The sequence below is a fragment of the Morone saxatilis genome, unplaced genomic scaffold, assembly GCF_004916995.1.
Source record: "Morone saxatilis isolate NCDOM2014 unplaced genomic scaffold, NCSU_SB_2.0 Contig2, whole genome shotgun sequence".
In the NCBI taxonomy this organism is placed as follows: Eukaryota; Metazoa; Chordata; class Actinopteri; family Moronidae; genus Morone; species Morone saxatilis.
Window position 1 is genome coordinate 14,832,163 of NW_023339762.1, and position 69,213 is coordinate 14,901,375.

The window sequence follows — 69,213 nt, forward strand, 5'->3', positions numbered from 1 at the left end:
CAGGCGCCATGAATGTCACCGTGGGGCCTGGCGTGGGCCAGCCACCTGCACAGGCTGCCGTCACCCAGGTGAGACATCAAGAGAGGGGTGTGGAGCTGCAGTAAACCATGTTGCAGGACTAATTTCAGTAATGCTATCCCTTTTTGAAATTGCTACAAAGCTGTGCTAATTTCAACTAGCTGCTGGGGAATTAATCTCAAAGTACTTTGACCAATCATACTGCGCACTAATTACTCTTAAATAATTTTCATACCAATCACAAGATGCTCTCTAAACCTTAAAATTGTGTGTGGTGGTGTTTGTCTGTTGACCTTATGACTGTATGTTTGTTTGCTTATTTCGTGTGTGTGTGTGTGTATGTTTGCCTGATTGGGTATCACAAAAATTAACAGTGGAGGGGTAAGAGCAGAGCAAAATGTGGAGAGACAGTTTGATGACAATCACAGGAAAAAAGAGCTGCTGGCTAATTATTCTGATCTTTCCAATATGCTCTCTATAACTGGATGAGTCACAGTCATTTATTAGAAACTGGATACGATACATGACTTATTTTAACTGACTAAATGTCAGTTATAGCAGCACAGATCCTAATCAAGATCGGCTCAGATTGTTCAAATCATTCACCGCTAGGCACAGTGTTGATCCTGAGTGGACTCTGAGCTGGAAAGACAACAAAAGACAAACATCAGCTGTTTGTGAGGCCACCGGAGAGACACAGTGAAAACAGTGAGACTTGCTAAATGGTTGCTAATGTGTAAACAAGACATCACTTCACTCCTGCTCTGATGTTTATCTGTCTCCTAAAAGCCCACCCCTGGGTCCTGACCTCCACATCCTCCGCCGCTAAACGGAACATTTCTTCTGGCAGGAGGTGGTGTGCAATATGTGTGTGAGTGAGTGAGTGAGTGAGGCAGGGGTGGGGGGGTGGGAGGGTGAGTTCATCACTGCATCAAATGAGGCTGAGCACAGGGACCCTTTTGTCACAGGCAGGGACTCATCTGCCAATGGTGAGCTGTGAGGTCCTAGGGGAAGGGAGGAACAAAGGTGCTAAAAGGCTGTGTGACAATGAGGGTGCTCCGAGGAGGGCCTTCAAGTGTGGGACACAGGCTGCACGGGACAAGCTGTGCCAATCACTCCGCAATTACTTTTTTGTAATCCGAGGCCTTGTGCGGGCATTCATGGAGAGACGCAAGGACACGAGCAGCCACGGCAAGGTCCGTGTCTCTCTGTGCCTTGCTTGTTATGTAGAGCTGACCCTAAGCTTATCATGGCATACATGTATAGTAAATCACCTGCTCTTCTTTTGAATTGATTGTGAAAAATCTGACAAGAAAATAGAGCCACATGTGACAAATTTTGAGCTTGAGTTTAATGTAAAAAAAAAAAATTAAAATCAAAGAATCTAAATTCTTACTTTAAACTCAGAACTCAAATATCTTTTTCACATGTGGCCTTAATCCTTTTCTGTACATCAGAAGAAGAAGATGAGGCCATGAGGATGAAATCATCACCAAAATAATATTTTTCTGATGTCGATATATATCACCATGGACAAATGAAGCCTACACAAGCTTACATATATTAAATAGTCAAATTTGTATTAAATGAATGAATTTTGTTTCACATTGTTAGACCAGACAAAACTCTTCACACAAGGTCTCATTTTGTTTAATTACAATTTAAACAAAATTATACCAGAGTTTTGTAAAAACAAATAATAAAATCCTACTGTCTTATTATTGATGTATTGACTCATTTAGTATTCATTATTTTGTTTAGTATTTAGTACCTTATTATCAACAAATAAGCCTCTCTACTGCTAATTCACAATGACAACTCCAATGCTTAATTGTCATTATACCGACTGCCTCACTATGTTTACAGAGTATTTAGGGAGTTTAAGTTTTGTGTATCAACACTGTATTCTACAGTGTAATAAAGAAAGATGCAGGAATTTGTCTATATCCAACCCCGAGCAGTTTCAATGGTGTAATGAGGAGTCAAGTAAGAATGGGAATTATCGTAATGATAACAAAGGTCTATGCACCATAGCTTGGGGCTGTATTGTAGGGCATTACCATAAAGATGTGATGTGTTTGTATTGCAGGGTTTTTGTGAGGGAGCAGGCCAAAGAGATAATAACTATTAGTAGATGACAGTGCTTTGTGGGATTCCAGCTGTGGAGCCCAAATTTCCATACAGATAGAATGGCTCTGGGTGGATGATATGCGTATGTGGGGGAAGGGCTGGGTGACTCAGTGGTCTCATCTGCACACACACACACACACACACACACACACATACACACATACACACGTACACACGTACACACACAACAGTCTGCAAGTGGCAAATCTCAGCGCTGGACTCTTGCTGTCCCCAGTCAGTCTTCGGGGTGAGGTGAGAGCCTCCGGTTTGAACACTCTGCAGGTCTCTGTGGAGGAACTGTCCAGAGTACTGAAACAGCCCGATGTTGCTCTGCTGACAGCTTTCAAAGTCAGGAAGTGCAAATAGCTGGGGCTCTGTGCGTGCGTGTGTGAACAGAAGACCAGAGATTTCCATCAAGATCACATGCAGGTGAGAGGGTGTGCAACATACTTGTCAGCACCAGGGATTGGGGGAAACAAACTAACAAACAAATAAAAGCCCTCCCCTCCCGCTTCATAAAACTTCACTTTCAAGGTTACAAACTTTCAAAAACAAACACATCTAAGAAATACAAGGTGTACCCAACATATATGGGACTAAAGATCTACTGTTTAACATTTTGAGTTTTGGGAAAAACACATCTGATTTCCGAGAGATTAGAAAATTTACACCACTCTCTCATGTGCGGCTGGTTAACTTAGCTTAGCATAAAGACTGGAAATGAGAGATTCTTAACAGACCACTACGACCTGCCCTATCCAAAAGGGATAGCCAACACAACAGCTAGCAAGCTAACCTACTAGAATGTTTACTGGCAGCTGCAATAGAAAACAAACCAACTTAATTAAAGAAAATATATAATAAATATATATCATCTGCAGGTTATTTTGGCCACCCTGGCTGTGGGTTTGACAGTGGTGTTTTTTTCATGTTACAAAGGATATATTTCAGCATGAACTGATATTTGAAAATTAAGTTGTTCAATAGCTTTGAGGTGTTCCATCTTCATTATGCTTGCAGCCAGGCATTATGAATAGAGTTCGTGGAAGTCTTTTGCTGGGTGACAGACCCACACATTGAAAAATGTGAGGAACAGTTTGCGAAACAGAAAAGATTTTAAAATCTGAAATGATGTTTGCGTAATGAATGGATATATATTTTGGAGGGAGACCGGCTTGCTACAAGTCTTTTTCTCTTGCAATCGTTTTCACATTTAAACATTTTTCCATTGATTACATTCAAAATGTGGTGATAAGAGAGTGCTTTTTCAAAAAACTGGTGAATGAATAAAGAAACGTGACACGTTGGTTAACACGCTTTGCAACATTTTCCCCTTTGGTACAGTTTTATAAATTTTTCAGGGACGGTTTTATTATGTGTTTTTTCACTAATTAACTTAGCTACAGCTACAAGTAGACAAGCCAGTAAGTTAAAGAAAAAGCTTACCTTTGGTTGTCTTCGTCAGTCAGATGACCTTCACCTTGCAGGTTGCAGTAGTCCTTTGAGAGTTGAGAGAAGCAGCATTAGGCAAATAACCTGGCTCTGTCAAAAGCTAAACAAATATGCCAGCACCTCGTTTGTTTGTTGACAAGTTGTGACTATTGAGGGGAAAGTCCAGGAAGAATAGAGATAAAGAAAGGAAGTCATTATGCCTGGCCAAGAATTAGACCACACACAGTGGATATTATTACCTTTGGATAGAGCCAGGCTCGCTGTTTCTACTCTTCATGCTAAGCATATCATCTCCCGGCTGTAGCTTCATATTTAAAGGACACACATGAGAATGGTATAGCTCGAATAAGCCAAATCTCAGCAGGAAAGCAAATGTGGGGTTTTTCCCAAAATGTCAGAATATTCCTTTAAGGGTCAAAAGTGGAACTGGTTTTACATAGTAATTAATTCAACTGGTGTTCCCTCTATGTGAACTTGAACAGCAGCTTGCGAGAGTGTGTCATTATGACCCAGAAAGGACATGTAGATGAGAGGATTCGGGGCTGAGTGAGATAGAAAAAGTGTGAGATTGGAAGGTAACTGTGATGAATTGTCTATGGGAGGAGGTTAGGTTAATAATAGCAGTAGATGTGGTTGATGAGAATTAAAGTCTGCTGTCTCCTGAGTTCCAGTCAATCCGCTGGTGTAAATAAGTCCACAAACATCTGTAAACAATGGTGCACATGTTTTCTATCAAACAAACACAGCTGTTCAAAACGGGCCCCGGAGATCGAACAGGTAAGAGGGCCGGGATCCCGGGACTGAGCGGCTTTTTTGGTCGACTTCCAGTGCCAGACCTGCTGTGTGCGTTTATGTAAGGGTGAGACTAACACAGAGGAGACAAAGATAGTGAGAGCAGAGAGCGTGAGGACACCAATCACCCTGTAATTATCCCCCTGGTGTGTGAACTGCCCAACTCTCCGTCCTTGATAGATTCACCTGACCCAATAACACAACACAGAGCCACAATGGACTGCAGGCAGGATAAAGACAACACCATAGATCAGCCAGGGATCGGCAATGAGACAAAGACCTAACATCTGGGAGCTGCGGTGAAATTAAAGAACCGAAAGACTGAACCAATCCTGTTACAGCTTTCCATTAATAGCCTGAGAGCTGCTTGAGAAACGGCACAAGTGAGGTAATGCAGGATTCAATTTCATTTGATATTAAAGAAACACCCCTTGGCATCTCTCTGTCTCATACTCTCTCCCTCTGCTGCTCACATCACTCTGTTACCTTAGAGTGATGTATTAAGCCATTTAAATTAACAATGGAATGACTTATTCTAATACACCCATCCTGAGGAGAGCATGGGATGCTTGGTGGAGTGGGACATCAACACCACACATCACCTCTAAACCTCAGGCTGGGCAGCGATGCATGTCGCTCCTTCCAGATAGCCCAAACAATCTGGCCAGCACTCCATCCAAAAGGCAGACGTTCATATGCTCATTATGATGTGGAGAGGGTGAGTAACTGGACCAGAAAACTACATCTCCCAAAGACGAGTAAATACATGTCGTTTCTGTGGTGGAATTCAAAGAGAAAGAATCAGTAAATACACTAAAGTCCTATAAAGAAAATGACTTTTTTTTTAGTTTGAGGCAGCAAAGCAGACGCTGCAGTCTTTATGAACTTCAGCAGCAGCTTGTAAAATCTCACATTACTGCCTCACATCTATGTCTGATTCAGACTTTTAAATCATTCATACTAAGGCCTTGGTCAGCTGAATACAAATGAGGATACAGTGGGTGCCCCGTCTGTCCCTGAGGGGGTGTACAAAAATAGATCTGAGAAAAGCACAGTTTGATTGATGCTGCTACACTCTGAATAATGATCGGTTCAGAGGTCAAACTACTTTAGTGGCATGCATTATATCATTAATTACAGACATCAATAAACAATAGGACACTGTCCATATGTTTTAAGTGTGCTCATGCCTTTCATGTTCATGCTTTTCCCTACTGGATCATTTCACAATTAGTAATCGTCCAAAATATATATAAAAAAAAAACCCTCTGCGCACGTGAGTGTTTGAAGGCACATTCAGTCTTGCTTACTGTTGAATTTTTATTTCTATTACTACTATGTTTTGGTCTGTCTGACCTTCATCAAATAGGCTCATATGGGCAACATCTCAGCCCTTTCACATACAAGCTGCCTCAATCATTCAGTCGTCCAATCAGAGGACCACAGAGACTAATTTGACAGATGATCATTTTGAATCACTCAAAGTATGTGCATCACCAGTGGTGAAGCACATACTCTGAGTGGGAGTTCTTCTCATGTTAATGTGCGTTAAACAGTGACCTTAATAATAGATAAAAAAAAAAAAAAGACACTCATCAGCTAGGCCTATTGATCGCATTCTGAGAGTATCACAGTAGAAATATGTGGCGTAGTAATTACACGTGATGAGAGAAGCACATTTCGATCTCACAGTTACATATGCAATTAAAATATTATTCATTACCTCTTAAATAAAAGCCTGGTTCTGAAATCCCATTAAATTTGGGATAATTGTGTGTGTTTAATTATAAGCTGTGGCAGGAAGGAAGGAGGGAAGAAAGGAAGTTTCGGAGAAAGTAACAGAATGTGCTGTGACCTAGATAGCGGAGGAGACATTTTGTTTTAAAAGTGACCTTGCTGTGAAACCTCAGCTCAGAATAGCTCCGATAGTTTTCCATGGACTCTCAGTGCACAGACCTATCACTTCAGGTTCTGGTTAAATGGAGCTAAAAGCAGTGAATGGGGCCATCAAATCCTCACATTTTTTTGCTGATTAAAGGGGATAATTTTAGTCAGAAAATAGCACTGTAACACTGGTTACAGCTACAGTGCCAGTTTTTTTTGTGCTGTGAAAATGCTGCTGTCTCTTTTCAGTGGTGAAATGTAACTAAGTATATTTACTCAAGTTGAGAACAATTTAGAGATAACTGTAGTTACTGGAGTACTGACATCTTGCCATTTGTACTTTAATTCACCTTACGATGGAGATATTATATTCTTTACTCCTGACAGCTGACAGCTATTGCAACTGGTTTGCATTGCAGATGAAAGGAATAATAAAAAAAAAACTGGGAAATATCCTTGCATCCTTTCACGAGAGGATTTCTACCACTCATGTGTCCAATATGTAGGGCCTAAATACGAAGCTACAACTAGCAACTGGTTAGCTTAGCTTGGCATGAAGACTTTCTCCAAAGGCAAGAGCCAGACTCCCAGTAGATAGTACTGCCTCTAAAGTTTAAAACCGTAATTTGTTGGGGGGTTTTTTGTTGTTGTTTTTTTACACGTTTTACAGTTTTTGTATGGATTAAACTAAGAAGATATGCTGATTAATGACCTTTAGAAGTCCTGTCATCCTTTAAAAAAAGCCAGGCTGGGGATCAGTGAAGTCATCAACCTTATGGCCTAAAAGAAAAAAATAAGTATTTAGAAGTTGAGGCAAACACAATAGCATCTACTGAACAGATGTAGAACAGAATGTAGTGTTTCCTCTGCCTCATTTCAGTGATTTCAAGGTGAATCCAACTGAATCCGACCCAGTGGCAAGCATTAAGAATACTGTAAATATATAGAAATAGCCAGTGTTCTTGCTGATGGTCTTGTGTGCTTATGTAGGTCATTTAGAGGTAGTAGTATTAGTTATTAATCTTAGTATTGGGTTTCATATCCAGTTAAAAACTCATTGTAGGAGGTTTAAGTAACAGATCTGAGTACTTCCTCCACCACTGTGTATATTTAGATTTTTGTCCACAGATTTGCTACATCCTGTGTATATGTTCATGTGAATGCTTGTCTGCTGCCCTGGCCCTACATCCCCTGCTGGCTCCCTCAGAGCAGCTTGGCTCGGGCCGGTGGCTTCAACCTGCAGGCAGCCATAGGACAGCCCAACCGGAGCTGTCTGCCACTCCTGTGCTTCATTAGGAAACAAAATATAAGGTTTCCACTCCATTAGGAATGACTTTAGGAGTGAAAGCACATAAGACGCCGACTCACCTCATCAACAATGCATTGCAATAACGGCTGAGGATGAATGAGAGTGAGCAGAGAGGGGAGAGAGAAAACAGCATTAGCCTGTATACAATGTCTTTACAGCAGAGTGGAAAGGAAAAAAAATCATTAATGCAATAAAATGTGGTCAGATTAATCAAATGCCTCAAACTCTTATGAAAATATTACAGGGAGAGAATTTTCTATTACATCTAATGGTATCTAATCTAATACTGGCAGTTAAAGGCTTGGGCATCTATTTATTGTGAAACACAATTTAGGAAGTTTAAAGGGAAGCAGTGAAGCATGCATGCAACATAGCCGTCAGGAACATAGGCAGAGATCTTTTTCTGCTATTTTCTTTCCTCCAACTCATAAAAGCTTACCATTAAAGACTGTAGGTCTGTCTGAGTTTTTTTTGGGGGGGGAAGAATACACAGAGGGGAAAGGCAATATGTAATTAGCGTGTCATAATCAAAATGACCCACTCGGACACTTTATGATCAGCAAGACAAAATTACTGCACCACTGGTGGCAATCTGTGGGCATGTGTTAACACCATTAACATAATGAAAATACACAAATGTTAATAGCCTGCCTCTTCATACGGACGAGGAGCTGAAGCACAATGTTAATTTCACAGTGCATTTTCACTAACCTGCAGGTTGTAGGGAAATGGCGGGCTGAGAGAACGTACAATCTTTTGGTAAATGGCTTGGAAGAAGAAAAAAAGTCTCCTTGTCTCTTAAAACAATCTGTGAAAAGTATCATTCCCCCTGCCGCACATCTCCAGTGAGAGACTCTATGAAAGATCTCATTTTCAATTAAAATCTCATTTGCTTCGAAGTTGAAATGAAATCATGTTGTGAATTAGCACAAGAATTTACATACTGGGATGGCTGCCAGTGTGCACAGAGACAAATTTACCTTAAAGATTGATTTAAAAAAAAAGAAGGATCTCGGTGATGGCGTGAGAGCAATGATGCATAAGTGAGATCTGAGAAAACATTTACCAACATCCAGCAGCAATGAAAAACTGGATTTTAAGATGTAAGTAGTGAAGAAAAGCCAATTCTGTCTCCACTGACGCACAGTTGAAGACCTTCTCTTAAGAGTTTCTGCAAAGTTACAAATACAAGTTACAAAGTTCTGAAACCTACACAAACTGAAGGATTGTTGGCTTACTTTTAATAGCTGTATCAAAATGGATCATTTGACAGTGGAAAGGACGTGTTGAAAGTTCCTATTCTTAATTATGGATTTAAAAGACATTTTTGCACTTCTAGATACGACAAGTGACAAAGAAACATCCAGTGTTTCTGTCATTGTCAGGGAGAAAAGAAGAAGAGACAAATTCCTTTCACTTCTCAGCACTGAAGCTAACCACCCATGGAAGTGCTTGTCCTTGCAGTTAAGGTTTTTAAAATTCCCCACCTGCGTCTATAGCTACACTTGATGATCTTACATCGAGAATACACTCCTTCAATCAGCTATCCACTGGGCCTCGGCTTGTCCACAGTAAATTACTTGCTCATTTCGCAAGGCCTTCTCTGACAAAGCACTACAGCTGTTATTGATTCATTCTTTCAATTAAATAAAGCTTTGCTCTCTCCACTCCTTGTAAATACCTAGAGACCCCCTATCCAACACAATATCCATTCTTCTTACACTGGTAACATTATCAGTCTGCACGCAAAATTAATTCCCCCACTATTGCTGAAATAACTATAATTGCAAACTACACAGAGAGAGAAATTGGAAAGGGGTTTTAATATACATTTCCAGGTGTATTCTCCATTTGTTCAAGTCAATAACATTTTTCATTAACATTTGTAATAAAAAAAGCGAGTTCTGTCCCCTGCTCATTTCCTTTTTAATTCAGAGATGAATTCACGGCACACTTTTCAAACTGCTATGTGCTACACTTTCTCATTTAATTTGGTTTAAGACATCCAAATGAGATTAATGTTGGCTATCAACTATAAAACATTTTAATTTACATATTTATCAGTTGAATGAGCCATGACTCACAATAGGTAAGATGTATTAACATGATTGCATGTTGATGCAACACTTTAACATAATAGAAAATCAATATGTGGATTAAAATGGATAGCAACTATAAGAGTGCAATTCTTGTTATTTTTAGATATTTATTGGGTTACTTCTTTGACCGACTAAGTATTTGTAAGGATGCCTTGAAAATTCCATTTACTATTTCAAAAGCGGCACAGTTATGTGAACAGCCATATTCTTTTGAGGAGAAATGAAGAAAAGCAGGGAGACGGTCAGTGTGCAAGGACATTCAGGTGTCTCCACAGACTGGCCAAAAGAAAGGGGGAGAAGAAGAGAAAGAGAGAGAGAGAGAGAGAGAGAGAGAGAGAAAGAGAGAGAGACAGAGACCCCCCCCATATCTCCTCTTGCCTTCATTGTTATCCCACTGACGATCCTGCAGGTGGGCAGAAATCAGTGTGGCTTGGCCTCAGCTGTACTGAGGTCAGCTCTCCGCTCGTCTGTGCTGGAATTATGGGCTAGCCTTTTGCCCGCGGCGCACAGATTTAGCCGTGACCCTGAACACGGCCTCCCCCAGAGGTTGACAAATTTTATCACCACATTTTCCCAACTTTGCTCAGAAAACCAACCCGACTCACCAATCCACAGCCAATCCAGCCCCACCAGTAGCTTCCCCTAACCTCATATCTCATCTCAGACATAATGGGAAAATCAGACCTCTGTGAACAGGAAACTTAAGATTCATGGAAAATAAGGGCACTTGCTGGAATGAAAAAGGGACAGTGAGTGCTCACAGCCTTTACTGGAGAAAATTTGTATTTAAAGACTCTGAGTCTCTCTATAATTATCAAAGTATGCCCACTTACACAATACTTTTATAATGACTTAAACTTGTATAACTGAAATAGTAATGAATAATGTAAAATCAAATTACCAATGAGGCCAGTTAAGAGATCTTTACTTTACTTAAACACTTTGTATTTATGTTTTGAAAAATAGTGAAATAAATTTGACCAAAGTGGTGAGGCATTTTCTTATTTTTAATTATAAATCTTTGTGACTTGAAACATACATCAACAACAACAACATCTGAAATCTCACAATAGACAAATTGTTGTAAAATAATTGTCAAATATACAGCTTTTGTCTAAATAATGCAGAGAATAATATGTTTGCTGAACACATAAGGTGGTTGTAAACTGAACAGAAAACTACAGTTCTAGTAGAAATTTCATCTAAATCTAGTCTGCAGAATAATAATTATGACAAATATCTTGGGAGTCTTCACAGTGTTTGCACCTCTCCTCTCTCCAAACCATTTGAAAGCACATAGTCCTACCCCAAGACAAGGAAGAAGGGAAAAAAATGAGCTAACACAAGAGACATAATAAATCAGAGAGCTCTTTGCTAGCGGCTGCATGCACATTAGACCACATCTTCAAGATTTTCAGAGCAAACCGTCGAGCAAAACTCCATTACCTCCTGACACAGAATGCAAATGAATCACAACATGGGGTGGGATGGAATTAAAGACCCTTCTCTAATCAATGACAAGCCAGGATGAAACCCTCTCTTCCATGGCTCTGCCATAGGCAAACTTCAAGTCCCCTGAAAACACACACACACACACACACACACACACTCATGTGCACACATGCACGCACACTCTCAAAGACAGACTGACAGACACACACATGCACACATACACATTTGGCATGACTTCTCTGGCTATTTTCCAGCTTGACTTTTCCAAACTGGTAGTGAGGACGTGAGCCATTTGCATGACGGGAGTCTTGTCTTAACCTGCCACCGCCTTTGTGTTTCAATGTATTTCAGAAATAGCATCTGATTTTATCAGGTGGATGGTGCCGGACTCAGGCTGTGAGGTGAAGGGAAGGGCTGTCTCTGTTCTGTTGTGTTCTGTTCTGCTCAGACAGATGCACAGGCCTGTGTAAATGACAGCCTGAGCCCGAGGATGTCTGCTGGCTGCCGCGCGGCCTGCTACAGCCTGCAGGTGAAGTGTCTGTGGCGCCATATGGAGCAGGGAAAATTAACAACGAGAGGAAATTCTCCAGAACAGCGGGAGGCCTTGCTAGTCTCTCCTCCAAACAAAATTTAAAGACGTAGAGAAACAAGAGAGGGGGAGTGATAAAATTAATGGGGTTCAACATTTTAACACAACACCGACGGCAATGTTTGCACAGAAAAACAAGAATTCCCTTTACAGTTTAGTCACATTGCACTCCTGCATTATAAATCAGTGCCTGGCTTAAGTAGTTTGACCTGTTCTATAAATGTACATTAACCCTGCTGGTGCTCCCTCCCAGGTTCTAGCTTGCTCCACAAGCCCAACACAGTGGCTGTTAGTGCAGGTGAGCTGCCTCCATCCCTGGTGGCTCCTTATGCTTGCTGCCATCATAGCGGAGGCGCCCCCCGTGGAGCCTCTCTTGGTTTGGGTCATTGATTACAAAGAGCCTCCTGGTTTTGTCTGACAGATGTGAATCCATGCTATTTAATTTGGAGAGTTACCCTCAAAGGGACCACCATTAGCTTTCCAATCTGACCACAAATAGTGTTCCATTAACCAAAGAGTTTGAGAAGCTCTGGTGGTGCGTCTCCTGACAGCATGGAGGAAGCCTTCGCATATTACACTGAATGTTAAATGCTTGGTTGTTTAAACAAAAGGGAGATCTTACTTTAAAGAACGTCTTTGTTTTAGAGATACATAAAGAGTCCCCTCAGCGGGATTCTTCAGGCATATTAGAGCTGAAACTGTCCTTGTTTAGTGTCTAAAGAGGGTGGGGTTGGTAGTTAAAATGTTAATAAGTGCAATTCAGTTTTAATTTAACAGCCCTCTGCATTCCTAATTACTCCACTAGCTGTGAATAAATGAGGAAGAGAGCTCATCTCTTGCCCTCTGCTTTCAACACAAAACACATTCTTACCATTTCCGATATGGAGCTAACGAGGACTGTGAGGAAAGTGATCTCAACTCATCGTCTCTTCATGAACAAAGCAGCATGGCTCAGTCGACGATTCTAGCTATTATTTTCTCAGTAGGCAGAGGCCTTCAAATCTTTCTGAGAGCTTTCACAAATTTTGTTGATAAAGTAAAAAACAAACAAGTGTGAAAAGTGCAAGAAAGCGAAACAGATTCATAGAAGAAGAGACTATAAAACGAGTCGGATGATCATAAGATGTTCTTTTTAAAGCATTCAACAATAGAAGCACGCATCCCTGTGCAGCCATGGAATAGAACTGTGCATAAATTACTTTATGTAATCATACAATGTAGATTAGCATGATAATGGTGGGTGTTAATAGATGCCAGGAAGCAGGGAGTGACAGCACTTTGAAATGAGACATGCTTGGGGCAGTGGGCTCACACACACTCATGCATACACACAGCATTGGGGAATAGCCAGTGAGGCTCTCGTGCCATTACGACAAATGTGAGTGACGGGGAAGAAAGTCACATCTAGCCAGCTGCCTGAAGGCTGCTACAGTATTTCCACAAGTCTATAGGCTCCTGGTCTCTTGGGGAGCTCTATTAATTGTGAGCAAAATGGTCCACCATTAGATCTAATGCTTTTAGAGACCAGAGGACATCTTACACAGCCACAAGGGCCAGATTCAAAAGCTTGCTGAAATAATGCCATCCTAGATTAGCCAAAATTGTACCCATGATTTTTAATCTTTTCTACAAAAACTGGGTTAAATCTGATCCTAGACTAAATCAATTTTCAGTAGATATTTTCTTTTAATTTAGTTTCAGTCTGGAGATCAGCTTTAGAAAGAAGGAAGAACATGGAATAAAAGTAAAAAAAGTGAAGATCAAAACATATTTTGAATAGCCATTAGTGAGCAGATCAGGTGGACTACAGATTTAATCTCGTCCTAGAAAGCAACCCACATGATGACAAGGCTTTGAAGACAGCTCTGCAGTCACCAAAAACCTCCATTTCTAACAACATCGTAGCCATTAGTTAATCAGACTAAATTTAGCCCCCTACGGAGACAAAAGAGGGGTAACAAGACGACTGGGATAAACCTAGGAATAGGTCAAGGGCATTTATTTAAAAAGCCTCCTTGAACACAGTTGGCACATTCAACAAAAATAACTAGTCCCATTTCCTTTCATCCTCCAAAGCCCAGGCAGATCAGAAAGCCTGGTGGGGGTCCAAGAGGGAAACATAAGGACCTATAGATTTACAGACCAGGGGGGTGTGACCACTCCTGTAGATTAATCCAAATCGGAATGGCTTTAAGACAACAGCAATTTGATCAACTCTGATCCGGCTTATCCACAGGCCGCCCAGATTTGTAGTTGTGCATAGTGAGCGAGAGGGGCACTAAACTATTCACTGCGGAGTCTTAATGCAATGCGAGGAGGTGACAATACATTATGTCTTTCTAAAGCCTAATAGGTTGTGTTAGGTTATGTCATGTTAAAGCCATGATAAAGAAAATTACCATGGCAACTGCCAAAATAAGGGTCACATACTGCTGAGCACAACACACAGCCTTGATATTCAGGCTTGATTAGCATGCTTTCATACAAGTCCAACTAAATTGCCATTTCCCTTACTGACCTCTATCACATCCATATTCTCAAACACATGCACTCTCCTGGTTAGGACAATGGTCACAGCCTCCTGAGTCCAGGAGCATAGGAAATTCGGCTCCTGCTCAGGGAGCCTGCACTGCTGACCTTCTGACAGCCAGGGCTGAGGAGAAAGCTACATTCATGAGCAGATCTGGGGGTCAAATCACTACACAAGCACTCCGAGGAGAGCTGACTGAAAATTAATTAAAAACGCTAGTGTGCTGTGAATGACAGGCCGCTTTTGTTGGTCGTCTGCATTGACGGAGGAGGCAGGACGGTCCCGTGTCCCTGGTGCTGGCGAGCCCCTGGTGGCCTCAGCCATTGTCTCGCTGCCAAGCTCTTGCCTTATCAGCGGCAGCATATCAATGAAGTCGCTGTCTTGTTTGTGCAAATGGTAATTACAACATCCAAATTTTTGTGCATTAAAACAATCACATCTTAGTCAAGAGTAAGGAGGGTTAGCGGAGAACGGTGGACATTTAAACAGACCTTTGGGAGATGTGCCGAGGTAAACAAAGAAATCTCATCTTTGTTTCCACCCGTGCATTCAATAAAATAAATAGACACACGATGGCTGTTACCGCACATATCCTCCAAATATACAGTTCAGATGACAATCCAACAATCTCATGGATAAATCTACAGTCTGTTGTCTTCCAACAGTGATATCGCAGAAAAGATTTAAAGCGCAAAAGCATTTAAGCAGGATGAAGCTCAGAGTTTAATGTGGTCCATCAATCCCATTCACACAGGGTTGCAGCCTCTACATCTGTCCTGTGAGACCATCAGAGTAGTTTAGTGGCATGTTGCAGTTTAAAGGTGCAACAGAAGAGTCATGTAACAAGGGACAAAATAGTCTCGCCAACTCTCAGTTTTAACTACCCAGGTTCCCTTTGGCCCACACTCATTAAATGCAGAATGCATTTGTCCTTGTAGCTTTTCACACACGCACACACACTCACACGTACACTGTTGTTCACAACTCACCACATTCAAAGGCAATGGCCATTAGGTGTAAATGGATGGTGTTCTGCCCAAGTCTCAGCTGAGCGCATGTTTCAGTAGCAAAGCAAATGCAAAGGCCAACTGATCCATTAAACTCCATCCAATAACAGAGGGCTCTGTCTCCATCACAAAAGATACTACTCTGGTAAAATAACACGGTTACGAGGCTCAGTCAAAATATCTGAACAGATAAAGGTAAAAACTGTTACACCACTGAATACATGATTCTTGAAATTAACAGAACACTTACAGTGTGTAGACTATAATCACAGAAGAACATTTTTGTTTTATTTTAGAGCCCAAACAAGTAGTTGATTAATCAATTACTCAATAGAAAAAAATTATCATTGATTTGATAGCTTTTGTGTGTCATGCTGATGCCAGTTCAGTATGTAAAGTGATCAATAATCAGGCTCCTCCCCCATTAAAAGAGTTCATATCACTTTGTTCAGATAATAGGAGGACAACTTATATTTCTGTTGACAAGACTGATAAGGTAAGAGGGGAGCAAAGGAACAGGATTAATGAATTATTTAGCAAGACACTAAATTGATCAGCCCCCGGTACCAAGGTGAACATTAACATATTAAGATGTACAAACAGAGCAGATTTTAGACATATTGTAGCACATCTGCATGGTTTCCATATGTGTGTAATTTGGCCAACTAGCAGTATATAATGTAGTATGCAATGGATATATAATATACAGCACTATATTCTATTCTACTTTAATAGTTTGCTCATGGATGCAACAGTTTAACAATATTAGGGAAAACAAGTCCATGTACCGCAGACTACTTTTAAATAGTTATTCTCAAAACAAACCACTTGTAGATCCGATAGCTGATGAGACCTGAGCAAAAAGAACTAATAACCAAGGGATTCATATGTTTTGGACAGCTACAATAAAAAACAGAGGCAGGAGAGTGCTCTGTTGTTGACTCCAGGGCAGGCTACAGGGTCAAAAGAGCTGTGGTAAGCTCTATAGGCGCAGTCAAGTGACTCAATTACCCATTTGGTCTTTGTGTTGACCCCTCAATTAGTGTGGAACTGTAACAATCTGCCCACCAAATACAGTCATTCATCACCAACTGCCCAAACCACCATCCTGCTTCTCCAAGCCACCTCACTGGAGAAGAGGGCAGGCAGAGGTCAAATTAAAGTCTGGCCTTTGTAACTACCCCCCTTAATATCCTCTGTTCAACAGGATAAGCTCTAGTAGGTCCACAGTCATTACAGATGCGGTGCAACAAGCCACTACGCATTAGGGTAACATGGAGGAGACATGACTGCATGACTCTAGGAGCACCACGGCATTTTGGAGGTTGAGAATTTAAGATTATTCACTCTCTGTTGGCAATATAAAGGCTTATATAGATTTGAGAATGTGAAGATAATCTGCAGGTTAATTTGCACCCTCCCTCTCAAAGGTAATGAACAATGTTTAAAAGGAGTACGGTAAGTAAGGGTAATGTAGGAGTAACTAAGAGAGCGACAGCACAGATATCCAGATAAGGCCTAAGCGGGTGTTAGGTGGGTAGCTGTTGCCCCACCAGCTCCTGCGATACTAGACCATTCAGAGAGGCTCTCAGCTCTTGGTTTCACTGTCATCGCTGGCCAGCAGAGCCACGCTCCTCTTACCCCTCTCCTGCTGTGGTTAGGGTTGCAGGCACAGTAAAAGCGAAGCGCTGATGATTTAATTATGATACTGGTTCATTCAGTCACAGAGGTTAGGTTTCCAGTCAAGGGTGAACTGATATGAGCTAAGTTTGGTTTAAGTTTACAGAAGCACATGTTGGATCCCAAGCAGATAACATTTAATCTCCCTGGAAGGCCAGCCAGAGGGTGTGGGGTCTTCGGGGGAAACGTCCCATCCTGGCGTCACACTCAGCACTGTGTAGCTAAGCCTGTCGCTCTGCTCTCAGAGGCCTAGTTTATTCATGATATATAACTATCCACTGTCTTGCTACCTGCAAGTGAATCGCCTCCATCTCCTGCACGGTAAAGTGAGTGAGGCACCTCACTCTCGGGGATTGAGTTTCTCAGAAAAATGCTTCACACGTTCCTGACAGACTGCTTTGATTAATGGCTGATGTCTGCACCTCACTGGTAACTATCATAATTGATAATCAACTCAACCCTGACAGCTACAGCGCTTACTTAACCTCTACCTTCATCTCATGTAAGATACAGCAATGTAACCAACCACTTAGTGGGTGCCTGTCTTTTGTTTCTCAGAGCAAATCCCTCCTCACACAACTGTTCAGTCTGTTATGACTCCAGGGTCCTCTCTTCACTTTTTAGTTTGATGGCTTGCTCTTCCTATAAACTACAATCAATACCTTTTAAGCAAAAATTGCATTTCTTAATTAAAGCAAGAGGGAGATATCAATCTGGAGCCATTATGAACCGGGCCTTATGGTGTCTGACATTTAGTTGTGATTACACCAGTGCCTGTATACTGTCATGGAAGTCATTAGACTGCTGTCATCTCAACATGTTTTCCTGGCCTCATTAACACTGCTTTCATATCGCAACGTGATTGGTACCTATAAGATAAAACTTTAATACCTTTGCTATTACTGAGGAGAGTTTTAAGCCATGCTCGGGGTGGGGCCACAGCGCCTAAAGGATGAATCCTACAGCCTTTTTCTCTTGCGCCATCATGACTAAGTATCAATGACATTCCCAACAGACTCAGCTGTATTGTACTGCTGTGTAACCTTAATTAGCAAAGTTTAGCATGTTAACATGTTAAAGTTTGATGGAGAACATGGTAAACACTTTGCTAAACATCACCATATCAGCATTGTCTATGTGTGCATGCTAGTATGTAGCCTCTCAGAGCCGAACAATATGTTTGTAGACCAAAATCAGCCCATTGCAAGTTGATGGGGGAAATTTCAGACTTGGACTTGGATCCAGGATGTCCAATTGGAGTAACAGATCCATGTTTCTCAAATGCCAAAACAATGCACATTGGTTTATAATACTATGAGACTTGATTTTAAAACTCACAAATTATTTTATCTTTTCTTTCGACAATCACAAAAATAAACGTTCACCTTACCAAGTAATTTCACAGAAATGTGCACCTGCATGTATCTGATGGGCCAACGTAGCGCCTTGCCAGATGGTGTTGCGTTGTAGCAAAAGTTGAGCCTGGTTCAACTTTTTTGCCAGACAATTCTGTGTAGTTTTGTCAGAGCAACTTGTGTTGGTACCGATAGACTGGCTTTATTCAACTGAATGAGAGGGCTGTGTTTTTTAGGCAAGGCTACTGTTGGTCTGATAATGGCCGTCTTGGTTCTTGATGGCTTACAGGAGCCATGTGAAACGGAACTGTAGTGAGCCTGACCCTTGAAACGTTGTCCCAGTCACCTGCATCTTATTTACATTCAAGTCTGGGCTGCAGTGAAAGACATCAACTATTCATTGAGCTTTCTAAAGCACCCATCAGATGACAGGTGTGACCCCAGTGAGAACAAGGGGCTGTGTTACAAATACTGATGTCCCAGCTCAACGGCAATAAGAACAGAATCTTATTTTAATTCAAACTTTCCTGCTTTATGTCACTCTTTTCATCTTTTCTCTTTTGTGGAGCCCTTTGAGGCATGCTTTGCAATATTGGGCTATAAATAAATAAAACCTGACTTGTCTTTAGTTGAAAGGAACACCATCTGCTGAGCATTTAAGACCATACACACTGTTCTGTTCAACATCACCTCCCGAAAAGCTGTTGTCTCACACAGCAGAGAACATACATCAAGAGCTTGACACAAGTGCAAGTGCCAGACTGGGAAATTATTTGTAAGTAGTACTGTGGTTCCTGAATGATTGAATTTACGTTAACATTGATAAAATGTTCAGTTGAAAGTAGCTTGTAAAATAAAGCAACATATTTCTTTCATCATCTAAGGTGCAGCCTGTAACACTACATATTCTTTTGCAGGCACTAGTGCTCCCTTAGCTGTTTTTTGTTGTTGTTTTAATTAAAAAGACAGATGGGTGAGTAAAAAAACAGGGTGTATTTGTGTGTATTCAAACTGTTCTCTTTCTTTGTGTAACTGCATGCGATCCCGCCTGACAGATACACAGAGAAAAGCCCAGTAGACCACATGGCAGAATTATTTTCTGGGAAAGCAATCTAATGTAATATCCCTCATGACCTGCTCCACACAAATAACCCAGGCGTAGCGGTCAGCCTGGTTGGGTTTTTACAGGAGCTGCTGCATGTACATGAGGTGGAGCACAAAACAAATTATAAAGCAGGTAAATGGCCACAAGGCTTGGCCTTGCATGCTATACTGAACACAGCATTGTACACTTGCTGCACGCAGAGGATACATCCCACACAACGTCTATGCTGTGGAGGCTGCTGGAAGCTAAATGATATTGCTGGCGTTAATAATCAATTCTGTGGGATTAGTTAAAAGTGGAAGACAAAACGCTAACAAATCAGGTGGCTTCTTCTAAAACAGAACCATAAAGATATAGAGCAGCAGAGCATATAGATTTTTCTCAGGGCTCAATTGTGTGAGAAGTTGTTGGGCTTGCATTATTGACTTTCTCAGTATGGTGGAACCATGGTAGTTAGGTGCCTTTCCTCAACTCTAATTATGGTGTCATAAACAGGAGAGACCATTAATGAAACCCACTCATGGCTTTAAAACCCGCAGATAGGATTTGGAGAGGAGAGAGGAGGGGGGCCGAGAGAGGTCTTAGAGTAGTCATGGTATCAATCACAGCAAACTACTCCTCTGTTGAGTAACGAGCATGAGAGCCGGTCAATAAGTCAGCCAAAGAGCCAACAGACTGTAATAGAGACACAGCAGAGGATGGGAGACAGAGGTATTTGACCTGAGACTGCTTGTCATTTTCACGAGGCTGCGGTCGTGCATCACAGAGGAGAAAAAGTCAGTGTGCCATGTGCTTGTCTGTAAAAATCAATATCATACAATAACACCGCCTGTCAGGTGTTTCCTACAACATCAAGATCAGAAAAAAGAATCTTAGAATTTTCTGTTCTTTAGTTTGCTTTTGCCTTGTAAAGTATGGACCTCACAACCTCTTCCTGTACGTCAACTTACTTACAGAAACGGGATGCAATTAACAAAGGAAATTTGCAAAGCTCAAACTGCATGATTGAAATGCCAAGGACGTATCTCCCCATCTCTAAATATCTGAGCACGAAAGCAGGTCAGCTCAAGTTCAGCTGCTACGAGAGAGGTGGAAGATCAATAAAACATTTTACTGTACAATAAAACCATAATACCAGAGAGAAGAAGCTGATGGACAATCTAATGACAAATTTGTTTGGTTAGAGTTGTTTTATCTGATTTTGATAAAAGCTGCCAGTAGAGAATTTGAAAAACAAGGCCTATACTGGCCTTATGGGAGGAGAAGAATACTTTGAAGTAGCTCAGACATAAAGTCCCTTTAATTTCTTTTACATCACTACAAACTGTTACAGGTATCACCAAAAAAAAGTTTGTTTATTTAGGATTAATATTCTAATTGGTCTCCAGCTATATATATGTATATATTTAACTAGTAACTTCTTCCTTCAAAACAAAACCATTAATGGGAGCATTTTCACATTCAAATTCCATCTATAATGGACACTGACTCTTGCCTCTACCAGGTATGATATCTGCTGTTTTTGACTCTTCCAGCCCCTTTCAGTCCCAATTTCACTTCTTGTGAATCGTTTGTGGTGGAAAAAAGGAGGATTGAGAAGATTTCTCGGGCGGATTATTTCCATGTTCCTCAGCCCCGCAGCCACATGTCAGCTATCTTGTTGTCCACAATGGCTGAGGTTTCAGTTTCTGGTTCATACAACTCTGGTTAACAGGAAAAGTCTGTTTTATAGGAAAAGTCTCTCTTGGCAGTTGACAAAAAACATTAAAAAAATGGCAGTTATGAAAGTATATTGTCTTTTTCACATAGGAAGAAAGATAATACGGGCACCAATATAATATGGCCATTTTCCACCTCAGATGGCTACGTTTGCAAAACTTTTTACTGACCAAGTGACAAAATGCCAAAGTTCTATACTTCAAGTATCGCTTTGTTAATTGTCGAAATCTGACAAAAATGTAAAGAATTCCTACGGCAACAGCTTGGAAAGTTGTCCATTTCCATTGTAAACCATCTAAACATATTTAGCGGATAGAGATCTGACAATAACTAAAGCCAAATTTTATTCCAAAGAAGACAGTACAGTCTGAGTCTGTATAACTTAACCATGTAATTATTCATGACCAGCACTGTAAATTTGACTTTTGGTGTGCCTGTCGATAAACAACAAACACAGTAGTTGTTATATGATAGTACATTCAATGTGCCATGTTTGCATTATTATGCAGTCAAAACATTTCCAATACAGAAACTACAAAAGAGGAGCCATGCAGTAAATATTAATATAACGGTCTGACCTTAGTTAATTGGCATTCTTTCGGCCAATATTGGGGTACATTCAAACCAATTTTGTTCCTCTTCCAGCTGTAATTTGTAATTATTGTAGATTCAAAAGAGTCATAAGGATAGGCTTCATTATGTAAAGATAGAAATAAGTAATTACCTATGAAAAAGTCATCACATGGAACTTTATTTACTGTAGTAACATTACTCTAGTATTTCTACTTTTACTCGCGTAAAATGTTAAGTACCTCCTCCACCGATGGTGTGACATGTAACACGTCTACATGCATTTACAATATGATGGCCGCAGTAAAGCCATTTTGATTTTCTAGAGTGAGAGGCAATAAAATGTAATTACAACATGTTTTACTATTGACTTCAAGACGGTGTCGCAACAGCCAAAGCAATTTCATGCTCCCTGTAAAAAACAGTATCCAACAAGAAGGAAAGGCAGAGTCATGGTTGAGTGGCAGAGGAGAGAGAGCGAGGCATTGATAGCCCTCCATGGGCTAACCATAGACCAGACCAGACACACGCAATGTACACCTAAACTAGACAAATCTATTTCAGACACATATTAGATAAATATTTATATACCATAAACTGTATCAATAAATCCCTTGGGGAGGGGAAGCTATTCCGCAACATGTCAATAACTGATTTCACCAGCAGATAATCATTTTTCTCTCAATGGCGGAGCTTGATATGACGTCGATACATGCTGTCAGAGTTCATTTTGGTTGTAGCAGTTAGAAAGAGCATCACTGAGGGGATATGGCACCATCCTATTCAAGTTCATTGATTGGGGAGCGGTATTTTAGTAGGGGGAGAGGAGCCGGCTGTCATGTCTTATGTCTTATGTTGTGTGCTGTATTAAGCTGCAGGGAGACTATGGGCTGTGTGGAAGGTCTGCAGCTCTATTTGACCTCAGTGTTACAGGGGACACAGGGGAGTCAGGCCTTTTAATTGTCTCATTGAGACTTGGCTGCATACAAGTAGCCAGGATACATAGGAGGGGGAGAGCAGAAGAGGGTTCACAGGTCTGAAATGGCTCTTGCACAACAGCACTCTGATACGATGAACATATACAATCAGTCAGGATAAAGATCTCACCCTTGGCGGCATGAAAGGGGGAAGTGAGCAGCTCTCAGGAAAAATCAATAAGAAACCGCTCATTTTGGAGGGACATGTGTGTCACAGTCAATAGGAGTTAATAGGCTGGGTTGTTCAGTGAAGACAGGCGGCTTGGGAGAGCAGCCCACTCTGACAGCTTAATACATACTGAATGGCAAGCTGGTTGCATGTAACAGTCACTATGGACACATCTAGTGTGGAATGGAACCTGATGGGCACAGGCAAAAGTTAATTATAGAATAGAGCTGAAGGTCTTACACACAGAAGTACAGAATTACCCATCCAGTAATCAGAACAGACACATGCAGCTGACCCATAGTATAGACATAAACACTGCACATGTTTATACTCTATTATTAACAATGAATGTAATATACACTGTGGAAGAAAGTTTGTTTAAAGCTGCCGTTCTGATTGATGTTTTCTGAGCATGACCTGCACCATACTGTGTGGATGACTGGGGTGACTCTACATGAACAATTCAGTGTAGGTCCTTGTGTTTGGGTGCACACATGGGGGGGAACAAAGGCGACAGATAACGGCTGAATACTAACTTGAGGGCTCCTCCACAGCATCGTGTGCCGATCCCTTCCCTGCTCTAATTAATCAGTGTTGTACCAACAGGCTCATCGCAGGTTAATTGGCTAAGAGGATGGTTGAGGGAGCTTACAAACAGAAGCACATTTTTTCCCAGCGTTTGTAGCGTTCAGAAACAACTGAACAAGATCCAGATTAGCCAAACACAGGGAAAGGGATAATAATAACTTCATTAATTGGGGTCTGCAGGTCACACTGTTTGGCTCCATAAAGAAGGATTCTCCTCTTAATTAGTGCCCATTAAGACCTAATTTAGATTATTATCATCTCTTAATTTTTATCCAGCTAATTAATAATTAATTACAATTTCAGTATACAGTAGATAAATTATCTGCTTCAGTTTTATTTTACAAATGACAGGAAAACTGCAAGTCATGGATTGATTCAGAAACATTAAGTAGCTATTACTGTTCTGTTCCTGGTAAATAATCTCTGTGAGAATAATCAACACAAGAATAAATACCATTTGGGATTAAATATTATGAAATATCAAACTCAGTTTTATCCTTTCAGTAATGGTTAGAACTCAGACAGGGAAGGAAAGGCAAAACAGTCATACTGTACTGAGAAAGAGTGAGAAGAGAAGTAAAAGGGTCTTGGCTCCAATTGACATTTCAATAAGTGGAACAGAGCGTTAGCAATCCATTCCCAACTTTTCTGAAACAATTATTGAGATGGTACCTCGAGGCGATGTATGTTCCTGGTCCCCGGAGTCCTGCTGGCTGAAACAGTAATTGACTAAATTGTAGAACACATCGGGGCCATTTACAAATTTGCCAAAAATGAATCGTTTAAAATGAAATGAGGGTGACTCTCAAATTAGCAAGGAGTATGATTGAGATGTGGCTCTGGGAATTAAGAAACATGATTTAGAGCTCTGCAGAAAGGAGCATCTGTGAATAGTCCAGTGTTACTCACCACCCTGCTCTGACTCGTATTTAAATATCACTGTGGTTTAACAGATGTTCAGTAAAACACGACAATTCATATTTAAATGTTTGACAATTCATATTTAAATGTTTGACAATTCATATTTAAATGTTTGACAATTCATAATTAAATGTTCAATAGTGTAAAATAATGGATAGATACAGCATATATATGTATGTATAGATAGATAGATAGATAGACCAAAATGTATACTTGTGACATAAAATGTGTGACTGACGAGACAATAAAGTCAAAAGCAAGACAAATAACAGGAACTGCTGAGCTGTAACAGAAACAGAAAACTTTAAAGAAATGTTAACATTCAACCACACAGTACACTGTATTGTAAGAGAAAGTGACTTCAGGCTTGAGTGGAGTAATATGAGCTCATGAAACAGTTCCTTAGCTAAAAATAATAATTTTCTGAGAGCAGTGTGATAAATCATGTGACTCAAATCTCATTGGTTTAAAGATATTGTTTTTCAAGGTGTTTGGGGAAGTGATCTTAGCTACATTTTACAAGGTGTACTCATTTCTGAAAAACACCGGAAAATTACTGTGACTGTTAAGGGCCTGACAGTTTTGATTGATTGTTGTGCAGACACTGTGTTGATTGTTGCCTGTTGTGCCATTCCTGTGGCTCCCAGCAGCCACTGCTTTCATCTCACCCCGGCTAAACTCTTCCAACCAGTGATGAGTAATTACTAAGTTCATTAGCTACGCTAGTGGCCTAGAGATTTATTAAAACAAGATTTGTCATCAACTCTCTCTACTGCTTTTGAATATTCTGACTACATTTCGCAATCAAGCAAGAAATTATCTCCTTATCTGTCTAATATATATGTTTTACAGGTGAAACAGACAAGATAATGCATTTGGGGAAATGGGAAGACAAAGGTTAAACTGAAAATGCTCTGATACAGTGTCCAGTGTCAGAGGTCCTTGATGATCCTCAATGTTGCCTGGGAAATGTGTGATAATTATTTTTTTGTATTTACTCTTGTCACACAAAGACCATTGCAAATATATCAGGTCACCAAATAAACTGCCCTATAAACTCTTTGTTATTAAGACTAACTAATTTTTTAATTTGTAAATTACTATAAACCACGAGATGCATCCAAATGTGTTACTCAAGATCTAAGTTTAATATATACAGAACATGTTATTGTGTTTAGGTCAGTTTCTCTCGTCTAATAATTAGAAGGACTTTAACAATCCATTATTCTTAACTGTTGACTATTTCTTCTTTTTCAAATAATCATTTAGTCTATGAGAAGTTAAAACAAGTTCTGAGAGCTCAAAGTAGTCTTATAATGTCTGGTTTTGTTTAAACAATAGCAGATATTCCATTTTAAATTATGTAAAAGCAACAAATTCTTACATTTAAGAAGATGGAACCAGCATATATTTGGCTTTTTTTTTGTTGATATTTGGTTGTTCCCAAATATTTGTTTCTATCAATCGACTAATCAATTAATAATCAATTAATCAGTTGTTTCAGCTCTAATAAAAATTGTCATTGATAATGAGACGTTCAAATTCTTTCACCAGCTGTAGCCTGCTGGACAAAACTCAAGATTTATGGTTTGTGTGACTTTCGAGCATTTCTGAGAAAAACCCAAATTAAACCTTTAACAATTTGATGCTGATATTTTTTTCACATAAAAATGAAAACTATTTTATTCTTCTGTATTATTTTTCATTTTGATAAATACCATGGAATTCAAGTTCAAGTATTTTTTCCCATTAGGATAAGGGGTTGGAGGGGTCCAGAATTCTACCGCAAGAAAAGCAAATAACACCTCAAAGACAGCTAAAGACAAAATTATACAAACTGTCCCTCAACATGAGCCCTTTCCACCATGGTGTGAGATGAAAGAGCCACGAGCTATCTTAGTGCAATGTCCAAGTAATTTTTCTTCGATAGGAAAATTGTTACTTATTGATCTGCACTTTGTAAAGCCTTCCAGCAATGCTCCAATCACCACAGCTGTCAAAATCATGGAAATACACTCTGTTCCTTTGTGATTTGATGGCACACCGATTCCCATTACTGGCACATTTCCAATGTTAATTACCTTCAACATAACATCATCTTCCTCGAAAGAGTCTCGTACAGACCACTAGTGTCCCACCAGAGGACAGCGGGAGGTAAGAGTGATAGAGCGAGTGTGAAGATATCGTGCTTTGCCTGTCTAGAGCTTGTGTTGAATCTGTGCACCACTGAGTCTGGCCATTAGGCAGCATGATGGGCTTTTCTTTTCCAGACCATTTCCCATGGTCAAAATAGCATAAAAACACCATTTTGGTTCAATAGCAAAGACTTCAACTGAATAATCACAAGGGTGAAACTGTAACTATTACAGAGGCACCTCTGGGATAACCATACATAACAGGGGTGTCAAAAACACTGTAGGTTTTCTGGAGGGCAAAGTGTTTAAAGTGTATGCTGTTGGCTCTTGCTCCAACATCTGCTTTTAATTACTCAATTAGCGCAATCATTTAGTCTCCTTGACATTCATCCAAATGGCAAATCATAGCCGGAAGTTGTTTTGTTTAAACAGAGCGTTAAGAAGAGTCATGAAAAATGCATACACGATAATGTATATGGATACTTAACTAATTGAACCAATTAAAGGGAGGGAACTGGTTTGAGTGAGAACAGCGCCGACATCGCCCTCCGGGAAGCAGCTTTGACACTTCTGATCTACAGCCTCCCCTCTCCCTATTCACAGACCGGGGCCTGAGGTCATATTTCAGCAGACAAAAGGTTTTTGACTTCAGTCATACAGCAACAATGAACAAAATATTTAAAAGCCATGTAGATTGAAGGATGTATTGAGCATCAGACAAGCCATTATAGTACAAAGCACATCCAGATAAAGAAAATTATGTTATTTAGAAGACTGAATCTGTGCTCAAAAGCATTTGCATAAATTTTAAACACATATACAAATGACATGTTGTCTCTATGAAAGTCAGTGTCAGGTCCCAAAACTGTGACATGCACATTAAAGTATAACACTTTCTTTGTTTGCACCTTTAGGATCTTTGTTTGTGCTTAAAGTATCATAATGAGACTTCTCTTTCAGACATGAATATATATATGTATATTTCAGCACAGACATACCAACAGATCAACCTGAGGGTTAAATGAATATCTGATCAGTTTAAGACGTGCTAGCTTACCTCCTCCCAAAGTTAAACCAATGCAATCCCCCCCACCACAAAAAAAAGAATGATTGTACCCCTGCGGTGGTGATTTCCTGCATGCTATGGATGCATAAATAAACATAGGCATAAATACACAGAGGACACTGACTGGGACTAGCTGGCCAAGTGGGGCAGCTGTTATTAAAAGGGCTATTTATCACTGTCACCCCTCTCAGGTTCCATCCCTCTCTGCCCTCAGGCGATGTCACTAGGCCGCACAGGAACAATGTGGCTCATCCAACCAAACCTATCCCCTCTATCATATGCACACAAACACATGCAAACACACACACACACACACACACACACACACGCTTATGGTCACCCGTACATAAAGTAAACATGTATAGCTTTACCTGCTTGCATATACGTCGTGTGCATAAAGTGGAATCGACTTCTCGTTTGATGACTTGGCTGAAACAAACACAAAAACAAGAACCCCGCTCCTTTCGATTTCCGTCAAATATCTACAACACAGCTACACTGCACACACCGTTCATTTTCCGCTCTGTTACTTTATTGATTGTGGCCACAATTATCCACTTTTCTGAAGCACTGCATTAAGTGAATCCCCCCTTTGTTGGACAATAAGTACAGAAGGTTGGCTAAGTCATGCTATTCCTCAGCCTAAGGGGACAGTCTACTTCTCCCACACCCTCATCATCATTAGCAAGCCCAGATAAAAACACACCTCAATTAGTCCACCTCTGCTGGGGGAGCCACATCAAGTAAAGCAGACGCTTCCAACTGACCCATGCCATAACTTCACTTACAGCAGCTCACGCTATGTCCAGACTGAGGGCCAGAGATTACGTTATTGAACAATCACACATTGCTTAAAGGTGTCAGCATTCGAAGGCAGCCTTTAATTAAATTAAATCCCTAAATTGTCAGTCTGTGTCATAAAAAAAATATACAAAACACCCTCAGGACAGTATATACAACGCACAATCAGCATGTTATACTGTAGATATGCAGTCAGCAAGCCTCTAAAGGACTCTTTAGAGCAAACCTCTAACCTCTTGCTACTAGAGTTTTACTTTCACATGGCTTTAAATACATAATATGCACACCGAAGTTACATTAGAAAATAGATACATTAATGAATATTTGCCATAACATCTACGGTACATTATATCAGGGCTGCAACTGACAGTTATTTTCATTATTGATTAACCGAAAGATTATTTTTTCAATTAATTAACAAACAGTGAAATAACTTCCCAGAGCTCTAGGTGACCTCTGCCTTGAAATGCCTTGTTTTGTCTGAACAAAAGTCCAAAACCTAAAAGTTTATTATCATATATGACAAAGAAGAGCAGCAAATCTTTCAATTTGAGAAGCTGGAAGGTAGCATTTTCGTACAAGTTTTGTTTAATAAACGATGACGAAATGATTAATCACTTATCAAAAGTTGCAGATTATTTTTCTGCTTTACATTATATAGTTTAATTGGGATTTCTCGTCTACATCTCCTGAGCAGCAACCAGCGTGTTAATTCAGAACTCCCTCCTTTGCTTTAATCTAAGTACTAGTGGTCTATACCACCTATAAACCTCTCACACGCAGCAATCCACTCACGATTAATGAAGTGCTTACTTAACCAATTTAAACCCTTAATTCCTATTAATTCAACATAATAGCCACCCTCTCTGCCAGAATTAACAACACCCTAGCAGAAACTTACAAGTCTCTGCAGACTAGAAAGAGTCAAGCCAGCAAATTCCATATTCTTTGATAAATATGTAACAGTATGTATATCACTGTTAAAATGCATAACCCTCGTGTAAGACCCCTATCAAGTCTGCTTTACACCTGTATTACATTTCTCCCTCAATCAGCAGCTTTTCTGAGACACCGGCCTCCCACGAGGAGCAGAAACCATTACAAGGGACTGCAGCTCATTTGCAGAAAGATTGGAGATCATGCTGCATCAAAAAGTATGTGAAGCATTTCTGAGAACAAAATTGATTTATTCCATTTCTATGTTTGTATGCAGCATCAGTATCAGTGTATTTAATGTAAATCCCCAGTCTCGCATTGAGTCGCTGTGCGGGTTGCTGCTTATTGTGCAAGTAAGAAGCAGGGCAATCAAATAGCACAAGGGGCTAGTTCTGGTGCAAAATGAAGGTACATGCAGTATTTTGTATACTGATATTTTGCCTCGAACAGAATGATAAAACATATATGCAATGTAACAAATTATATCAATCAAACAAAACAATACATTATGCCCTTTTTCAGATCCACTGATGCCGCTTGTTTAAGCTACAAAGACATTAGGCTGTTCGTTGTGAAATAAAAAGGCATAAGCAAATAAATAAATATTTCTGAATATTTCAATTTTGACTTAGGAAAAACAGATCAAGCAGAGCCTGTGGCTAGAGGAGCCTGACTGCATGCTGGTGGGGGGTAAAAGACAGCCTGGGGGGTGTGGAGGGCGTCTGTTTTTTAATGAGCTGAAACTTTAAATACTGCATAATATATAATAAAAATGGATAGTTCATTTAACTCTCCCGATAAGTCGTGGAAAAACTATTAAAATCCATTACTCTCTTAATGTCAACAGTGTAAGCATTAAGTATGAATGAAGTGAACATGATACCACATCATCGACAAGAAAAACAAAACAATAATCAACTTCAACGAAAAGAAGAACAGGATTTAGGCATAAAGTTAAGTGCATAAGCTTAAGGGCATAAGCTAAACACAGTAAAAGCAATGACAATGCTATATCAAACTATATAAATTTGGATCCACTCAAAGAATAGAACAATTTATTATTAGTTTATTATAGATTAGAATATGAGGAACCTTAATCAAATTGTCCAGAATTTGTATTTACTGCTACTTTGTCCTAATGTCAGCTGGGAGTGGTCTTGAACCAGAAAAGCCAATAAGATGACTGACAGACATTTCAGCCACCCACTGACAGTAACTTTGGCAACACTGATTGGCACAGCAGGCATAGAGTTTTGATACTCCCCCTTCCCCCTACGCACACACACACACACACACACACACATATATACAACGTGTCATAAAGATAAAGAACGAAGGGGGGATGTAAAGAAAAGAATTATGGTGCTCCTTGTCATCCCTTGGGTGAAGAAATACACCATAATAGATTTTTAATGGCTTCAGTAGAATATACCCCCTCCAAAAGAAAAAGAAAACATAGCGATTCATGTGTCAACGACCAGAGGTCAGCAATTATTAACTACTGAAAAAAATAAATCTTTTAACATTAACAAAACAAACTTTTCGATATGTCTCACTCTGCTTAAGTATTGCTCTTTCAGAGCTGATCAAAGTGTGCATATGTCTGCAGCTGGAGATGAAAAGTAATGAGCTTTATGTTTCAGTTGTCACATTATAATTCAAAAAGTGCCATTTTACAGTGAACAGTGTGACAATGTTGGCTGACACCTCTGCATTAAGATGTAATTTCAGTGTGATCCTTAAAGTGATCTGAGTGATGGCTCTGGTACCCCCGCTGCTCGTGGAGCAAGCACAGAGACGGTGCTGGTGGCCGATCCAGAGGCTTAATAATGATAACCTCGCCAGTATTAGCTGCAGGGGTTGTTCACACAATAATTGTTTCTGCCAAGCCATATATCTATATGACAGAGAAAAAACTGGTGTGACTTTCCTGCTAAATAATTGATTTAAGAATCAGCTGCAGCAACTATTTCAAGGAGATGAACATGGTTTGTACTATTTTTTTAATATATTTTTTTTTGCACTAAAGAAACTGAGAACTTATTAGCTAATTAGAAGATAATTACAAGTCTCTGCAAGTTGATTAGCAATTTCACTGTTGAACATTAACAATTTACGCCAACACTACACTCAATTTCAGCACTTGTTTTGCTTTACTTACCTAAATTCTAAACAGTACAAGTATTTAAAGATTTCACCTTGACAAAACTTATTACCAGCTTCAGCATGCAATTAAACTTGCCAAACAGGCATTAATTCTTTGTTCATTACCACATTAGATGTGTGTTGGGTAATTTAGACACATCAATACAGGACAAGACTACCACGGCTATTAAAAGGCATCAATCGTGCACCAAATGCTGATATATTTTGTTAATTTACAGCAGCTTATTTGCCGATACCTTAGACCTGCACTGGCGGTGACAGAAGTTCCATGTGTAATGCTAAGCCTCTGCCCCAGCTGGACGGGGTGCCCTCCCCTGCAGTTTAGAGTGACTCAAAGGTGAAGCCCTGAAAATGAATACAATGTACTCACATGCTCCACAGTTTAGATTTCACTGACTCGCATCATCCTGTAATAGCCGCACACAAAGCTGCAGTCAGTTGCAACCCCATGAAATTGTGTCTGGCTGTACGGTGGTATCAATGCAGCTCATGGGTCAAAGGGTCAATGAGTAATTAAGACATGGTTGCCTGAGCATTCCCCATGCACACTTTCAGTCCTGATGAAAGGTTGGAAATTAAAGGAGGAGGATTTACGTGTATCCTGATACTATGGATCAGATTTCCATAAGTGTGTCTAAATGTTCCGTGTTCAAAGCAATTAGTATGATTAACAGATAGTGTGGTGTCATCGTGCTGTTTAGGAGGATTTTACACCTGAATTCTGCATCAGGTTTAGACATTTTGGCTACATTACTTAAAATAAAAACATATGTAACACAGTATACTTTGAAATGTGGTTGAGGGGTTGTGTATATTACTGTACATCCAGAGATGTTAAATATCTGTTTAGTAACGAGTGTGCTTGCTTCAGCAAAGCAAAACAAGGTATCCTTTCTTTTTTGGGGGGGGAAAGAAGTGATGCTGGTGCCAGAATAAGTGTTGGTGAGGCCTACAAATGATCATCGAAAGACCATGAGGAAGCAACATTCAACTTTTGGAAAATCAGGACACTCATGAAGAGGCTGTACATCATGAACAGCACATAGGCGGATACTGTTGCCTTCAAGTGCAAAGAAGGTCAAAAGGTGCATTGATTTACATGTACAACAAGAAATTACTCGTTCGCTTTCATTGTTGCTAAAAATGAAGAGGCCAAGGCCGGAAAATTGAGGTCGCTGATAAATGCTATTAGTAGGAGATGCTGAGGGGTGAAGAAATCAATATGGCAGTTTGTCAACCTGCCTCTCAGAGGGAGCAGACTCTGCAGCAGAGGTAAGTGTGCCCTGTCAGCAAAGCACATTATCAGAAATCAAAGGCCAGAAAAGGCCTCAAGGTAGGGATGTAAATGTATCTTTACAAAGGCCACACTTTGGTAATTAAAACCTATTTTATCAGACCTGTCTTGTCCCTGGTTTTTCTCTAACACTATTGACTATCTGTTGCATGGAGACTGATCACTAATTTACCTTTAAATAAATGAGCCAAGGTTATTTAAATTCCTGCATTTGTCACACAAAATGAAGCAAAAGACATGGCGGTATTAATAAATTATGCCACTCGGCATCACTTACATGAATTATTTATGATCTTTAAGGCTTGAAGGAAATGTTGTCCATCTTATTTACCCCCCACACCGTTTCAAGACCAACACAGGTGTTAATACCTTGTGGCATTAAAAAAACAACAAACATAAAAACTGTTATTACTGTGTCGTTTCATACACTTTAATATTTACTGCAAAAATAAACTTTTACAGTGACTATGAAGACACTGAAGACTGATACAATGTTCACAAACACCGCTTCGAAGACATCCAGGAAAAGGCGTAGTGTCAAATTGTCTATTCTTCGAGAAATCCTAAACTTTTCATTAATCTTTCATGGAAATGTAGCTTTCTGAATAAACACAGTCAGTATTGTATGTCAGTGTAATAACATGCATAACTGACTCCTCCACTGCAACTTTTAAATCTTGAATAATTAAACACCTAAAATGAACTTGTGCAGTCAGACAAAAGGGAGCACTAATGACACAAGATGGCACTTTGGTCGATAGGTCCACCAGAACAACACCTCGGGAACGGTTGTAAATACAGCAGCTTTTGGAAGAGTTTCTTGAAAACACAATCAAAAATGTCTTTAGTTTGTGGTTTAGTACTGCGCGCCTTCGTCTTCTTTATAGGCAAAATATACAGTGACGGGTCCCACACTCGTCTGCACTGTTTCTGCAGCTCCCACCACCATCCAGCAACCGATGCCATAGGCCAAACAAGGGATGCCTGCAATAAGAGGACACAGTGAATATGTGGAGTCCTTCAAAATAAAATACAATAATGATCATATAGGAAGAAGATGGAGCAGTGAATGTATTTACTGACCCAGATTAATAACTTTCAACATGGTGAAAAACTTGTCCTCAAAGTCCAGGTTCTGTGGAGGCGCTTTGCTGCAGTGATATTTTATGAAGGGGAAGCAGCCTGTTCTCAGTATCTGGTAGTTTGCTCCCTGCACCCTCCAGTTAAAGTTGGACAGTCCAAACTGGTCGTTGTGGACGGAGCTGTAGCGGACACAGTATGAGGTCCACGGAGGTAGTTGACGCTGCAGCAGGTGGCAGGTCAACACTTCGGAGGCAGCTGGCCGCGGGCCTGTGCTGCCAAATGTTCTCGGAAACAGGACGACCTTTAGGAAGATGCTGTGTATCTTCCGCAAAACCTCCTTCATGACTTATGCTTTAAAATAAATAACAAAATAAAACTTCACCTCTGCTGCTGTTCGTATTTTATCATCTGGACTGCATGCAAATTACTTATTGACTTATTCTACTTATTCTCAGATAGTGCTCTTTTATTGCACAGGTAAGATAAACCTTAAATAGACATTTGAAATCAGCTCATGTGCAACAGTAAAACATGCTGCAAGTCCTTTAACGCAGTGCAGGAAGCAGGACGATGCCGCTGCACACAAGAAGATTTATATTTATTATTATTATTATTATTCTGCTTCAAATAGTCCTCTACACGTCCGGACACATGCTGAACACATACATTTGTCTTAACCTGAGAAAAATGCAGCACTGTGAATGCTTACGTGCCGGAGTGTTTTTGGTCTGACCTGGTACTCCTGCTAAAGTCCTCCGGTCGGAAACACAGCGCTGCGCAGTTGTTCCTCCTCAACAGAATTAGCGACTACAAACCATTATAGACAGTATATATACAAACTGATACCTTGGTTTTAATTTATATGTGCTTACCTGTTAGTAGTGTATGTTATATATATGAGTCCTGTGTGAAGTGAACTTTGCACTATACTCACACTAGACCACACTATAAAACAACAAAGGTTAAATTGAAATCTTTTATCATTTATCATTTTAAGAAATACTCACAAGTCACTTCAGTGTGTGTGAATGTAATGAATGTAAATATTACTCTGTTCCACACAGAGATTTCCATCTGCGGTTTATATTTGCCTTATTCATCAAGACATGTATGATACCATAACAACTGCTACAAATAACCCCATTTAGACCTTTACCACCACTGATGTCAGTGGTAAAAAGTGTTTTTATTGAGCTCCTGACCACATGAACACCACCAGCATCCTCCTTCAAGTGCAGACTATGTGCTCTCAAAGACACTGCAGCATCTGTTCAAATATTTTCAATCAACAGTTCATTGGTCTGTTATAGATCAGCACCATGGACAGCAGTCCACAAACCACCACAACTGCCAGATTTAATACTGAATGTGGGCCCCTAAAAGCAAATGTTAAGTGTAAAAGTTATGTCAAGCTAGTTTGTACACATATATTAATATTATTTCATCATATACACTGTATATACATATTGTATGTAGAGCAATCTGGGTAGTTTGTGTGGGTGATTAGTACGAATTGACAGAATATGTAGATCATTTCGATTTTCGAAGCAGATTGTTTGTGAATGTAACATAGCATCTATAAATCTTTCCGAGACTTCTACAATCCGAGGACACTGTAAAGGTGACACATAACAGTAATTATTACCCAGAAAAAAACCCTTGAAGTTGAGGTGCAGAAGAAGTGAATTGAAAAACACCATGTTGTACTATATGTATATATTTATATATTTTTTTTAATACATTAGTGGCTAATTTACTATGTCAATCTGAAAACAATAGAAAATCACAATAATGAATAATTATAAATAGCCTAAAACACTGAAATAAGTTAGCATATCATTTTGTACATTTTCAACAACAAAATACAGAATTTCTGAAAACTTATTTGATAACTTCACTACTTCATGATAAAGAAATAAATATTGCCTTTGACAGTGGAATTGCAGCCAGCACTAGTCACTTTCTCATCCAGCAGCCAAAGTAATGTGTGGCCACAGGTTAGCAGAAGTTCTCTAAACAATAACACTACACAATACACTCATCCATGTTGTATACATCTGGGCACACAGTCAAATACTATGTAGTGCACACTGAGTAATGTAGTACATATACACCACATATTCATTTTATGTCACACTACAAGCACAAATAATATTCAGATTCCAACACAAAACAAAGCTGCTTTATATAATGTGAATACATGAATAATTCATAAATGAAGCCCTCTAATTCTCCAATGGAATTACTTTGTGCATATTTTACTGTATGTCTTTCATAGCTATAATTTTCCAATATTTAATTATATTCAAGCAGTTAAAGCAGATCAGTAAACCATTCAGTATAGCAGCTCATGACAGATTCTGACATTGTTTTTTCTAGAATTTATTTGGCTATCTATGTCTGATCAATATTGATTCATCTCCAGGGTTCATGTATTCACAGAGTAATTTGAGCTGGCAAAGATATTATGACTTAACTTGGCAAGAGTAAGGCAAGTTTGGCAGTGAAGCAGCTGTATAAGCAGCAGGTTTATTCCTCCACTGCATGCATCTTGTTCTGAACAGTCATCTGTAGTACACCCTCTGTCCTTGATCAGCTCCTCCAAAAAAGAAAAGATAAAAGAAGGGAAATTAAATTACTCCCCTTTCAGCAAAAGCATTCCACACAACTGGAGCTTCACTGAAAATGCAAGTTTCATTATATAGATGAGGAGAGATCGTTAAGTCATTAACATGTTACCTGAACATTTGTTTCTCCTTGCATTTTAGGGGGGTGATATTTCCTGATGAATGACTGACAGAGCAGAGCAAAGGTCACTGGAGCTCCCTGGAGATCCTCTGAGACTGGCCTATTGACGACAGCCCAAACAAACGAGTTTACTAATGTTCCCCATGTTGCCAGCTAAGAAACAATCACCTTGTTCATCTGACGGTGGCGGTTAAATGAAAGCACAGCTTGATTTAACTGTTACAGCACTGTGTAAGCTAAAGGATTTGAGTGATAAATATGTTAAATAACCCTCTGCTTAAGTTTGTAGCAACATTTACAAAGCCAGAGGTGGCATCTTAATCCTCTAAAAGAATTGCCTTTCTCTTAGTCTGCAAAAAACTTTCTTCCACCTAATCCTCTACATTTTTTTCATGTGCTTGTCTATTTGAACAAAGAAGTAAAGTAAACCTAAATGTATTCTTTCTCTGGGCAACAGACCCTAAATTTCATTAATAGACGCAATAAGACAACAACATTGTAAAAATCTGAAACAGTGCTTTGCTTCCTCTGTGATTTCAACAGTCAGAAGAAGAGCTCCATTATCACATAGTGTAGATTAAAATCCATTAATTCAGCTTTGCACAACATTATCAGACTCTTGATGTACAGTCAAAAAATATATATCAAAATCTATGCACTTGTTAAAACATGGTGCTAATATTACAATGCAACCTGACTGTTCAGTCGGTCTATGTGACTGTGGAACAAGACGGGTCTGTGAGCATCACTGGCTGGCTAGCTAGTTAGCCACCCCCACTAGGACTTGTGAAGATTCTCAACTTCAAAAATGTTGATTTCTCGCTTTAAATGTTCTCAGAATTGAATTTAGTGTTGAAATAACACACAGAAACACACCTTTCCTCTGCTCACTTGTAAGCTGGCAAGTTCATACAAGTTAACAACCGATGCATCCTCGGTAAAATGGGCATGTTGAGAACTTCCAGGAATTAAGAACAGACAAGAACGCAGACTGAGGAAGGCCCCCCTGTGTTATGCTAGAAGCGGCTAATATAGCCTCGAGCAGAGATGAGGAGCGTGCTATTGAGGTCTGGCATGTAAGCTCAACTCTTTCTAACTACACACGCCCCAGATTTAAAAACATGTTCAAACATATAGTCCTCAGCCCAACTGACGCTGACTTGAGTGACATCACTTGAGGTAATTTACCAGATTTTGTCCAGCTCCCCCATCTTTCCCAAAGACCTGTAAGCAGACATTGATCTGTAAAATATGTGGAGTTCTGCTTTAAATCAATCCCAAATTTTTTACCTTCAGGTCAAATCCTACGCCATGAGTCTTGCACATCATCAAGAACACATTATAGTATAACACGGAAAGGTTAGAGTAAAACAAGTGGCTCCCAATGACTGCATAATAATGAACCTCAGGAGGTTGTAAAAAATAAAAGCAAGTAAGAGAAAGTGTATGATTGTTTGCATTAGTCTTTCTATTAACCTAAAACAAGACACAATCGTGTTATGCTCTAGTCTATCCGGGGCTAAAGCATAATAGGTGGTGGTGTGTGTAAAATGGGTAGAGATGGCTGAACCCCATACACATGTCCTTAGGGTCACTGTTGAATTTAGGGAGTGTGTGTGATTAGTAAACATGATGAGTGTGGGGCACATGTGGTAAACTGTTGGGCCTTTCTTAATTAACTGCGGGGAGGAACAATTAATGTTCAGAAGACATGCCAAATACAAGATGAGCTTAATTGTGGATGCCAATCAAAGAAACTACAGTTTTGGGACTGAGAATCTTTGCATTCAATTTGAGACAAAAGCACTACCGACTGCACAAAAGGACCACTCAACGCATAATACATATGGCCATAATAGAGGGGTACTGAGCATGTGACTGTCATAAGTAACACTAGAGAGGTTGATTACTTAAAAGTGGCAGGGCTCAAGAGGATAAAAATGTTCCTGGTTCTCAGGCGCCGTTGGGAGACAAAAAGAGCAGGCCTAAGCCCCTGTGAGCTCAGGAGATAGCCCATAACTCGCTGTGATGGCTGTGTGTTTGCAGTTGTCAAACCCAGGACCCTCACACAACAATAAAAGTGTCCAACAGGGATTTAATTGTGTCTATAATATGCAGGCCCCTAATGATGGCCACTGCTAAAACCATTACCCACTGCAGTGGCTCAACTGCTGTACTGAAGCACCAGGCCACCAACTAAATTAATGTTTGATAAAATAATACAAGTCGCGGATTAACAAGCGTAAACTCAGGCATACTGCTAATAAAAGAACTCTATTGTTTAAGGCCTGGCACCAGGTTGATGAGGTGTTCAAGCATGCATACACATGCATAATGAAAATGGTATGAATTATTAATGTGTTGATTATTTAGGCTCATCTATCAAAATGATAATGAATTCAGCACCTAAACACCAATTGAGCTCAGTGCGTAATTACAGTATTTAGTTGTATTTAACAAAAATGAAGAGCAAAACATTGATCTATCTGTGTGATTACTGTAGTGGTATAATAATATCATCTAAAGTCTCAGCTTGCATTAGAACTGGTGGTCTCTTTGTTGTTTTTTCCCTCAACAACAAAGAGAGAAAAACGTGGTAAAATATACAGCTACAAATACAGCATTAAAAATCAGCCTCCTCGTGTTTAAGAAAATTAACATTATAAAAACTGTTATTATGAGGAAATGTAAAAAGGTACTTTGGCTGCAATCTGGTGTTCACAGCATTTCTCTCCGATTGGCACGGGCACTTCTGAACAGCCTGCGTTCCTCCAGTCATCATCAGAAGCATCTGGGTCATGGCCAGCTGGTCACTGTATGTGAGGTCCAGATCAATAGCCCACACCTGCAAATAAGACATCATGAACTCTGTGTCACAGCAGAGAAAAACAGACACTATACACTTATTAATTCCAAATTAATCACAAAAATGGAACATCAAAGTATTTCACCCAGCAGTGCTTATAAAGAGAAGGGTCAGAACCTTTTAATCCTTACAATGTTATCCATGTTGAGAGGCAGGGGAAAGGAAAAACACGGTGAATGGTGTATGCTCGACAGATTTAGGTAATTCAGTTGTGGAATGGCACATGCACAAAGTAGATCCTTCCCTACAAATTTGAATTCAGTCTGCCCTGGGCTAGTTTGTTTGGCTCAGGTCTGATGAGAAGCTAAGTTCAGATATGTATGGTAAATGGCATCATTATAAGTATATTAAGGGGTCAGGTATGGTCATAGCCTTCTGCTTAAACAGGGCTAATTTTCCCAATAATAACCTAATAGCTATGCCCTCTCTTCAAAAGTGGCAAATAAATCACCAGTGAAGGAGTTGTTAATAACTAAGTGGCAGTCGACTGCCTCCTTTTGCTGTTCCTATTTGTCAAAGTAAACGCTCCTGCCAGTGAATGCAAATCGCTGCCTGTCTGAACCCCGCAGTCTCTGTAACCAGAGCACTTTATCTCCACTAACACATTTCGTATAGGCTATTTTATTTTTTATTCAATTCACATATATTTTATTGAATGTAGGCCATAGGCTAGGGCTGCAACTAACAGTTATTTTCATTAGAAATTAATTTCTTGACTAATCATTGTTTTTAACAAAATGTCAAAACTGCACATCAAACCCAAAGATAAAAGCTAAATATTCATCTAAAGTGATATAAGACTAAGAAAATCTGAGAAATCTTCACATTTGAGAAATCAGAAAAAGTTTGGCACTTATGTTTGAAAAATAATCAAAATGATTAATCAATTGTCAATTGTTGCCAATTAGTTTTTTGTCAGTCGAATAATTGATTAATAGCTCAATAGATCAAAACATACTGAACGAATTTTAAAGAGGCTGTCATATAAAACTTCAAAAGACCAGAAGAACCAGTTGAAGAAATACCCCAAATAATATAATAAAATATTATAGTGACAAAAATTATTTTCTTTAGAATAATTTTAGACAACATGTGATCTAATTTATAAACCAGGAGCAATGCTTTGGACTACACTGTTGCAGCTGGTAATCTGTAGCTTTTGAATGAATTGTGATAGCATAAGTAAATGGATACATTACAAACATTTTTTTTGTAATGATCATTTCAATGATAAAAATACAGGCAAGGTGCAATTTAACATTTTTTGACTAAGCTTTAAAAGTGTTATAAACAGCACACATCAGAACAATCTAAACAACTGCAACTTTGTACATTCATGTTTAGCAACACCATGCACTTCCACCTTCACCGTAGCTACCACTGATGCTAGTCTCTATGCATCAGGTTGGTACCTGGGCCTGAGTGATGGACACACTCCACCGCGCCATTCACTCGACTCACTAAAAATCATACTCCAATGTTTCATTGTCGTTCTTAACAAAGCCGTGGGAAATGTAAGCCTGGATTGTACCTGTTTTCTATTGCCTTGCATTTTCATTAAAAACCCTGATGCTGCAGCTGGGGCCCCACCGTTCCACAATGTGTGGAAAGACTGCAAGGGCAAACATATGTGACCCACTTCTTCCCATCAAATAAAGTAGGCAGCTTTTAGCAACAGGTTTGAATCTAAATTGATGTTTAAATCCAGACACGTTTGCCCTCTGTCTGAGCTCTGTGTGTGGGGAGATGGTTAAGAATCTGTCTTTAATGTTCCTGCCTCTATTGAAGCACATGCTGTTTATAGTCTGTTCTTAATTATGCTGTCAGTGAATCCCATTCAATTTTGGGTCAACATTGAAACTGCAAATTAATTTTAAAGCTGTCATTATATCATTCTAAACAGTTTTTTTTTAAAAGGGCAGTTTTCATTCCTATGATGAATTTGAGAAATAGCACATTTTTTTATTTCAGTTTTTATTTGAATATATTAAATCCTAAAATGTAAGAACTCTTTTTACCTTAAAATTAATATTTATAATATATAACAAATATATTCATAACATATATATTTAATATATATATAAAAATATATGTATGAATGTATATAGATTATATTGCTATTATATTGCATTGTCTGAACACTGCTTTGCTCACACTGTGTGGTTACATCTAATCCATAAGATACTACCCTCTAGTGGCAATCATGCCCTTAGCTAGTGTCTGCTCCAAATCCATATTTTACACTGAGAATCCATGATGAATGCAAACCTAAATAAAAGTGCAAAAACAAAGAAGAGAAAAAAACAAAAACAAATAAAAGAGACTTTTTTGTGGAAGATGTTTTGTGATCTGATGTATTTTTAATGAAAGAAACAGAAAAAATTCATACCTTTCTGTAAAACTGTAAAGTAGCTGTAGTGCTTTCTCCACAGTTTTAGTAGGTTTAGTATTTTATAGAGCGTATTATAAACAAAGCATTTCATTTTACAGCTCTGGATCAATAAACAGTCAATGTGGCCACATGTTAGGAGCAGAGGTTAAACCATCATAAACCAGTCCATTTCCAATATCATAAATCAAGACCGTTTCAACAAAACTTAATCCAGACAAATGAGACGAGGCTTCGATGGCGCCTCGCTATAATATCGAGACAAATTTCAACAGACCACTTCAGGTAACCAACTAGGGGTTAAACACTGACAGGGCATCCCTGTGAAGCTGCCAAATCACTTTAGAGTGACCTATTGTCTGAAAGATAGGACCTTCTGAATTTCTCGGCATCGAAAGGTTAAAGGGCAAACCTTAAATGGTGGAATCAGTGTATCGACACAATAAGACCTGACAGTTTATTAGATGGCCTTGTGACACATTTGGTCCCTGCGCCCACTGTTTGCCTTGCCTGTTTTTCAAATCCCCAGGGAGCAGTAAGGGAGGCACCTATCTGCTCATATGGATCCCTGATCTAGCCTAAAAATTGATCTCCTTCACCAATATGGGTAATAGAGATCTTTGACACCACATGTTGCAACAGCCCAGACCATAATTATTGTGGTAGCATGAGCTAAGGCTTTCTCTTGCCCTGCCTGTGTCTCACCTTTTGCTACAGATCCACAGAGACATAACCCACTATAAGTTGCTGTAGACAGGCCTTGTTCATACACGTGCAGATGGAGTGCAAGGTCTCTGGGTGTACAAAGGTCTGAAGAACAGTGGAGCCTATAGCTTCCAGTTGACAGGAGCCGTGAAGCTGGTTTTCACAGGACAGCATGTTGACCTCACCCCTGGGCTCCAGCTGCAGATCTACTGTCAGACAGGTGACACTGTCTGACCGGGGGGTAGGACTCCACCACACCACCTGGACACACAGTGAGAGCAGAGAAATGGCTGCAGTACAGACAACAAAAAGTTACCAGTATCTGAAACTCTCCTAGCAGCTGTTTAATAACCATCAAGAGTAGCATGAAAATGATTAAATTTGTCAGTTCAGACAGACAACATCTGGGAACTAGGACGAACTGTTAGCATATTCCAAACGGCTGTATTTGCAGGTGAAAAGCATTCAGTGCCTGACAATAGGTATCTGACCTTGCCTGAGGAACGTCTTTAGGAAGCAGGCCCAGTTGGGATAGCAGGAGGTTTTAGCAGGCCGAGCGTAATGGGCAAGCCATTCTGGGATCTCATCTAAATATCTGAGCAGTACAGGCTCCTCCAGAAAGAATGTTAAGGTCCATACATTATCTACTGAAAATGAGTTTGTGACAGATCTGAGGACAGTATGTATGTTTGTTAACATACATACTGTTGAAGTCCTGGCTACTTTATTTTGTCCCATTATCAAAGCTTTCTAAGTGTCGACTACATTGTTGGAAATGCCCTTGTGTTATCCGGATGACTCCAGTGACTGCTTGTTATCCTTGAGACCTTTGGTGGCTGCTTCAATTTCTGTGCGAGTGTCTGACGGATACTGCGGGAGGGTCTATCTGTGAGTGACAGCCTATTATCAGAAGGCCTCAGGAGTCTAATGGCTTTAACTCACAGCCAGAGACAGCACCTGCCCTCAATAACAACTCTCTCTACTGGGCAGCTGATGAATGCCTAAGCTAACCCCATCTATCTGGGGATCAATCAGGGCTTGACTGGGATCGATATCACTCTTGTTTCTGTAACTAGGAAATGCCATAATGGTTTCACCACTTAATTATGCTGTTAATTTCTAACTTTTGTTTTAGGTGTCTCTTAAACAGTTTGGCAAATTGTGTACACTGTTTCCTGACAATGCTGTGATATAGTTAAAGTAAGAACTTTATTAAACCTTTAGCTCTCATGTTATACCATATAAATTGTATTATAAAACTACATTTTGCTTATGTTGACTGTATGAAGAATCCAAGTGCTGATATACAGGGTTTGTATGAAATAAGGTATGTGTATGACCATTACACAGGAATTTAATTTGATCATACAAAACAAAATATATGTGTATGTCTGAAAGATGACTAAATTCTGAATGGAAATAATTTCTTTGTTCCTTCATCGTTCTATCCAGAGCGTTACTTTGTTTTGAGTGTATGCTGTTTGGCTTCACTGGAGACAGGACTGGAGATTATGCTGTTGATATTCCAGTCATGTAACAGCCATCATCATATTCAAGTACTGTAAGAGGCGAGGTCAAATGCTACACAGTGATTCCCCCTATACAAACCATAAAGCACACAATGGTGCGGCAAAAAGTGTAAGGGAACGGTTGTCATTTTCAACGGAAGAGCAAGCTCACCCCAGGACTTTGCCTATGCAGTTCACAGAAACAGCAGGACAGGAGGAAAAGAAAGAGAGGTATTTTGCAATAAATTATTTGGACTTAAACTGCGTACAGTACCCTGTGATAGGATTCAAGCTTTGCTTGGTGTCCACATAAAGCCAAGCAATCTGGTCATAAATAAAATAGATGTTGCCCTGCCTCTTTGATTGCTATTTCATCTCTCCATTACATAGTGAAACAACTGAGAAGCTACAGCGAGTCTCGGAAATAGACGGATATAATCTGAGTAGTCACACATTTTATATGAATATTCATTTTCTGTAGTACCATCCCAATAAAGCTTCAAACCCTAATCTACAGCCCATGACTAATTTAATGTGTAATATTAAATTAAACATTTTGTTACTCTCTTATTCTCACATTATTTTCATCCCTGCTTAAATTTAACATCAGTGCAAGCACAGCAAAAGTTCCTCTGGTTAAAGATTTCACAAAAGCACTCCTAACATTCATTGAAATCAAGGAAAACACAAAACAAGCATCCATCAAACATGAGCCACAGAAATGTTCTAATGTCTTATTAAGGTAATTCAGGTTAATTATGTTAAGGCAGAACATTATATATTTAAAGTCCTCCATGTAATCACAGACTGCACAATATTTAGACAGAAAACATCTGTATAAAATGTCCCTGTACCTCTTCAGTGGTAGTGATTATCAAATGACCCATTTCGTTGACAAACTTAACCTAAATAAGGTGTAGCTCAAGATCTGTTTGTACACAGTGTGACAAAAAGAAATACTCCATCTGTTGACGCTATTAGGTGTAATTTTTACCCTCTTGTGCCTAATGATCCATATGCAAGCTGTGTGAGCGCTTAAGTGTGTGTGTGTGTGTGTGTGTGTGTGTGTGTGTGGCCCCCTTCAGGCATTGCATGGGTGCAGATCTACATGTCTTTAACCTCTCTCTGTGTAAATGCTAAAAGATGCCTGGGGGCTTTCTGCAGGCTGAAACATTGTGCTGGAGGCTGTGGGCCTCACAATATTCAGACCTCTGTGGAAGCTCCTTTAGTTTGGATGTGATTCCTCCTCCTTCACGTTGTATCTTTTTAGGCTTTCTTTTGCATAGCCAGAAGGGATCTAAATGTTGGTATTATTCTGAGAGACCACATGGCATTGTTGTGAGTCCAGCCTCTTCATGCTGAGCCCATCAGAACAAGCAATAATTAAAAAAAATGTGCACACACTCTGTGTAGACTATCGCTAGGAATACTCTGTAATCCTCCTCTACTTTTACTGTGATTATAAAGGATATGACACATTCCACTGAATTGTAAAACCTATTTGCATAATGTACACTTCAATCATCACTTATTTGTTTTTGTTTTTGGTAAACAATAATCTTAGTGGAGAACTGTTAAATTCTGAATTAATATTTAAAATGCTTAATTTCATAATTTGTGTTTAATTATTAATGAATTAAATTGCTACTCTTTTCATAAACATAGCTTTAAACATATATTGCCTAACTGCTTGCAAATATTCAGCGTTGTGAGTCTATATCCTATTCACTAGCTGTCATTGCTATTGCAATTAGGCCTACTTCTTTTCAGCAAAGTGCCACGTTAATGAGTGTTATATCTCAAAATATTCTGCCATGTTTTAACACCCATCTACAGTTTCTGCTGTGAGGAGAGGGAAGCGAGGAGATACACTGATATAAAATATTCATATGTTTCTATCTAATCAACAACAATGTTTTGTAATCTTTCAGCATATAGAGCCAAATTGCTATCTTCAATATACTCAAGTACAACAGCAGAAGGACGATGTAATACATTTAGGGGGCTAATACATTTTAGGAGAAAACAATGTCAAAACAAAAAAATCATGCAATGAGGAGCACAGGATGTGGGCTTTGCTTTGATTAAAAGAGCAAGGTGTAGAATAAAGGCCAGTTAAAGTGTTGTGTCCATATGGCCCAGAAGCCCCGAGGCTGTCGGCCTACACTGGGGGCCTCGGCACTCTTCCCTCTCCATGGGACCCCAGCTGGTGAAACAAACCCCATTTACTTTCCTGTGCTGCCTCAGCCACCATTATGGACCTTGGCTGTGGCTCAGCCATTCTCTGCCATAATTAACAGCCCCAATGCCACAACAATTACAGCCCCGCACCACACATACACTATGAATCAAAGAACGAGCTAATAGGAACAAAACAGAGTGAGCCACAAGAAGCTTGAGATGACTGCTGTTCTTTCAAATGGAATAAAAAATAAAATCATTGTGCTCCAAGCCCACAATCATTAGCCAGTAATTAGTTTACACAAAGCTTCCAGTTAAATGGCAAAATACGGTAATTAACACATGACAGAAAATCAAAGGCTACTTTGTAAACATATGAGAAATAAGAGCCAGGGGCTCAGATGCTGTGTACAGAATGCATCTGTACTAAATGAATGGTTTACCAATGATTAAATACATTTTATTTGTTTTTGAATAGGTCTGAGATTAAATCTGAATTTATTTTTTGAGGAAATAGAGGAAAGGATATTTATAGAAAAATACAAGGTTACACTTTCAACCCTACACACATCATTTATACTAAAATGTTCTCATTACAAATGGCCCGGACCCATCCACTGAGTGTTATAGACAGACAGAGACAGAAAGCTTAGTGTTGTAATGCCAGAGCAGCAGATCAAAGCATCTACCATCAGCTTCAGGATTAAAGTGTTTCGTGTCATTTGTAATTCAAATGAAATCGGGTATGAATCTGTGTGACAATCTAATCTGTAATCTGCACAATAGTTTTACAAAATTGGTACACATGTACAGACAGAGAAATGCTCTTTTCACCAGAATTTCTGTAATGTGATTTAATTGTCACTGCCAGGTGAGCTAGGGCATTACTACCATTAGACAGGCTTTTGTTCTTCCCAACACACCGACACTAGCTGATGTGTGTGCCTCAGAGAATGGATAATGGCTGTGTGTATAAACAGATTTTATGTATTGATTTAATGTTGTGTGGCTCTGGGGATGATGCTCAAAATACTGTACTACAGGGACCAGCATTGTGACATTAAGACAGCCTACTCTGGGCTAAATGATGTGATCTCTGACCCCACTGTGACCTAAGCTTTTGTTCCATCAATGACAGAAGTGAAACTAACAATTTTTTTAACTCTCTCATCTCAACAAGGAGCACAATCCCCATTTTAATATCTAGCTGTTATTGTAATGATATCTGTTAAGCATCTAGTTGTTACCATGTTAACTTTAAATGGCCGATCCCTCATTGGTATGACTGTAATAATAATAGCAATAAACTTTATTTGTATTGCACTTTCCTAAAACCAGTGCTTTGGAGGGAGCCATAAAAACAAGACATAATAGTAAAAAACACCAATTTAGGGAGAAGTAATAAGGGAAATAAAAAAAATAAAAACACAAACCTAAAATTCAACAAATTCAATAAAACATAAAAGTAAGTGTATAAAATGTGCCTTAAGAAGTGGTCCAAGTATAGTTTATGACAGAGAGGGAATGAAGTAATCCTCAAAGACACATCACAAGACCATGTTACGTTACGTATCTCAGCATCATAACAATCGTATTCCTGCGTGGTTATAGCAGATAAGAGTGCATACATCACAGTATGCTGTAAAATGATCACTATGCATACACATCTTGAGTTAGTGCTGCACATCGATGTTTTGAATCATGAGCTCGGCCGTGTTTCATGAAGCTAAACCAAGAGAGAAACACATGAATTAAAAATTAAATAAAGTAATTAATAAAGTGTGTGTTTTTTTTTCAGGCACTGATAAATTACTTCATGCTTGTATGTTTTCATGTCTCTAATCAGAAGTGAACAGTGTATGACTGTGACTTGTTCGTATCCAATCAAGAGCTCTCCATCACTCTATAGGTGGAACTCTATTGCAAAGAAAACTGTATAGATACGAACAATATATTATATTGCACATGGGGAACTTAGATTATACGATATCTTATCTAATAGAAAATCTTGTCCACCAGAAAGAGTGAGTGAGTGTTTATTGATTGATATGGGTAAAATAGATTTAATTTATTTAACTGTTGGCGAGTTGTACTGCTACTGAATGATGCCAATTGAGATTTTCACCTCAGTCAAACAAGACTTACATATAAACTTATATAAATTATAAATATAACATTTTCTTCTGTTTCTACAGTAGTCATTTTTCACAGCAACCATTTTGACACAAAACAGTAGGGTTAACACAGGCGTTACCAATAACTTTAATTAAGGCCTTGTTGCATTTAGTGTTGCAGAGCTTTTCTATGTGTCAACATGCACAATAGGAGCATACTAACTCTGTTTGACCCGAACGGAGTGGAACCTTAATTAGTATCAGTGTAACACCTGAGTTTATCTTACTATTTAAACGCAAAATGACTGCTGTGAATAAAGGCTATTATTGTCAAACTAGACAGGATAGTCTCTTTTAGAACACATCCTTAAGAGGGGTTGAGAGAAGAAGGTCAGAAATCAGTGATCTCCAAATAAGAGGATGATTTATTTCTGATGAGACAGAGAGGTGGTTATTGTGAGCAGTAACATTTTCCTCTGTGTACTGTTGAATTCATAGAGAAGATTGAAAAAAAGAAAAACAACTGAGAATAGGGACAGGAAAACACATGTCCAAAGAGAATCCTGTGCATTTTTTGAGGACACCTAAATCTGTCTACAATCACCAGACCACCCACCTGTCTCAGACATTAGTGCATGCAGAGCAAGATCACAATGGAAACAAGCAAGCATAATAAATTGCTAGGAATAAGTGACATTTAAACAGACAGTAGCTATTCACAGGCATATTAAACTGCTGTAAGGTCGTTATCTTTGCTTGATCTGGCGTTGGTTGGACTACTGTTTACAGTACTCCCTACACACCCACACACACACACATATACACTGTGTGTGTGTCTTTCTCTTTTTCTCTCACCACTGCTACAGTGTGATTAACACCGCTTCTCTTTAGACGAGAAAGCCCAAAAACTCTGGGGAAGAAATTAAGTTAGTAGCATGCATTAATGGGACATGAATGTGTATAGCTAGAGAGGGAGAGGATGAGAGAGCACAGTGCATCATGGGAAGCCCCCCAGCAGTCTAGGCCTATGTCAACATAACTAAGGGATGGCTCAGGGCTCACCTGAGCCAGAGCCTGAACTCTAAGCTTTATCAAAGAGGAACGTCTTAAGCCTGCTCTTAAATGTGGAGAGGGCATCTGCCTCCCAAACCAATCCCTTTTTCTATGAATTTCCTTAAAGCATGCTCGTAATCTAACTAATTGATGAGTCTCATCTGGCTTGATCGATAGATATAATTGGGTATCATCTGCATAAAAAATGAAAGTTAATTGAGTGATTCCGCATAATGTTGCCTGAAGAAATATAAGAAGAATAGAATTGGTCCAAGCACAGAACCTTGTGGAATGCCATGACTAACTTGGATGTGCATGGAGGATATATTGTTAACATGTACAAACTGATATCGATCTAAAAAATAGGACTTAAATCAGCTTAGTGTGCAGCAGCTCCCAGTTAACCAATCTTCGCCCCAGTTTCTGCAGCTGTATCTTCAGCCTCACCTGTACCGAGGTCATGATAATGACCAGGTGGGGTCACGTTACTTGAGCTAAGTCACACCAGGATTTGGTCTGGTTTTCAATTTTACTTACATTCAACTAATTAACTGTTCTATTTTCTAGATGTGTTTATATTTATTAAAGAAATCATATTATTTTCATAACCATTCATTTGAGTCACAGAAAACATTATTGTATTATAAACCAGAGAGCAAAACACAAGGCACAAAAAGGACAAGGTTATTTTTCTGTATAAGACATGGTTAGTTTGGTGAAAGAACAGAGATGTTCTTTCCAAAGTTGGCCAGATCCTTCTTTCTGCAGAAGTCTAGTATAACAAAGAAAGCGTTATTATGAGGAAAGGGCATAAAATTTATTTTCTCAAAAACATCTTCATCCTTATCTGTATCCAAGGAGAAGAAAGGCAGGTGTCCTCAGTGGTAGACGGTTGAAGTGACAATGTTTTTGTGTCTCTAACCAGGAGGTTTCCTTTTGTAATGGCACCATCAAGAGTCTAAAAGCATAACAGTATTATCATGTGACTAGTTTATATCCATTCAAGAATAGCCCATCCCTCTGAGTGTAACTCAGGTATTGCGGAAGTAAACTGTTTATTTAAAGTTATTGACCAAAGGAAAAAAAGAACAACTACAACAAGAGCTGGGCACTGGATTGACACTCATCAACCACTGCTAGGTCAACCACATGGGCCATTTCACGCACAATATCGGTCTGCTTCCCTTTGATCAGGTTCCTCATGCACTTCACATGTGTAGACAGTACTTTAGTTGTGTGGACAGGCACATGTTATGGGTCTGGAAAACTATTACTAAACTAGGGGGAAAATATTAATAAGTTTGTCTTCCAACGGTTGTTCCTTGACCTTAATTAGTAAGTGTGAAGTGAACCTATCATGACGTCACCCATTGATTTGTGGAGTTCCGAGGTTTGGCATGATGGCCATTGCCATGTTGTTTTTTTTGCAACCAGCAGCAGTGACGGACTACTTACTACTACCAAATAGACTACCAACTACTGCGAGTTGGGCTGCGCTTGGTTTCACCTCATCTGTAGCAGGAAACAATGGCAGCTTGCTTGGTCAAACACTTTCTTGTATTTCAGATAAACAGTAAACTAAAATGTTTCTGAAAAGATTTTAAGCAAAAAATAGGCAATGAGGTAACAGAATCTTGAATAATAGTTGATCAGCACTGCCTGGTTTGACAATTTTGATCTTTGTTTTATGTGTTGCGCTGGATGGACTCACTGAGAATTACTTGTCAATCCCAAGGTGATGGACTTATTGTCTGTTTTACTCTAAACTGGACCATAATTTACTAAATGAATATTGTGCTGTATGGAAGACTTATTAAGCGATTGATTGAGACCATAAACCCTTACTGAGGTAATAAATCAATTGAGAAGTAGGGTGATTTTCTATTACATTACATACAACAAAGCTTCTTATTGCTACCAATGGAGCTGCCCCCTGGTGGCCATTAAAAAGAATACATGTTTAAAGTACTTCCGCATTGGCCTCATTTCACAGACCCGGAAGCTCCGTCCTCTATTTATTATACAATCTATGCTGTGTACACACAACAGATCTATTATTGTAATAGCCAGCAGGGGTTTGACCTCTTCTGTATTCCAGCAGGTTGAATTGATAAAAGCTGCCTGTGGGAGGCCTCCCCTATCCTTCACATCTTTAATGTGTGCTAGCAATGAGCTCCTTGGGAATATAACTAATTACTTCACATCTGTATTTATTTGATCCACATGGAATTATCCCTTCTGTCACTGGCAGAATGTGCTGCCAGCCATGGGTAGCAGTGATTCATCTCAGCAACACGTCTGGCACAGTTTAACAACAAAACAGCAGGAAAATCAATACAAAGAAATGAAGAAGACCATGTCATGTTGCACATTCAATCTAATGCAAAAGGATGTAAAAAGATAAATAGAATGTCTGGATGTAAAAAGACAATATAACAACACCTTGATTTTATTGTATGAAGTTAATCAAAACAATTTAGAATTTTTAAAGTACTGCAGTTAGATGGAATGAACAGATAATTAAAGCAGCTAATACTGAATTTAATTATTTACTGAACGCCAGCTGGAAACCATTAAACTTATTTTCTTTATTTAAGTATAAGTTAATATAGTTATGGTGTGTTTACTTCCAAATGCACAGATGTTTAATTTCAAAAGTAGTAAAAGGGAATGAAAAATAATATCACAGACAGAGAGTGCAGCTCTTACAAGACAACTGTATAGTAACAATCTCCTCTAGTACCCTCTAGAGGAGAATTCACAAACTACAGATGCTTGGAGCACCTCTACAGTACAATACAATCAATTTCTCTACAGTAAATTCTAAGGATTCTGCAAAAAAGTCAGTCTTTAAAGTTTACACTTGCACTTGAATATGTTTAAACTTACCTGAAATAATGTATAGCCTCAGGTGTGAGGATAGTAGGAGTGTGAGGCCTGAGTTGTCCCTATATCAGCTCTGTCTGCAGCTCTATCACACTTCAGGAGCCTGGTCTAATAGTGCAAGATGTCGTCACCCAGATGTCACAACATTTTCATCAAATTTTATTTTAAAAAGGACTTCACAAATTACATGTTCACAGTGAAGACATAAAAAGTTATTGTGTGTATATATATATGGTGGTGGGGCGGCGAAAAGCTCCAACCTCTAATATCACACAGTCTGCTTATTTGGATGTTCTGTAGAGGACAATTCTTCTTAACTTCAGTCGCTGAGAGTATCCTGTCAAAACAAGGTCACAAAAATGTGCACACAAAGAGAGATTCATATCTTGTCTAATTAGCTTTATTCGAGATCTGTAGAACTATCCTCAGATGTCGCACTGCTAGGCTTGTGGGTGGGGTAGTTATGTCTAATCACACAGTAGTGCAATCTGATGATTAATTTAGCTTAATAATTAGCAGGTGCAATGTCTGTTGTGTGCTGGGAGTCCTATGCACCATGTCCAGCCACCACTGAGCTATATCCAGTGGTACCTCCAGGATTTTACTCAATGTCTGTCTGGATTTCTGCCTGAGAGAGAATCCTCAACTGAATCAAGGTAATTAAATGATTGGATTCATGCTAATTAACAACAATGGGGTTCAACTTTCTAATTATCCTTGCTCACACAGCACTCTCTGTAGCCACCCCAAGTGCAAATAAAGCATTCCATCTGCTAGTAATTAGGCTTAATAATTTTAGACAATCGCTCAATGATTTACAATGCACATGCCTGATTACAGTCTAAATGTGAGTGCCATGGTGAAATTAGAACAAGAATGGATCATAGCTTGCACTTTATGTCTAGTGCAAAAACACAGCAGCTTCTTCCTCTTTTGAGTGTTTTCTTTTTTTTTGCAAAGCAATAAAATAAGACCTTTGTGTCTCTTGCAAATATTCTGCATAATGGCTTTTCATTTGCTTAATCTGCAAATTAAATGGCGATTGAGACTAAATTGTTCAGTTCCCTGGCATGGGGACTGTCATCATCCTGTGAGTGCTTTCCTGCAGAGAGTCATTTGAACCAGACAGAGTGCCTCCACCAGGGCCACAGACTGGGGCAGCAGAGTGGTGAGATAGGGGATGACTGCTGCTAGATCAGATGTGTGTGTATGTGTGTGTGCAGCAGGCAGAGAAAGCTACCTAATGAAGGGATGTGGATAATGGTCCTCTTGGAGGACGGGGTGTGTTTCCAGTTGGCTGCCAGATGCTGGGGATAGAGAAAAGGCGTGATCAGACAGGGGAATGCTTGAGCGTACACACACACACACACACACGCACACACAAATCATCACATCACTGCATAGCTAAAACACATCAAGCCAATATCTCTCTGGGCTAACAGAAGCAAACCAAGCATAAAATACCACCTTAATTAAATTAAGCGTTTACTTTAGAAACATCTTCTCACAATTAATTCAATCAGCAAGGTACATGATGCTACTGCCAGGGGAAGATTAGCAGGCTTAATTAACAGGGTATGAATGTTTAAAGAGTGAGAACATACATTTAGTGCATGTATACACACAAAACGATGTTAAAACTAAATGAACTTGTAGGCACTAATTAATACTGTGTCAGTGCTTCTAAAGATGTTCAACCCAGATGACAGCACAGACATGACATCTACGCTGAATAGGAAAAGAAAATTACAGAGAATTATGCATCTAGGAAAATTGTGCTGTCATACTGCTCTGTTGAAGAGCTAAATAGAAGCACATTTTTATTTCTCAAGCTTAATATTGTAAGGTTCTGTAGGAAGTTGGTCTTCAAAGCTTGTCAAGGGCAGCAAGAAAATCTAGAATTTAATTATCTCGTTAATTCTAACTGCATTAAATTAAATTAGTTTTGCCATGGTTTATACTTTATTATAATATCCCACTCAAACCAATAGCTGTGTCCCACTCTACTACAAACCTTATTATTTTAAAACTAAATATCATCACAACACATTTTTTAATTTAAATATTTAAACAATCTACAATATTTATTATACATTTAGCTACTTTTACATGTACTGTAACTGACCATTAGAATGGATTAGGTACCTTTTTTGCCCGTGATCTTTAGCCCTCACAATCTCCATGTGTCTTCTTTTGCTGCCAATGTGGCCGCACTTTTATTTGTTCATCTGTCTCACTCTCTCTTTCCGCTGTTCCCCTCTGTTCATCCAACTCCTCTAATCTTTTATGTTTATCTTGCTTCTCTCTATTGTTCTACTATGTCTCACTGCTCCCCTCTGCTGTTCTGTGTTTCTGTTCATTTCAAACCAGAAGTACTAAAGCAGCACATTTTAATTAAAGTTACATACCATGATTAATGACCCGGCTTTCTTATTGACATGGCAGCACCCCATTTCTGTTCTTACTTTTACACTACTTTACTCAGTAGTAGAGACTCTAAAAGGATGTAACTCAAATGCATATTTTGAGTAGCCCACCATAAAACGCTGAATGGGAAACAGAATGTTATAGTAACCAGATGAAATGAAAAAAAATATTTTTTTGTCTTGTTTTCTATAGAGTCAACGGCTACATTTAAATAGCAAACATTTAACATTTAAAGACAATGCAGATAATTTAATTTGTATAATGTCTTATTCAATTGAATTTACAAGTCATAAATAAAAGTCTGACTTTAATTGTGAGAAATTGGGAAAAAAAGAGAAACAAAGCAATCTTTGAAAACGTAAGAGAGCAATATTAAGTAAAAGAGAAGGAGAAACAGAGAGAAAGCACACATTGGATATAAGCAACATCACCTGGGCTCTGCTACTGTAATCCTCCAGTTGTCTAAAACGCCGGGCCTGCAGGGCCTTCCTGACACAATGCATCTGAGTGTGCAATAACCATGAGATGGTGATGGTCCCTGCCGCCCACTTGTGCCGCCAGTGGCACAAGTAGGCTGTCCGGGCTAAGTAGCGCCTCCAGCAGGGCAGGATGTGGATGGCAGCTGCCTCAATGCCTCCCTCTCCCTTGTAGCGCTGACCTGGGCACAAGACCAGGCCCAATACCTCCTCCCAGTTTTCAAGCATTGAGAGGAGGCTGATAACTGGAGGAGTCTTTTTCCAACCATTACCAAAACCATTGTTAAACTCCATTAGCTGTTCCCTGCTCACTTTGGCTAGAGGCACAGCAAAGCTGAGCAGCTTTTCCGGGGCCTCCAGAGCATCTACCACACTGCTCCAGCACAAGTTAAAGCTCTGCTTGAAGTGACAGAAATCTGTCGCCATTGGGTTGATCTGTCCCTTTATGATAGTAAAGGGGTATTTACAGGTATATTCTACAGGACACAGGGAAACAAGTGTGAGGCAACCAAACTAGACTTTAATAATACAGTTAAAGGAATTGAAATTAAAATTTAATTTAACTGTTTGAAACTATTACAGCATTCTTACCTGAAGGCTTTTAAAGATAAGACCTTGCATTAAACCTCTGTGGTGTGCGCTCTTGGAGGTTGTGGAGGCACGCAGTTTATTGGTGGTCTACAGGGCTGTGCTTTATCTGCCTATTCTTTTGTGGGTGGATCCAAGTTCGGTCTCACATTAAAGCTGCTTGTGCCACCTGGACTTCAGGTGTATCAGACCTAAAGTCACAAACAGTGGCTACGTTTTGGAGTTACAATGTGGTAGCAAAACAGAAAAGAAAATGCAAGAAATTAGAAAATATTGCATCATCACAGTGGCAGGATTTTTGTTATCAGGTTTCAGTATTTCCAAGGGCTGAACTTCACTACCAAAGCATTGAAGCCTACATGGATCAGTCAACAATATTATTTTTTTCACATTCAAGATATATTAAAATATTTAACCTTAATGTATGAACCAAAAGAAGTTGGGATACTAAATCTGGCAAAATGTATTATCTTCTACCGACATTGTGTGAGATATGGCTTTTAATTGATAGTGACAGCTGAGGAGTGACATGAAAGGAGGCTGAGATGACATGTAGCAAAGGGCCACAGGTCAGAGCCAAACCCATGGCCGCTGCTGGACGCCAGCTCTACCTGGTGAGCTATGTGTGAGCCCCATCAAGGCCAATAATCGGTCTATTTCTATTTAGGAGAGCCACAAAAAAAACTGGCCCTGGCAAAATTGTAAATTGTCCTGTAACCTGTCTCTTGCAGCGATTAATCACAAAGATTAAAGATTAATCATAAAATACTATAACTCAGAGCAATTCAATTCTGCTAAAGTTTTTCATTACACACTATCATAATAAAATTAAAAGTAGATTCAATGGCCTATAAACAGATTCAAATGTCTCATTACTCAGAAAACACAAAGTTTGTGCTGCTGATCCTCCAGACTTGTCACCTAATGTCCTCTCCTTCGTTCTCCTCAGACCACTGAGCTCTCTGACAGACCACAGGTAGTAGCCAGGTGCTGGGAGATTCTCCCCTCAAAGGCACACATCTGTTTCAGATGGGGTTGGGAAAAGGTGGCACCTTTTGTAAAATTGCTAAAATGCAAAAGCTCATTCCCTGGCATGGGTACGGAGTGGAGAAGAGCTGGCCTGAGTTGCAGGAGGAGGCAGCAGGCAGAGAGCCAGTGGTTAGCAGTTGGGGAAGCTACGGCTGTCTTATTGGCATGCTGGACCAGGTACCCACTTCTGTCCTGAGACAGCTGTAAACCACTAGCCCATAGCACAGCAATCAGGCGCTTGTTTCTTTAGAAGAATGCTGATGTGCTGCAATCTGCTGCTTTCCGCTTTCTGCAGCCAGCACTTCCATCTCTCCTATATCAGAGTGACAGTCTTGGCCGCTATTTCTCATGTCAGGTATGGATTCCCAAAAACATATTGGAAAAGAAAATGTGTGAAATATATCTAAAACTAATGCCGACCTTTGCAAAGATTAATTTGTTTCCTGTGATAAGTGCTGGCTGTCATCACTAAGCCAAGTGACCTTTATGTCACTGTCTCTCTGAGCATGAGACTTGAAGCATCTATTAATGCAGACCTGTACCATCACTCTTCACTCCAGCATAAAGTGTCTATTCTGGGGATTAAGGGAGTATCGGGACAAGGAACAACGATATCCATTTCATCTTAGTTGTAGCAGAAACTCTTGTAATGCTTCCTAATCAAATTTTTCCTGAGGCATGTGCTTTATGTTACGATTAATATCAACAAAGACTCAGGACACAGGAATTAATTTCTCACTGCAAGAAGCAAATAACTCGAGGACATGATACTATTTGGATTATTGTTTGTTATTATAGTTGATTATAGTCTTTTTTCTAGCAGTAAGACTTTGGTGTGATGAGAAAATCTGCTGCTTAACTAAGAAAGCCAAAATACCAGACCTGATTTTCGCAAGTTCTCCTGGGTGTCACTCCATGATTGTCATGAGGTCGACTCAACCTGACAACAAATTGTAGAATATAATTATGGGACAAAAAAAGACAACTATCACTTCTATTCCATAAATAGCTGAAAGGCTCCAGGACAGACCTGAATCAGGTAACAATTCCAAGTTCATAGTGTTTACGTTAAACCCACCTAGAGTACCACAGTGCATCACAGTAAGGTACTGTGATTTATATATAATTCTTATGAAAATCACAGTATGCTTTGAACATTATGTCTAGCATCAATACTTCTAACAATATTACCATGATACTGTTGTCCCAAACCCCATATTGTTTTGAAAGTACTGAAACAAACCTCTCTGCATAGTGCAGTTTCTATGCAAACATTTATTAATCTACATTTATTGCCAGATTACACCTAGTCTAGTCTTGCCTGTTTTAATGTGTAATACAATAGAATAGTCTAACTGGCCTACCTGCAGTATACAGTAGGCTATATATTTGACCCTTTATTACTTTGTCACTAAAAAGGACTATTCATTTCTGAACATAAATATGAATATTTGTTTCCCCTTTGTGGACACACATCTAGGAAACTGGTAGGTTTCCTGTGTAATGTCTCTTTTATGTTCACAATACCAATCACCAGAGTTCATGCAGTTCTAAACATATTTATTAAAAGTTCTAACAGTGAGAGAGTGAAGGAAAATATAATCTTCTGCATCTATTTACAATTAAAGAACATATTAGTTAACTGTCAGCTACATTTGTATGAAATATATTTTATATTATCTGTGTTAATTCTGCTTGAAACATCCTCCTCGCCTTGATACTACTCTCTTGCAATTGGCAATGTCTCAAGACTACATTGGAGTGATGGGAAATGATGTTCTTATTCCGGACAGATAACACCGGCCGATCAGGAGTGCCGAGGCCACACCATAGATTGTATAAGGGACTAATGTGGGACTACCAGCAAGAATTTAACTTTTAGTTAACGTTAATATTACTTGCATATTGATAGTTTATCTACATTTCTGTCGGGAGGCTTCCAAATAAAGAGAAGTGTTACATTTAACGTTAGTTATTGTCTGCACTGTGTTCATAATTTATAATGCTGAGCTAATCTAAAAAGCTAATTTAACGTTTGTTAATTTGCGGACGTTAGCTTTATACATTCTCTCGCTTGAAATAAATAAACTGCTCCCAACTTGTCTTCGTTTTTTAAGCACTGGGTATAATAGTGTGACTCAAACTTATGTCACAATATAATGAATGTTAACGTTATATCAGCTAACGTAAAAACTGTTATCAAACCACTTAACGGTAGCTAGGTAACGTTAGTTCTAAAGCTTAACTGCTCGTAACCATGACAACAAGATGCCAGAAAAAGAGCCTTTGGTACGAGTGTCTCTTTGCCCCGCGTGTGAACTGTCAGACAGTTGACTCTCGTCTGCCTGAGTGAAAAACAACAACTTTCGTTACGATTAGCAGATTCAATTCCAACTATGATACTACTCTACTTTAACCGGTAACGTAAATATACATTATGAATTTATTATTAAACTTTTGGCGGCGCTTGCTTTGCCTGACAGGCGATTTGAAGGGCGTTAATTTTTTTCACAATCCAGTAAAACGCATCAGTACAAGAAGCTCATTTAATGTTAAATCTCACCGTAAACACAATTTACCTTTTCTAATACCTGACTTATGTTATGAGAATAAAATATAAATCCGTTATTTAAAGAAAGTTTCAGTTCCGTTGCACCGGAAGAGACCCTCGCAGCCGAGTTCAAAGGTCACCAAAGTTGGTTAACGTAACGTTAAGCTAGCAGCTGGAGAAGCTAGCCTCAAACACTATAAAAATGTCAACTTCCGAAGAAGACACAGAGCTGGCTATCCCGTGTGTGCTCATCACGAGCTGCGACAGTGGTTTTAAAGAGGAAGAGCTGATTAAACGTGAGTTCAGCAAAGCTTACGCGCATGATTTGGCTAACAGGCTAACGTTAAGGAAAGCTAACGCAGTCTCCGCGTTAACACTCACCTGTGTGATGCGAATACAGGTGGATAACCATTTGTCTCAGACTAACAAGTGAGCAGAGAGGTTATTTCTTTGTGGGGCTTTTTATAAAAACAGCAGTGGTACGGCTGAAGGGGGTCACTTACATATTATTCCTACAGGTTGGCGGCGACTGCAATGAAAGCAAGCTGAGCAACTTCGCCTCTTGTTTGTATGTGCGATTTATGTCAAATGTGTTTTTGCCTCAGAGATCCTCAGCCCGACGACCATGCCCGAGCCGATCAAGAGAGACGAATCAGTCGCCTGGTATCCGTGGACCATCAATAACAAATACTATACAGCAGACGTGCGGCTATGTGTTGTACCAAGCACTTTTCAAATGTCATCGGAGATTGCCCAGTCCATGCAGGCTTTCATCGCTTATTTTGACAGTACAGTGGTACGTGACTTAGCTGTTGTTAGAAACTCTCGACAGTGTGTCCTGTGATACATGTTTAACGCTCATTATGTGTGCATGGTGTTGACAGAAGGATGGTTTGGAAAAGCTTCATCCTTGGATATCAGTGGTGGAGGATCTTGCTCCAGAGGTGCTGATTCTGGTGTGTGACAGAGTGTGTGAAAATGGTTAGTTCTCCAGCTCTGTATGAAAGCAGAAAATACCCAAACACAATTTTACGGCGTACCATGTGGCATCTGAACTTTCATTTGCTTTGTAGGGGTCACCAGACACGAAGCACAGCAGTGGTGTTTGGCTCATGCCTTTGAGCTGGTGGAGCTCAATCCACAGGAGTTGCCTGATGAGGATGGTGAGATTTACAGAAACGCACACGTTTATATTTTTATTGTCCATGTTGTGCTGATTGTTGAACTCTCATTTGCACTTTCTTTGTTGCCTTTACCAGATGACTTTCCAGAGTCCACGGGAGTAAAGCGAATTGTCCAGGCTCTCAATGCCAATGTGTGGTCCAGTGTGGAGATGAAGGATGGTGAGCTGACACCAATACAGCTGACCTATTGCACTTTCTCCTGACTGTCTAATTCACCTCTGTCTGTGTATGGTATGTGACTGGTTATATCTCTGATAGGCCACAATCAGGGCTTTGGTCTGATGAGTAGTTTGGTGGCCTCCAGACACAACAACCCACACCCACACAACTGTCAAGATCCTCCAGTAAGTGGCATTTTTGTGTAACCATTTTCTTTTACATGTATAATTGTCTATTTTTATTTAAATGGGGTTTTAAATCTCTCAGTTTCGAGGAGGCATGGCTAACCCTAGCAACTTTTCTCTGTCAGTCTTCCAGCTTGCCAGTAGAGGGCTCACTTGTTAGTGAGGAGGCCAACCATACAGAAAGTAGCACAAACACAGATGCACAAGGGGACACAGTAGTTGGTAAGTGAACAACTCCTGATAAAATCTGTTCATGACTGATTTTGATCTTGCTCATGCATTTTCTGCAGTATGTTCACTCAAAACATGGACATCTTGATGATATGGAATTACATGTAAAGTTATTAATATTCACACGTGTTGATTTTCTCAGATGCAATGACGGATTTGGACATACAGGAACTGGCTAATCTCACGGCTGGAGATGCAGACGTGGATAACTTTGAACGTCTTTTTACCAAATTAAAAGAGATGAAAGGTAAATGAGAGTGGAAAAGCAAAAGCCCATCTTTGTTTGCATAAACAGCCTATGTTGGCCCTTTTTTTTTAAAACATACAGGCTTTTTTGGTGTGTTTAAACCTTGCTCTGATTGTTTGTTTCAACCTGCAGACAAAGCTTCTTCATTACCTCATGAGCAGAGAAAGGTTCATGCAGAGAAGGTAAGCAACTGCATTCACCCCTGAGTATAAGACACCAAGACTCTGAGCTGTTTGCGTTCATATTCAGTGTGTCCTGGTTATATAAAATAGGAATCATCTACCAAGAGATAGTTTTGAACAGTGTAATAGTATCTTTACAATCTCACACCATTTTCAAACTAGCCAGTCCATGCCTTAATAAGTGATATGACAATTGTTTTGGAGCAATAGCAGGTTCCAGCTGGGTTTCAGTGTGAACCCTCAACTAGCTCAATGAGTTGTCTAGGTGAACATGTTTATGTAAACCCCAGTCTCAAGTATTTACACAAAATTTTCTTTCTAGGTAGCAAAAGCGTTTTGGATGGCCATCGGTGGCGATGACGACGAGATAGACGGCTTATCATCGGGTGAGGAAAGCTAAAAGTGGCTACATATGAATCAGTCTCTTTAACCCTGATCCTCCTCCTTTCCTGGGGCTCCCACAAGATCCAGCGCCCTTTGACTTGCTTCTTGCACCTGGAAAGTGGAGATGCTTACAGATGGTACTGTAGGCATAGTCATGTTTAGAAACTTTTGATTCTTAAAATGAAATGAACGCAATACTGGTGTATAGTGAGAATCAGTTGGATATCTTGTCTGGCGAGAGAAGAGAGCCAAAGGATGGCCCTGACCCTTCTCCCCTGGGTCCCTCGCTATGCTTAAGCCCTGAGTGTACCTCAACAAATAATGGCGATGCAGGAGGAAAACAAAATAAAATTGTGGTCTTTGATTTATGTATACGTCCTGTAGGTACTGTTGTCACATATATTTGCAAGTGACACAATGTGCCTTTTCCTTAGAATTGTAAGACATTTGATGTACCTTCTGTCGAATCAACATAAAGAGTTGTGATTTTAAATGTTTTGCTTTTTAGTGTGGCCTTTTTACTGTGAACACGACTGTTGCACTACATGGTTACAGCTCATCTCATTCCTGAAGAGAAACAAGGAAGGAAGGAACATCTGTGTGCTGCAGTGGAGTACCTCTCCAATAAATAAAACATTCAGTCGAGGTGCATTATTGGACAGCATTCACCTCTAACAGATCACAATGGTAGCGTATTCGTATACAGTGGATTCTATTTTTCTAATTACTGTGTATTAACAAGCCATGGTTTAAAAAAAAAACATTGACATACAATTTATTTTACTCAGTTGCAATTTATTAAATTTTCACAGATAACAAAACAATGGTCATTGAGAACAAATATTAGGCTACATGAAAAACCATGTACATAAGACTTGGAAGAGAAAACCACCAACTAAGAATATCGAGGAACACAAGTACTGATACAGATCTACCAACTACCTAACGCACTTTAGTACACAGTATTTCAGTTTAACACCATCTAACTGGATTACATGGTGCCCCAGTCTTATGTACTGTAAGTAAGTGCAGGATAAACATGGTGGCTTCATAGATGACCAAGGACAGCGAGCATATTACACAGGCCATATATTGCAGCAATGTACATGTAATATACAGTATTTACTGGACAAGCAAACTACCACTAGAACTAAAGCTTTACACTGATCAACACATTAAGTTGGAAGTGCATCATTTACCCACAAGGAGCATAATGTACTATTGGCTAACAGTTGGTAATATGTGAAAAGACCTGCATTTATGTTTTCACTCTACATGCCTTCGATGGATGAACCACAGCCAAAGTTGCTGCTAGTGACTACCCTTCACACTGAAGTCACACTGTGCCTAAACTCAACCAGTCCACCAAGATCACTCATATTGTATGTCATACTCTACGTCCCTATTATGAAATACCAGTATTCCTATGTGTCACACTTGAGAACCAGTTGACCTGGGTTAGAACAGTCTGCGTTTAAGTTTGGGTCAATTAAAGCAAAGTCCTTGTGTGAATCTACTCATGCCAGGGGTCAGTCAGGTCCACTGTTTCAAGCAATTCATGACTACAAGAAATAACAAGCTATAAATATTTATGTACAATCATATTGAGGCATTAAAAAAAATATATTCCCATGCAAGACAGTATGCAAAAATAACTTATAAAATGTCTCTTTCACTGAGCAAAATAGTTTTCATACAAGGGTTCTTTTCAAGAAACAATGGTGCTAATGTCTATATTTTCTTTAAAATAGATAAAATACCAATTACATGATTTATCAGATAACTGTCACTCATTAATATAGATCAATCAATATGGGCTAAGTACCTTGTACTTAATATTCATTAAATATATTCTATTTAATCACTATTCAAAGTTACATTTTCATGTTAATTTATGGTTCAATTAATATATAAGCTTCCAAATTCAGCAATTACAAAGAGTGGTACTAGGACACTGAAACACCAGTGATGATAGCGTATTCATAATTTTTGGTAATTCATAGAATCAAAAATGTTTTGAAACATGTAAAAGGTGACCATAATGAAACTGTACCACAACTTCAATGTAGGAGACAAACAAAGTAAATCTCCTTTATACAAAAAAAAAATGTTACAACACTAAGCATATACATGACATCCGAGTGAATAATGAAAATGTGGTTAGTCTTTTGAAACCTATTGTATTGCAAATACCCTGTGGCTGCCCGTTGAACACATGAAAACAAAACAATGTACAATTCCTAAAATAACCATCAAATGTAGACACTAAATGGTACTAAGGAAAGTGCTATATAATATACGTGAGGTGAAATGTGAGACTGCGAGGAAGGAGGGTGATTCGTTAATTTAATGAATGAATGTCTTTCATTGTTATCACTGAGGGACGCTTGAGTTTTCCTATGTGGTTTGTGTATAAGTGTGTGGATGGGGAGGGAGGGTCTCTGGGAAGCATGTGCTGCTCCTATGACACACTGGAGCAGTGGATGCTGGGAGAGCCCATCTGTGTGAGGACCTTGTCCAGCCACTGCAAAGGGCCATTGAGATGCAGCTCTATCCAGCAGGGGGTGCTGGTCACTGTCTGACGTCTGCAGTGTACAGAGAAGGACACAGTTTGATATTACTGATAGCTTTTTACACTACATCACAGTATTGTCATTTGAAGTCACAAAGACACGTCATCGTTACTGAAACTTCATTACAGTCAATTCAAAGGTACAGTCAACTCAGTATTTCCTGACTGACACTGGCGCCAACTGTACGGGCTATTTCTGAAGTCATTCAAGTTTCTATCAGAGATGTTTTTCTCTGAGATGTTTGGTGCCAGAAATTTAACACGCGCCACTCAAAGACCAGTGGGAATCCCCCTTGCAAAGGGTGACTGAAATGTGTTCACCTCCCACTCCATGTCCCCTGCATTCTTCCTGTTACTCAACCCTCTCTTGCCGACTCACAGCTGCACCCTCCCCCCCATCACCCTCTTTTTTCCTTTCCAAGTCTGCTACCATCTGTGCAAATCACCCTTCATTTTTTTTCAACCCAAAACCTAATTCAATTATCCTGACCATAAACATGACGTCCCTCTAGCATTTTCTTCTTAGATTTGGGGCAAACAGCAGACTCAAGGAAAAACAAAAATAGTGATGACTAACCCTTAAAAAAGTTCTTTTAACTGCTCACTTTACACAACCTGTGTGTTAGAGGCAGGTACTTTATTCAACTTTGGAAACAAACAGCTAGTTGAATACTTAACTATGGATGGCTTTTTTACACAAACAAGAAGTGAGAAGGAAAAGGTACACAGAGTGTCTGGTCTTGGCTGTGAATGGCTTTATGTGCTGTTGTATCTGCAGAATGATGTTCTACCAAGAAAGTAGCCCTGAGCAGAGAAGGGAAGGTTCATAGTTGGGCCCAGTTCAGACCCCCATCATTTCTCAGACCTGACAGCCTCCCTCAACATTCACGAGAGAATAAAGGAAAATAATCAATGTGACAGAAAGAAGCCATAGTTTACTTGTTGAATCAGTTAAATGTTACTTTTCAAGGTTTTTGGCCTCTGTTAAAAGTCTAGACTCTGCCAGTCAAATTCTATATGTTGGTATTTTTGGTGGAATCTCAAGAAATAATTTTACCTTTAACTGAACTGCGAAATGCTGCTACATTACCTCCATTTGAATCAAATATGGCCTCTTTACCAAACAGCATATTATACATTTGTCTGAGCAACGTATACCAGCACTTGAATTATTTGATTATTATGACTTCTCCAATGTCTTATACCCTTTTGTTATAGATGCATACATATTCAGTGAATAACACATAAATGTCCGGAACAAACATTACGCATTCATACAATCTTATTAAGCATCTTACCTGTACTCAGCTCCCCAACCCTTGACAAAACTCATGCGAATGGTACACATTCTGGTGAGTTGGTAGACCGCCTCAAAGCCCTGGTTGACTGACTGGGCCAGCAGAGCAGCAAACTCCTGGTTGTTGAAGATCTTCAAGTTGCAGCCTGCAAAATAAAGATTTATTATCAGGCTTACTAGCGCTGAGATGTCAATGTCAGTGTCAATGGGTTATTAGAACACAGTAATGCTCCGGTTATTTTGCCTCTCATGGCTTTCTGTGTTTGTGTGTATCCTCTCATGCTGACCTGGCGGTATTTTGCAGACAGTGGCAGGATGCCAGCCATAGCGCTGGTTGCAGTTGGGACTCTGGACAAAGATGGCACTGTCGCTGAGACACTCTGCAAACACCTCGCCCCCAATGTAGTACAACCTCACGCCCCGTCCTGGAAAGGGAAGAGAGAAGATTTGCGCTCAACTCACAGCTACCTGCTGACTATGTCAAGCACACATATAAAAGGCAACTTAGATGAGAGCTTATGTGGTCCCTATTAAATAAAATGAGTACCTATGTGTCTGCGTGTGAGCTCTACTGCTGAGTTGCGGTTAACGTTGGACAGCAAGCCCAGACAGAAGCGTTCAGAGTTGGAGGGGTCTGTGAATCCGTCTACTGTGAGGGAGGGCTGGGAGGCATGGAAAGTCTCTCCTACACGTTGGTTCAGCTCATAGTAGGAGATGGAGCACCAGAAGGCAGACTCGCAGTACGTCACAGGTTGTAAGTCTGTTGCGGGTTAGATGGAGAGGAGACATTAACAGAAAAACAAGCTTCAGTTAGGTCCGTAAAGAAAGAACAGGTGACCTGCTTTGTAGTCGAACAGCCATTTGATTGTGAAGATGCACACTACTGATAAAGTTTCCCTTTGATTTCTCTTCAAGAGCTCTTTCCCACGACCCTCATGGCCCCAGCCAGGAATGGCCAAGACGTGACGTACTTATTATTTTTTTTAACAATGACCTCCTGGTGGCTTTCCACATAGATTGAATAACCTGGCAACCGGATATTATTATTATTGCATTACCTTGAGGTTTCTGTCGCTGGCTTTTCCACAGATGAGGACAGACCATAGACAAAGACTCCATTCATACCATATTTACTCTGTTACTGCCCTGAGGCTATGCCTCCCAGACGTAGTCCACTGCCCCTCTATTGCTCATCTGTCTCTCTCACACACACACACACGCACACACACACATACACACAAACACTTACCCCTAAAAATATATTCTAATATGCTAGTCGGTGGATTTCCTATGTACAGCATCATCACTAAGATGTTGGCTATTTTTGGTTTACTGAGTTGTTTTGACTTGTTGTCACTATGGTACAATCATCAGGTAGGGATGGGTCCATTGTTGCGGGATGATTCAGAATGAATGGTCTCTACAGCTGGTCCTACATGTATGCTCTTACTGTATACATGTGCCTTAGACTTGAAGGTGCACATTCAGTACCAGTAACAGGACAGTACAACTACAACATTTTACCAACTCTGTTTATTTTGACATTTCAATTAATGTACCAGTATTTAACTGTTACTGACAGTAACAGTTTAGGCTTTAGTGGTTTAGCTAAAGAGCTTGGAGTTTGTGTTGTTTAGTTTGAGTAACCAATGCAGAATTATAGCCCAATGACAACTGAGCAAGTTAAATTTCAAACCCTTTTGATACTTGCAAAACTCTGAATGTCCAAATCCACTAATAGTTTAGCAAAAAGGAGGAACTTTGAACTTTGGGTGCTTGAAATAAACAAAGGAGAGCTGTTGTTTGTGTGTGTGTGTTTGAGAGCGCTAGATGATTGCTAGGCTACGTAGCCTACAATACCTGTACTGGGAAGATGAATACTTTTGTGTTGAAAGGGATGGACCACTATTCTCAGAGCAACCCATAAGCACCGGCTGCAGGCCAAATAGCAGACTACTCATTCAAGTCCAGCTGGTGACATTTATACACAGAACAAATGCAGTATTAAGTTACTGCTAACGAAAACCAAACATTTTCTAGTGCTGCAGCTTCACATTAAAAACATTTAACTGGCAAAACACAAGTTGACTTTTATAAGGAATTTGGGTAGTCAGAAAATGCAATGTCTGTCAGTGAGCTTGACACTGACTGCTATCATTCATCAAAAATGTGTCTACAAAACAATGGTTACTTTTGGCATTTTTTGACAGTGAGTTTGAAGTATTGCAGAGAGTAATGGAACAAGAAGTGGCAGCCAGTTAGATGAAGAGTGGCAGGCAACTGGCTGCAGCTGCGGCACCTTCAACTTCTCAGCAAGGTAACATTAACCAACTACCTTTGCTTTCATCCTGTGTGCAGCATAAAATCAGATCATGGTTGCTCAAAGAATGATAGAAAAGGCAGATTATTTCCTGACTACTTTATTAAAACAACAATAGTTTGTTCTGCTGTATATCTAGTCACCATTATGGATTCCCCTGATTTTTAGGAATCTGTTCACACGGATACAGAGTAATTAAAATGTAATGAATTTGGTAAGAAAGTGAAAATATTACATTTATATATATATATGATTGAACGCGGGTGATTCGCAGAGAGTCATTAATGGACTAAAGCAAAGTAGGCAGCCATTATATAGTATCCGAGTGTGCAAAAAACAACCGAAGAATTAGGCAGACAACTGCTGCCAGCCTACCGGCACCCATCCTCTTCTAAACTACTTTCCACGAACAGCTAGTGTAAAAACTACTAACCAATCGTGACGGATGATTTACGGTCTTTTAATCCTGTGGTCAGCTATGAAAGATATACCAGATGGAAACGATGATCCTCAGAATGGTCTGCTCAAGCAACTTCGACCTCAGGAACACCTGTACTCCCCAAGCGGCAGACTAATCTTCCATAGACTTACTTTATATCAAATCATTCCCACAAACACACACAAATATGTCAGTATCTTCTGTCCTGCTGCTTAATTCAATTGTTCATCCACTCTCATATCCTTTCACCCATCTAACGCGACTAACCTGACGAGAATTCTACGGAAACCACACCTGCTATAACGCATGGATTATAATCATGTTATGTACAGTTATACAGAGTACATTGCAACTACAAATGCTATACCTTCGAATCTCCTGGTAAGGAAAGTCTAGAAACAACTTGCACTTACAACTAAACATTAACTAAACTACCCTGCAATATATTTTTTTTTCCATTTTTGGAAACTAAATCGTTTTTAAAAATATAAAAAATTAAATCTTGATCTTAATGCGAACTGCTACAGTAAAGACTATATACTATAACCCTCCAATATATAATATATATATATTAATATATACCTCCAGTATATATAATAGTACTGAAGTAATTACCATTTGGTTGCAAAAAGGGCCATGGTTGATTAAGCCATTATTATACCTTC

General features: G+C 39.5%; 4 protein-coding genes across 5 annotated transcripts in view; 1 reads left to right on the forward strand and 3 right to left on the reverse strand.

The window, feature by feature from the left end:
• Window positions 1-33,147: 33,147 nt before the first annotated feature.
• cunh15orf61 (chromosome unknown C15orf61 homolog) lies at window positions 33,148-34,614 on the reverse strand. 2 transcript variants are annotated; one of them, XM_035665109.1, is made up of 3 exons: window positions 34,561-34,614; window positions 33,828-34,178; window positions 33,148-33,728 (listed from the first exon to the last, which is right to left on the reverse strand). In XM_035665109.1, exons 2-3 carry the CDS (start codon window positions 34,168-34,170, stop codon window positions 33,601-33,603), a joined length of 471 nt encoding a protein of 156 aa, XP_035521002.1. In that variant the 5' UTR covers window positions 34,171-34,178; window positions 34,561-34,614; the 3' UTR covers window positions 33,148-33,600. The 2 variants fall into 2 exon arrangements, with proteins under 2 accessions (XP_035521002.1, XP_035521004.1); XM_035665111.1 differs by having other exon boundaries at window positions 34,537-34,584.
• Window positions 34,615-35,575: 961 nt separating this feature from the next.
• Window positions 35,576-56,404, reverse strand: iqch (IQ motif containing H). Its single transcript, XM_035664870.1, is given in 11 exon segments — window positions 35,576-35,593; window positions 36,567-36,670; window positions 37,841-37,990; window positions 39,277-39,339; window positions 39,342-39,420; window positions 42,536-42,769; window positions 42,771-42,796; window positions 43,027-43,182; window positions 53,518-53,584; window positions 55,136-55,656; window positions 56,380-56,404. Coding segments are annotated over 11 exon segments (1,443 nt in total).
• Window positions 56,405-59,456: 3,052 nt separating this feature from the next.
• aagab (alpha and gamma adaptin binding protein) lies at window positions 59,457-62,417 on the forward strand. Its single transcript, XM_035665838.1, has 10 exons — window positions 59,457-59,644; window positions 59,954-60,144; window positions 60,233-60,329; window positions 60,422-60,511; window positions 60,608-60,691; window positions 60,791-60,876; window positions 61,002-61,098; window positions 61,250-61,354; window positions 61,487-61,536; window positions 61,859-62,417. Exons 1-10 carry the CDS (start codon window positions 59,551-59,553, stop codon window positions 61,934-61,936), a joined length of 972 nt encoding a protein of 323 aa, XP_035521731.1. The 5' UTR covers window positions 59,457-59,550; the 3' UTR covers window positions 61,937-62,417.
• Window positions 62,418-62,700: 283 nt separating this feature from the next.
• The window catches only part of smad3b (SMAD family member 3b), a 12,606-nt gene continuing 6,093 nt past the window's right edge, over window positions 62,701-69,213 (reverse strand). The window contains exons 6-9 of the mRNA XM_035664871.1: window positions 66,337-66,549; window positions 66,077-66,214; window positions 65,791-65,935; window positions 62,701-64,505 (exon numbers count right to left, since the gene is read on the reverse strand). Of these exons, the coding sequence (XP_035520764.1) occupies window positions 64,382-64,505; window positions 65,791-65,935; window positions 66,077-66,214; window positions 66,337-66,549 (620 nt within the window). The 3' untranslated portion in view covers window positions 62,701-64,381. The remainder of the gene's footprint in view (window positions 64,506-65,790; window positions 65,936-66,076; window positions 66,215-66,336; window positions 66,550-69,213) is intronic.

Coding starts and splice junctions, on each gene's coding strand:
- cunh15orf61 (XM_035665109.1), bottom strand. CDS start 34,170: ATGAAGGAGGTTTTGCGGAAGATACACAGCATCTTCCTAAAGGTCGTC. Junction 33,729..33,827: donor GTTGAAAGTTATTAATCTGG/GTCAGTAAATAC, acceptor CTCTTATTGCAG/GCATCCCTTGTTTGGCCTAT.
- aagab (XM_035665838.1), top strand. CDS start 59,551: ATGTCAACTTCCGAAGAAGACACAGAGCTGGCTATCCCGTGTGTGCTC. Junction 60,692..60,790: donor CAGTGTGGAGATGAAGGATG/GTGAGCTGACAC, acceptor TATCTCTGATAG/GCCACAATCAGGGCTTTGGT. Junction 61,355..61,486: donor CAAATTAAAAGAGATGAAAG/GTAAATGAGAGT, acceptor TTCAACCTGCAG/ACAAAGCTTCTTCATTACCT.